This window comes from Pinus tabuliformis, chromosome 3_2 (genome assembly GCF_031772625.1).
Source record: "Pinus tabuliformis cultivar Carrire ecotype Pingquan chromosome 3_2, CPIR1, whole genome shotgun sequence".
Lineage (NCBI taxonomy): Eukaryota > Viridiplantae > Streptophyta > Pinopsida > Pinales > Pinaceae > Pinus > Pinus tabuliformis.
The window spans coordinates 349,459,129-349,531,217 of NC_142302.1; positions in this window are offsets into that span (position 1 = coordinate 349,459,129).

Genomic DNA, 72,089 nt, shown 5'->3' on the forward strand with positions numbered 1-72,089 from the left:
TTTCCACTCTGAAAGGGTCGATATGGATAAAAAATAATATAATAATCTAATTTTGATAAAATGTAATGGTTGATTTGTTGCGAGGTAAGTTTTATTGCTTGTTTAGGCTTCTAATCATCTTATGTGGAACAAGTTGTGTAGATGTGTGTGAAACCACCATAGAATACATATATCTTGTGGCACCTTGAAATAACTTCTATGATTTTAAAATATCCTATCCTCCCTTCTCTCCATGTCTATTTTGTAAATAATTTTCAATAAAATTAGAATCCCCTTAACTATCCCCTATATAAGTAGGATTTCACACTACAAAAGTATAGGCATATTTGAATAAGAAAAGCTCCAAATCACAACTCCCTTTAGACAAGAATGCTATTACAACCTTTAGATGTTAATTTAGGTTCTATAATGTCTACAGTTACCTCCTCCATAATATCAAAATGAGTCAAAGTAGAGTTATAACCAAATTTATTTGGTCATTGTGTTTTCTTCAAAATATTGTGAAAATTTCAAGTCTAAAATCCTATTGCAACTACTGGAATTAATTCTTCTAATTGTTAATTAATTAAAAATTTATTTGCTACAATAAATATCAAATAAATTACACTACAACCTTCACAAATAAAACCACGGAAAATAATAGCGTTGGAAACTAAGAAATATTCTAGCACACACTCATAAAAATTCACACGCTTATTTTTGCACTAAAGTCCCTGGAAAAACCCAACTGGGGAAAATCGGTGCAACAGTTGAGGGTTTTTATTATTATGCAACACTGAAATAATCTGAGTACAATCTGGAAGGTGAAAACTGACAATCATGCAGATAAAATACTGGAAAAAATTATCTGAGGGAAATTACTCTCTATCCAAGCAATACCAACACTTGACTGCCTCTAAAAAACAAGTTGTCCACCTAGCTTTGCACAACCTCCACATCAACTTTACATAGTCCCTCAAACGCTTTAGCTCACAACTTCTACGACTCAAGCTGTCCTGCCTACTACTGACTAGGAAAATCTCTTTGACACTATGGAACTATCTTCCGGCCTTTGGAACTGATAACCAACTTCACCCCAACAAAATCAAATTTCCCTTTGAAGCTTCTGCACTGCCTCTGTGCAACCTCCTGGAGAAATTTCAGCCTCTCTGCAATATACTCACCAAATATGAAAAAATATTCCTCCATCTTCACTGCCCCTAGTCCTCTCTGTCTTTGCCTCCCTTCTGAAGCTCGAACTCTTCTAGCAACAACTGCTCTTTGGAAACATCAAACTCTCTAAGGAAATTGATCTCAAGTGTATGCGTTCTCCATCTACCCATCGACTTATTCTTATAATCTTCTATTGGTACTCCAAAGACCAAGATTAAACCTTAATCGATGGCTAAGATCATATCGGAGTTGATCTGTGTGAGTTTCTAGATGATTCACAACTTATCTCAATTAATTCTGATTAATTAACCCCTTTTCCTAAGTTTAGACTTAGGAAATATTTAAAAATAGGTTAATAATCTAATTGAGACACTTCTAAGTGGAATTTCCAGAAACAATTTCTGGGTTATGGAGAACTCATGTGTTTTAGCCTCTCCAAAAAGTTTCGAGGCTAGAACACCTCCGATGCTACAAAAAATAACACCCCCTCTTAGCAAGGAAGGTGTTCTAGTGCTACTCTACTACTACAATGCCCTATCTCTGCATCACCCTATTTATATGTTGTTGACGTCTGACAACTATGACTAACTATCACTGCCCACCAACCACTATGTAACTCTGCTGCTACATCTGTGCTTCTATTGACACTGCTATACTGCTGCCAACTCTCTATCTGCACAGTGCACTACAACTCCCTCTTATTTGTTGCTACTACAACTACAACTTCTAAAACTAAGAATCATATTTAATACTGAATCAACTGTATCCCATGTTGCATTTGTCTCCTGAGCATCTGACTTCTACTAGTCACTGCATTGTTTACTGAAGAATTTGTGTTGTTGTTGACTCTGCTACTAAGCCACCTACTATGCTTCCAACACTGTACTCTTCTCCTCATCACGTGACTGCCACTAGTCTGCAACTGTCACTCAGGTATCTGAATGCATCACTGACATTGATCTATCTTTCTACTAAATAATATGGGCCCCTGTAGCAACGTAATGATCCATGAGGACACCTCAATGGACCCTGCCCAAACTCTGCGTTGCTCTAGGACTATAGCTCCATATCACCCCATCTCTCTCTTGGAGGTATATATGAAAACATAGCAAAATATTCCTCCAACCTGGAGGACAACTTATCTATCTCTGTGGATGCTTCTGCTTGGTCCTGCTTCTCCTGCTTGTCCTTCTTCTTAATAGGACACTGGAACCTGTAGTTACCGAATTCACCACATCTGAAGCACATGACCTTAGATAAGCCCTTCTTCTTCTTCTTCTCCCCCTGTCCCTGACTGGGACCCTTTGATGCGAGGGCCACATTCTCCTCTTCCTTCTCACCCTTCATGCCCTTGTTGCGTCTTCCATTGATGGTGCTCTTTAATAGAGCTCGCCTCAACTCCTCCTGTTGTAGATCTACCCACATCTTGTCCCATCCAGGAAATGTGTCTCTACCCAAGATACTTTGGAAAAACACTTTCCACTCATCTGAGACATTATTCAGTTCCAACCATACAAGCTCTATGGATTGGGGTGCCTCCCCAACAACTGCTAGTTGATCGCATACCTCCTGAATCCTGGTGAGGAGGGGATCTGTGCCTTCACCCTTCTACATCGTGATACTCCTCTGCTTCTCCTAGAGGAACATCTTCCATTGCTCGGAAGTACCCTGATATTGTTGGATGAGAGCGTGCCACATCTCCTTAACATTACCTTTGCCAGCTATATGTGAAACGATATGGTCTTAGACTCCATCCAAGATCAAGTGTTTCACCTTTGCCATTTCTTTCTTGTACTCCTTCAACTGATCTGCATCCTAGGGAAATGCTACCACATTCTCTGCATAGGTATTCAATCCATATTCATCAAGTAGGAAGGACATCCTATCCTTCCAAATGACAAAGTTGGAGGCTCCCTCCAACCTATCTTGATCTCTAAGGCCAACTGTGGCCATCTCTAAATCTTGTAAAAAATCTCCCTCTTTCCCTATGCTTAGTTGTTGCTTCTTCTATTCGCACTCCCTTATGGAGTGAGGAAATCTACCCACAATTCCTGCCAATCTACAATAGGAAAATCAGACCTCTAAGACCCAAGATCCCCTGAGGAAAATTGCCCCTTTGCGTGTGTTATTTCTCTTCCACCTCATGTTGATTTTGCGACTGCAAACTGTTGCAAAACCCTCTATGCCCAAACCAAGAATCTTCGCAGTGAAAATCTAAGTTGTTGCTTCTCTCTCCACCCACTGGAATCACTCAACGAGAAAGTCAAATTTTTCTTCTAACCTTCACTGAAAAATCAAACTTCCTCAAGCAATTCGATCTGCTTGGCTTAGGCTCTGTGCAACCTCCTGAAATTTATCTTGTTGCTCCCTTTGAACAAATAATTTCTTCTTCGGCTTCTGAGCTTCCCTGTCAGATCAATCATACTTTGATACCATGTGAAAATAAGTTTGAAATCTTATTACAAAAACTGGAATTAACTCTTCTAATTGTTAATTAATTAACAATTTATTTGCTACGACAAATATCAAATAAATCAAACTGAAACCTTTACAAATAAAACCACGGAAAATAATAGCGTTGGAAACTGAGAAATATTCTAACACACACTCATAAAAATTGGCACGCTTATTTTTGGAATAAAGTCCCCGGAAAAACCCAACTTGGGAAAATCGGTGCAACAACTAAGGGTTTTTATTATTATGCAACGGCGAAATAATATGAGTACAATATGGATACCGAAAACTAGCAATCTTGCAGATAAAAATATTGGAAAAAAAATATATGAGGGAAAATACCCTCTCTTCGAGCAATCCTGACATTTGAATGCCTTTGAAAATCAATCCATCCACCTAGCTATGCATAGGCCTTGCATCTCCTCTGTGCAGTCCCTTAAACACTTTAGCTCAAAACTTTTACGAATCAAGCCATCCTTCCTGCTGCTGATTGGGAAACTTTTTCTTCGACACTATGGAAATGTCTTCCGACCTATGGTACCGATAACTAGCTTCACCCCAACAAAATGAAACTGCCCTCTAAAACTTCTATGATGCCTTTGCGCAGCCTCCTGGAGAAATTTCAGCCTCTCTGCAATGTACTCACCAGATCTAGGAAAATATTCCTCTGACTTCACTGCTCTTTCCCCACTTTGTCTCTGCTTCCCTTCTAAACCTTGAATTCTTTCAACAATAACTGCTTTCTGGAAAAATCAAACTCTCCAAGGAAAACATCTCAAGTGTGTGTGTTCTCGATCTACCCATCGACTTCTTCTTATAGTCTTATGTTGGGACTCCAAAGACAAAGATTAAATCTTAATCGATGGCTAATATCGTATCGGAGTCTATCCGCGTGATTTCTAAATGATTCACACCTTATCTCAATTAATTCTGATTAAGTAACCCCTTTTCCTAACTTTAGACTTAGGAAATATTTAAAAATAAGCTAATAATATGATTTAGACACTTCTAGGTGGAATTTCTAGAAACGATTTTGGGCTATGGAGAACTGATGTGTTTTAGTCTCTCCACAAATTTTCGAGACTAAAACACATTCGATGCTACAAAAATTAACAAATACACGATAATAAGTATTAAGATATGTTATGTTTTGCATCTTGGAATATTTTGTACAACTTAAAAATCCTCTTCCACTTCAAAAAAGAGGCATTACTCATATATATACACAAAAGACAATTAGCTAGGTTACAAATATTCTTTCTTGAGGTACTATGCCATTCTCATAAATCTGACTAAGTCAAGGTTATGTTCAAAGCAAGTTTCATGCACTTAATCTAACCAAACCTGTCATAACTCTATTTTTCATAGAGTTCAAGGAGTCTTCACTAAATAGAAGTCTGCTACATAATAAGTCAACTTTCCAATAGATTTAAACTTTGTTGTTTACAATTAACAATGGATTCTACTTGTGAAACAATACACTAGAAATTACTAAATATTAACTCTACTTTGAACACCTACATTAGAATTTATTTAACAACAATTGGTGAAAAGAGAGGAACTTTGCTATGAAAATGGTACAAGAGGTTTCTTCTCTACATTTTTTGAACAAAGCAAACTTTAGATCAGACTTAGGTCAAAATTGTAGAAAAATGTTGAGCTTTACACTTAGAAGATCAATAGATGAGTAGGGGTAGGCGACAAAGCCTGAATTCGCAGAGGTAAGATCACTTTGACTCGCACGATAGTAAGTGCTTATTGGGAGCCCATGAAGAAGCAAAAGACCTTTAAATCTTATTCAAATGAGACAAAGGAAGGTCAATCCTTCGACAATGCTATATTATATATGTAATTGGAACAACCATTGAGACCATTTGTGATCTCACTCTACCTTTTCTTCGTCACCAAATACGTTACTGTATCCATGGGTGTTTATCTCGTACCTATCTTGAGACTCTATGTAAGTTAGGAATCTATTAGGAATATATTTACACTTATTAAATACTTGTAATCTAAACTAAGATTGTTTCTTATTATTTGGTATCAGAGCAGTAATATCTTGGCCTACTCCTTTTAACTCAAACGTTGTGTTCCCTAGAGGTTGACCTCCCATAAAGGAGAATAAGGTGAGGAAGAAACTAGTATCTCTCATGCTTATTCTATAAGAATCCTTCTACTAAATCGGTTATGCAAATGCTCAAAGAATGGATCCATCAACCAATGAAGGGTCATGTACAACCCAATTATATAATGAGATATAACGATAAATCAATTTGAAAAAATACAATGATCTCTCTAACATCAATGCCAAGACAAGATAACAACCTCTAAACTATCAAAATAGATAAGTGAGATATCTAAAATGCTCCAAACTTAGATACACTAAATAGTAAGCTTAGGATGTTGACGTCTCTAGTTTTATGGAGTTATTTTCAATATATAATTTACGTTTTCAATTTTATTTTTGAATTAGAACCCATTATTTTCAGAGTTATAAGAGATAAGTGATGATTGTGGTTTAGAACTAGGGTGTTTTTAACTATACTCACTTACAATATGGCCCTATTAGTGCAAACCAAAAATAAAAAATTACAAGATGTGTGAATGAGCAAAACTATCAACTACTCAATATGAAATCAACATATATTCAAATAGAAAGTTGAAACAAACTTTCAAATAAGCTTCTCTATGAATTGGGTTTTGATGCAAGCAAGAAAGGGTGGATTCAAGTAAAGGAGCCTCCTTTATGAACCTATACATAAATACGACAACCAACACTATGAATCTCTCCTACTATTAGTAGCTTGAATGGTTAGTATTTGATACAAAGGAAAGGCATTCATGTATTTTGACGGGGAAAGAAACCAAATGCTCTGGATTACTAAAAATGGAAAGAAGATTAGAATCATTCACCTTGAGTAAGTTTTGTAGGTGATCTCCAAATTCTCTTGTCAAGAGGCTTTTTTCATCTTTGAGTATATCTCTCTAATCTAATAGTAACTAGAAGAAACTCTCTCCTTCACATGAGGTGTAACATTGTAACACTCTCCTCCCACATCCACCCAAGTAACTATGCCAATCAGGGGTAAACATGAGACGAGAGGCTACTATGATTGTATTCGATCTCCTATGTGACCTTAAGGAAGTGGAATTAATGGAACATCACACACAGTCATCCAAGATCATCAACAGAACCCTCAGGAGACAATGAGCCACTCAAACAACCTGTCCCTAGGTCCCATTGTTGTTTTGGACTTCTGAGGCCATAGTCGCTCTCATGCTATAAGCAAGGGAGCGAACAAAAACCCAAAGTCACTCTCATAGGCTTGTTTGTTAGCGACCAGAAACCCAAATTCGCTCTCAAATTTTATTAAATGCAGGTCACCAATAAGCCTCTATCTTTGACAATACTGTACAGAATTAAAGATCTGATCATAGCCTTTGAATGCATGAAATTCTCAAAAAATTTCAAGATAGCATACAATTTTCAGAGCTGAAATACATCTCTTTTAATCTCCACAAGTTTGTTCCAGACTAGCTAATTCTCTACAAAAAACTTACTCCCTACTGTAGTGCAAACAACCTTCTCTTTGCAGAGAATTTCCTCCCCATGTTTCAGATTTGGAACCCCCCAACAATTCTTACAAAAGCCATATATAATCACAAAAGAAAATCAGAGTGAGAGAGTTGTTGGAGAATAAATTTGCTCCAACAAATTTTAATTGGTCAAAAACCTTCTTTCTCTCTTGTTGTTGCAATTCCATTGTTCCAAGTTTTCTCTTCCTTATCTCCTCAACTGATCTCCTGCCAAAAAACCAATCAAAATTTAGAAATTAAAACAAATTGGTTCCACAAAACATAAATCAAACTACTTCTCAACAAATCCTTAAAATAGAATTAAAATCCAAAGAAATTTTCGTGCTATGATTGCTTCAAATAGATCAGATCAATCTTTGAGTATTGTTGAGAATGAATTATTGACAACAATTTCTCTAGTCCATTGAAATTTGCTCAAATCAAAATTTGGAAAAATTAATTTTTGTTGCAATTTTGTCACTTTCTCTTCTGCTGGATTTATGGGTCATTAAACGATTGAATCTACTAAAATTAGTTTTCCCAGATTATTCTCCTTTGCCTTAGCTTTCCAATGAGCTCTTGCAAACTTCATTTGGTTAAATAAATTTTGAGATACACCTCTCCGAAATTGAAGTGCCGAAAATATCAGAATTTTGTAAAAATATATATTTAAACTAAAATTCAGAAAATTTAATTAAAAATCTAATCTCAATTATCTGTACAATTAAAATTAAATAAATAATAATTAATTACAATTATTAAATCAATTAAATATACTTAAATTATTAATATACAAATTAATTGAATTAAATTAATTAAAAATTCATTTATTTACGAGAATTAAATTATTTATAAAAAAAAATGAATTTAATTAAATTATTAAATAATAATATAAAATACATTGTTTAACATTATAATAATATTATATTTAATACAATAAAACACAATTTCATAACTAATATGAAACAAATGGTCAACATGTTAACAAAACTTTATATGAAACAAATTTAAATATACAAATCTTAATATAAACCATCGTTTTACAAACAAGCCCGTCGGAGTTATGAGGGTATGCCATCGTGGCATCAGAGAAAATTAATATCGGAAGTCAAATTTTAAAGAGGCGAGGCTCTGAAATAAAACTTGAACCGAGTTCCGCTGCAGAGGAAAAGAAATTTATTGAACAACGGAGCATTGGAGTTATAAGAAAACGTATGTTCATTTAAAACAAAAGCCCCGAGTTCATAAAGGTAGGCCGAGGTCCGATAACTTATATGGAGGTGTAGTAAGGCATCGGAATTTTGTTTTTTGTGAGGTGAAATTGAAATGAGTTACAATAACTCAACACTTTGATTCACTCAATTGAATAAAATATTACTCCAATGCTTTACTCGTATTAAAAATGAAGAAGAGAAAGTTTAGAGTTGAAGAATTTTATTAAGTTGTCAAATAGTCCTACAATATATATTGTATGGTTCTCACATTAATAGATAAGTAATATAGGCTCTAAAGGATAAGTACTCAAAGCAAATTGAGTAAAAATCATGAACTGAAATTTTGGGAAAAATGTAATATTTAAGATTACTTCGTATGAGAAAATAGAATAAAGTACAAATAAGAGTGTTTTTTTTAATAAATTATCCATTGATATGAAATGGTCTTTGACATTGCTTTGCTGCGAATGAGCTTAGTCAGTACTCCGACGAAGTTATCTTTTATGCCATACAAGCATGGCCCTACTGCCAGTGAGCGTCCATAGCCCTGACGAGTTTAGTTGTATTTCTCATGCTTCCCCTTTTGATTGCCCTTTTGATAAGTACGTTTGCGATTTAAGTTTATGATATACCTGAGTGAAAGGGGTGGGATGGTAAAAGAAACTTAAGAAAATGGATATAATACTTCCATAATGTTGACTGGATATCTTTCTCTGTGACTATTAATTTAGAGGCTTTTATAAAGTGGAGGGATGGGAAGGATTCACTGAGTTAAACTGAAAGTCAATTCTTTCTTTGAAAAAGGTGAACTATATCACTTAGAAAGGATGTATGTTCTGCCATGAAATATATTTAAAGCAAGAGGGATTAGGATTCCATAAAAATATATCTTCAAGGTAAATGAAACTCATTAAATGGATAGAGTAAAACAAATTTCCCATGTCTACCAATCAATGTTGGGTGATAAGAATTCCTTCTACCTAAATTTTGTCAGAATCACCAAAATCAAACCATAATCAACGACAAAAAAGAAAAATAAATCCAAACTAAAGTGAAAGAAGAAATCAACAAACTCCAAAAATGTCAAATAAGGAAAGGAAAAATGAAAGAGAAACCCCAATTAAAAAGAACCTCAACAAGACTAATTATAAAATGTCTCAACAAAAGAGCAAAATAAGACAAACATGTGTGTGTTCATCTTATGTTGAGATTTTAGTAAATTCTATCTTGTAGAGTTATGAGTAATTAAGCTCTCAAACCGTAAAATGAATGGCAATCATGAGAGATAATAAACTAAATGAGAAGTTTCTCCTTTTGCAAATTTTCTGGTTTCAAATCAAACCCTGCATAAAAGCATCTTAACAATTTTTTTAATAAAAACAATGCTTGAAAAACAGACTAAAAAGTTCAGGGACTCCGCAATGTAGCTAATTTGATGAACATCGTAACTACTCTTCCAAAACTCGAAAACAAATAAAAAGGAGAATGAGTTCTAACTCTGAGCTGGTAGGTATGAAACAATTCTTGAAGTCCTAGAAAACATAGTTATATATCAGCAAAATAAATATAAATAAAAACTGAAACAAAAATGTAAAGAAATAAAAAGGATGAAAATGGGCATATGAAACTTACCATTAGAGAATTTCATTAAAATTTTACCCAAAAGATATGGATTTTATCTAACGAAATATAACATTATCTTTTGATTAGAATTAAAAGCATGAAGAAGTGGCTTTCAATGTAGTTTTCATTGGCTCAAAATCATAACTTATTAAAGCTGAACTAAAGCAAGTAGTATAATAGAAGAAAACAATTATTCATGTTCAAGGAATCTGAAGTAAACCAAATCCATTAGAAATGAGAATCATCATATGCATTTGTGGTGATGATCATTCTCTTCTCGTCACTTCTGATTTTATATCAACCCAAAAATATTGATACAATCCCAAGAAATCGATTCAAAGTCCCAAACAATGTAAAAATCGTGTATATGGAGAGGACTTAAATCTTTGCATGATAAATATGGAGCGACATATCAAAAATAAGAAAAGCAGAAGAGAATACAAACATAGGTTGCTCATGATCTATTAACTTTGCATATTCTGAATTTCATTAGCAATTGTTGCATTACCATAGTGGCTACTCAAGAATGTTATTTCAAAGTAAACAAAGATGCACACTATAAATGATCAAGATGATGAAATGAGCACATGATAGTAAGATAAAGATGAAAATGTAAGCAAGCCAATGGTGACACACTTTTCATTAGCCTGGAAATTGTCGTGAAGAGTAAAGAGTCCCAACTATACATGTGAAAATATATTCCAATAGGGGCACAACAATAAGATCCATGTACACACACCAAGATTAATGGATATCCCAAAAGTCACCGAGTCATTTTGAGGAATAAATTCTTGGAAGTTTGTTGAAATTACAATTATAATTAAAAAACACATCCAAGATCTTGAATACTAGGGTAACATGGAAGTCAACAAGAAAATATAAAGATAACATAAAAAAAGATTTCATGTGAATATAGTGATGGGTCAAACTTTTTAGCAATGAATAAATTGATTAGAGGCCAATAAGATTACATTAGTATGATATCTCACTAATCTAAGAAACTAAGAGGCCCAGTATAAAGGGAAATGGAAATCACGGAAGAGAAATCTCATGTTGTATGTAAAATAAAATTTTGAGAAAAGGAGTCTGAGATCAATAAATATGAGTGAGGGGGATGTATCAAAAATTTCAGAAACCATTTTGTAAATCAAATCATTATATGAGACTCTGAGATCATGAGACCCAAGTGAAGACAATGAAGTGGGGGCCATTTTCCTAATTAAGTGTAATGGGTGTGGCAATCGAGGAAAAGGTTGTGTGGATCTCGAGCTAAAAATCTTGGAATATATTTTTAAATGATTCTCATAAAATAAGTTTATGAGGTTATGAGGTATTCATTTCTCGGATAATAAATTTCAGAGCATAATCTAAAATACTTTTGATATATTATGGACCCGAGTATATGATGAGCCCTAAAATCTGAAGTCTTGAGGGAAATAGTCTCAGAAGAATTATTTTTAAAAATGAGACGAGAAGCACAAGTCTGAGATTTCGAGATTTGTAAATAAGAGGCTCTGAATCATCTCGGAAGAAGGAAATGTCACTGAAGCAGATGTAAGATGAATGAGTGCAATGGAAAAGATTAACTCAATCAAAAACTGTAAGGTTCAGAACATGCAGAGGTAATATCATGGAAAAAAAGTATTAGCTGCAAGATTTTACGATTTTCATTTGCTTGTAGCAAATATGAACAAGAAATAGTCTAACATTCCATTTCAATTGCATTAATGGTTATTGGCTCATCTCGTACATTTGTGATGCAAGGAAATATGAACAGAAGAAACACTATAGAAAACCAAGATTATGATGAAAAAAACAAATACTTCCCTAGACATGTTGTGGATTGGACATGGTTGACTTCTTGCTTTATTCTAAATCCAACTGAAATTTTCTTGTAAAAATCAAGTATCCAAGTCAAGCTAATGAAGGCCTACAAAAAGAAGCAAACAAAAATAATAAGTAAACTATGAAAAAACAAAATTAACAGTAGATGAAGATGAACATGTATCTGCATACCTAGAAGAGTCTGATTGTAAATTTATCTCATAAGTCTCGACATTCTCATGTGTATTATCTTCGATTTTGAATATGTTCAAAATCATCTTCTTATTCAGTCTAAATTAACTACTAAGTAATGAGCTATTGATTTTATTCACTTCATATTGAATAACAAGAGTGACGAATGATATCACTTGGTCATGCTTGAGAAATTAGTATTTAAAAGTGCCTAGTTGTAACGAAGCGAAATAAACAAGTGCACCATAAGCATGAAGATGATCTGCACAATCTAGATGGGAGATATGACATATAGTTTTGAGCCACTCTTTATCTAAACTCAAGTGAATGGTAGAGTAAATGCGTAGTGCTTCGTTATCTGTTTATTAGAAATAAGCAATATTGCAAACATGAAAGAGAAATATAACTAAACTAATTATATTCCTAATCTAACTACATAAGGGAAAAAGATGACTAAGTATAGTCGTACTTCCAATGTAACCAAGCAAACATTTTATTTCCTACACATATGAAATGTCACAGATCAGCAACATGAATAAGAGTGTTCCTAAATTATTAAAAGAAAAATTCAGACTAGTATGTACATCTAACAAGTTTGGCTAAATAAACCTATTTACAAAATTCTTATCTCGAAATTCTTCCAACCATATTCCTACAAAATCATAAAATTTTGCATGTGTTTCAATGAATGATTGAAACAAATTCATAGGAAGAGGAAATAACAGGCCTGAATTGAATGATAAACCTCTAAATGTCGTAGCCTACTGAAAACTGAAAATTTTAGAAATCTTCTTCAGAACTAGAACTTCTAGATGTTTTTCAAATGAATCAACAAGGTTTGGATGGGAATTAAATGGAAAGTTCAGAATATTTCTAGAAAAAATATATCGTTGGTCAAAGTGTATTGATGCTCTCTCAAGTGCCAGAAGTTGTGAAAAACAATGCATGTATTGACTAATCACGGAAAAATAAAATTTCAAAATAAGAATTAGTTGATGTTCATACTTAAAGTTCTGGAATTGATTTTTATATATGCTTATGATTGCACTTGATGCGTGTTGCAAATGAACATGTTCAAAGTGTCAGAGTATTGTTTTCAAAAGTTCAAAAATAAAATTTGAAGGAAACATAAATTCAAACTGGGAAAAATAAAGACGAAGCAGATTGAAATTTACAATAATGTTACAAATAATGATACAACATGATTGAGATTCATTTGTAAAGATTTCCTTGTTGTAAGTGTTAATAGAGATTATGAAGTTAAAATTAATGTCTGCATCTACTTGTGGAGATGAGAAAGTTTCAAGATTATGATTTAAAAAGGATATCTCATTATCGTATGAATCATAAATTGGAATGGAATCATGAGTACTGAAATCACTATGATGATTTTGAGAATGAATCGAAATTATTTCTTGATTAGTATTCTTCTCATCTTAAAAAATAGATTTGCCTAAGGAATGAGAAATATGGGATTCAGTGAAAATTATTTTTGAAGAAAGAGGCAAACGAGGCTTATAATTTTCAGTTTTCAATTCATCATCACAAATAATTTGATTAGTGTTTCGTTCCCTTGAATGAAACAAGTCAAGACCCAACAGAAATCACATGCAAGATAAGGAGAATCTCCAAGATCATTGTAAATATTATTAATTGAATTTTCTCTATCAAAATCAGAATTAGATGATGATTCAACATTAAATGAATTAATAACAACTCCTTTGTTTTCTAAAATTAAATTTTTGTCTAGGGAGGTTGTTAATTTATTAACAATTAAATCATCATTACTAAAAAGATCAGGATAGAGACAAAAATAAGAGGTTGAAAGTACACACCTGAAATTTTATCTCTGTACAAATGATTGCTCATTTTCTAAAATTTCAAATTCAAACTCTTTTGTATTTCAATCATTGCAAACATCAGATCACTGATTAATGTATTTATAAAGATCATATTTTTTGTGTATTTGATTGAGCTCCAAATTGTTGCTAAGTGTCTTCGTAACTTGCAATTTATTATCAACGAAATAGGATTCTAAATTAGTTGCAGCAATAGACTGTGCATTGCTGACACTCTCTGTCTGATTTAATTGTTGTGGATTTATTTGATGTTTATCTAATTGATGTTGATTGTTGCTAGTGTATTCTACATCTTGTTGATTTTCCCTTTCATCAGATATAGCAGCATTATTTAAATTCAGAAAAAATCTAAAATCAACATCATTTAATTGAGTAACAATAACAATTTCTTCTTGAGATTGATGAGTAGTGTTTGCAATTTCAATTTGTGAAGATTCAGAGTCGTCATTTTAAGCAATTGTATCATTATCAACAATGGATATACTTTCTGGTTCTTCATAGTTATCATAGGACAGAGACACTAAATGTCTGATCCATCTGATTAATTGGAATTGAGGAGGCAAATATTTGGACTGGAATCACATTAAAGTTAATTTAAATCTAGTAAAAAAATATTTGAAGTCTCACCTTTCATCCTACGTAATTCTTCTAGTTGATCACACACATTTTCGTAATCATATTCCCAAAATGCGTGAAGGAAAATCTTTGAAAATTCATCTCATCTATGTATGGAGGCAACTGGAAGAGATAAGCACCAGTCTTTAGCTTTACTTATCAAAGTAAGAGTGAAGATCCTACAAATAATATCCTCATCAATACTGAAATTATAGCAACTTCAAATAAATTGAAGGGGATGATTAAAAGCAAATGTCTTACCATTATACTTTACCTTAGATATGGTTTGGACTACCTTTATCAGAGTAGTTGTTGGATGAGGTCCAATAAAGCAACTCCAAGGGGGTCTTTTAAGTGGAGCCATAGTAACAAAATAAAATTTAAAAGCACAAAATCATCAGAGATGCAATTTACTCAAGTCCTCCTTCTAGCGCAAAAAATGTTGATGGTCCAAAATGACCATATCAACATATAAGGGAGACCACCGGAACCTAAATAATCTCCTTTTCCATTTGCAATGGTGGTTTCGACTGGTTCAATTGGGTCCAATTACCCTCTCTCTTTCTATATTGGTTTATAGTATTTCTATTACTTGCCAATAGGAAAGAGATATCGTATCTTCCCTCTTGCAGATCTCTGGCAATAAAGTGATCCTTAAGTTGAATTAATGGCTCATCCAAACCACTCTAAAGTTTTCCCCTTGTAAGAGGACTTATAGAATGCAATAATTAAAACTAAATGCAAATCTACTCTAAGTAATAGAAAATAAATCCTAAATTTATCTCAATTGAAAGAATGATCAGTCCCCAAGGTAAAAGGGGATTTGGACCAGTTTTGAATTTGGAATAAAAATGATGTCAATAAGTCAAGGAAATAGTTCCAAGACTTATTGCTAGTTCAAACAAGTATATGTATTTAACAATCTGATGAATAGTCATCATATCTCTAGTGCACATACATCTAAATTCAAATAAAATGAATTCCAACTAAAACATATATCACTGTATTAAGGAAACAATTCTCATAAAATAATCATTATTAAAACCAAGATAAACTTGACATGAATTTGCTAAATAGTTAACAAGTATGTCTTGTTTATCTATTTGAATTCATAATTTAACTTGATGGCAATTAGATCCATCATTAAAAGATAATTTTCAAATGATTAAAACAAGCATGTATTAAATGAATTTACAATAGTGCAAAACTTCAAAAACACATACTTATTTGGATCAAGAATTGTCTCAAATTTTATTAAATGTAGGCCACCAATCAACCTCTATCTCTGACAATAGTGTACAAGAATTAAAGATTTGATCATAGTCTTTGAGTGCATGAAATTATCAGAAAATTTCATGATAGCATGAATTTTTCAAAGATGAAATACATCTCTTTTAATCTCTACAAGTTTGGTCCAAAATAGCTAATTTTGTACAAAAAATATTGCTCCCTACAATAGTGCAAACAACCCTCTCTTTGCAGAGAATTCCCTCCCAAAGCTTGAAATCTAGAAAACCCCAATAGTTCTTACAAAAGTCATATTTATAATTACAAAAGAAAATCAGAGTGAGAGCGTCGTTGGAGAATAAATGTGCTCCATGCTGGTGCAATTCCATTATTCAAAGCCTTCTCTTCCTCATCTCCCCAACTACTCTCCTGCCAAAAAACCAACCAAAATTCAGAAATTAAAACAAATTGGATGCACAAAACAGAGATCAAGCTACTTCTCAACAAATTGTTAAAATAGAATTAAAATCCAAAGAAATTTTCATGCTATGATTGCTTCAAATAGATCAAATCAACCTTTGAGTATTGTTGGGAATGAAATATTGACAGCAGTTTCTCTAGTCCAATGAAATTTGTCCAAATCAAAATTTGGAAAAACTAATTTATGTTGCAAATTCGTCACTTTGTCTTTTACTGGATTTCTGGGTCATTAAATGATTGAATCTACTAAAATTAGGTTTTCCAGATTATTCTCCTCTATCTTAGCTTTCCAACGAGTTATTGCAAGCTTCATTTGGTTAAGTAAATTTTGAGATATGCATCTCCGAAGTTGAAGTGCCAAAAATATCATAATTCTGTAAAAATATATGCTTAGACTAAAATTCAGAAAATTTAATTAAAAATCTAATCTCGATTAACTGTACAATTAAAATTAAATAAATAATAATTAATTACAATTATTAAATCAATTAAATATACCTAAATTATTAATATACAAATTAATTGAATTAAATTAATTACAAATTCATTTATTTACAAACCAATTAAATTATTTACCATAATTAAATTATTTATAAAAAATTAATTTAATTTAGTTATTAAATAATAATATAAAATGAATTTTTTTTTCTCCCTTTTTTTTTTCTTTTTTTCTTCAGAGGGGAAATCCCCAATGATACAATCTTTACATATGTTGCGTCAACCGCCAGCGACCCAGCAAATCCATACAATCCTTGCGTACAACAACCCGACATGTGTATGCATTATTTAACATTACAATAATATTTTATTCAATATTTCTTAATAAATGGATAATTAGCATTAAAATCCAAAGAAATTCTCATGCTATGATTGCTTTAAATAGATCAAATCCACTGATGGGAATGAATTGTTGACAACAGTTTCTCTAGTTCCAATGAAATTTGCCGAAATCAAAATTTGGAGAAACTAATTTATGTTGCAAATTTATCATTTTATTTTATACTGGATTTCCGGGCCATTAAATTATTGAATCTACTAAAATTAGCCTTTTTGGATTATTCTCCTTTATCTTAGCTTTCCAACGAGCTATTGCAACCTTCATTTGGTTAAGTAAATTTTGAAATATGTCTCTTTGAAATTGAAGTGCCAAAAATATCAGAATTCTGTAAAAAAAAATGTGCGCCTAAACTAAAATTCAGAAAATTTAATTAAAAATCTAATCTCAATTAATTATACAATTAAAATTAAATAAACAACAATTAATTACAATTATTAAATCAACTAAATATATCTAAATTATTAATATACAAATTAATTTAATTTAATTAATTACAAATTCATTTATTTACAAAACAATTAAATTATTTACCATAATTAAATTATTTATCATAATTAAATTATTTATAAAAAAAATCACATATAGAAAGAGCTTTATTATTATTATTAAACAAATTCTCAACTTGTTAACCAAACTCTTTTTTTTTAAATGAAGGGAGGTAAACCCCTCAATTTGTTAACAAAACTTTATACGTAAGGAACTTAAATATACAAATCTTAATATAAACCATCGTTTTACGACCATCGGTGCTGTGAGGGTATGCCAGTGTGGCATTGGGGAAAATTAATACGGGAAGTGAAATTTTAAGAAATAAAATTTGAATCGAGTTCCGATGTCCAGGAAAGAAAAGCATTAGAGGTATAACTCATGGGGCCATCGGAAATATTAAACATCAGAGCATCAGAGTTATAAGAAATCATAAGTTATTTTAAAGCAAAAGCCCTGAGGTCATAAAGGTATGCTGAGGTCCGATAACTTATATGGAGGTGCAGTAAGGCATCAGAATTTTGTTTTATGCTAAGGCGAAATTGAAATGAGTTACAAAAAATTAATTAACACTCTGATTCAGTCAACCGAATAAAATATCACCCCAATCCTTACTCACACTAACAAATCCAATAAATCAAACGTGTTATAACAAACCATTAGATGTATGAAGGTCATGGGCCATCGTAGCAATTTGTAATCGGAGGTATAATTAAAAAGACTATGAGGTCACGAAGGTCCCAAGGTTCTGACAAAACTATACCCATTCGATAATTAAGTGCTTAAATATCTTATAATTTCGTTTAAATTGAGATTTGACGTAAAAGTTTGAGATTCAAAACATATAATTTTAATTATTTTACAATTTGGTTGTGGTGATTTTGTAGAATGGTTAGCAAAAAATAATTAATTAATAAAAATTAACCAAAAATCAATATTTACAATTAATTTACAAAATATTAAAATAATACACATTTTGTACATTTTTGTAAATATTAAATAATATATATTTTGTATATTTTTTAGCCTTGAATGTGAAAATCACTTAACTTTGGATAAGCACCATTTGCAAACCATGCAACCAAATGAGATGAAACAAGAACCAATGAAAAGTTTGCGAAAAGTCAAACGCAATGAAGCAATCAAAAGAAAACTATGAAGAAAATAAAAAATTGGCAAAATTGTTAGATACTTAACCAAAAGAAAAGATTAAAAAGCGATTTAGCCAAAATTTACAGAAAGAGTCTCATTATTTGAAATAAATAAGTTAAAAATAGAGGTGTTGAGTTTTCACCTTAAGAGCGCTCAAAAATTGTATTGAAAGTCCATGACCTAAAAAAATCAAAATCAAGGTCATCTATGAGAAAATGGAAAAACCAATCAACCACATAGACCATTCATTAACCCATCCATATAACCCCTGCTCCTCACCCACACACATAAAATACATAACTAACCCATGATCTTAACCTACATACACAACCCACAAACCCAATTCACACTCCCAACCCATGCACCTAACCTACACAACTAAATCATGCACCCAACCCACATAAAATAACCCACACTACTTACACACTTAAGGAACACACCTAACCATATGCCTAACCCATACACCTAATACGCCTAACCCTCTAGCATAGCACATAACTAATTCATGTAATTAATCCATGAGCCTCTCCCACATATGTAAGTCATACATGTAGCCCATTAAACAAACATCAAAAAATGAACTACCCAAATACATTTACCAAAGTAACAAATCTATTAGTGTGGGAAATACATTATAAACTATGTTTTTCACAAAATTATAATATATTTGAGATCATTCACAACAATGACACCCAAAATGATATTAACAAACATATGAGTTAGGTGCATTTACTAGGTGTGTTTCTTATGTGCACAAGTGGGTGGGTTAAGTGTGTGAGTAGGTGGATAGGTTAGGTGTATCACTTATGTGCATAAGTGTGTCAATTATGTATCTTAGTTAGGTTTATTATTTATGCATATCATTTGTGAAATTTAGTTGTGTTCGTGTTCATGTATGAGAGTTAATTGTTGTTAACAGGGGTGTATACCCCGCTTACGGTATTAAGGGGATTTCTTCAGTATGAGACCCCAATTAGGCTTCATACTACTAATCACAATTCATCGGAGGAAGCCCAAAAATTGATGCTACTGATCACAATTCATCGGAGGAAGCCCCAAAATTGATGCTACTGATCACAGTTCATCGGAGGAAGCCCCAAAATTGATGCTACTGATCACAGGTCATCGGAGGAAACCCCACCATTTGAGGAACCAGAGGAGGAAGATGAGGACAACCAGTTAGACAATGCACTCCTAGGTACACCTGATGAACTAGTTATCTTGCTTCATGCTTTGGCAAGGATTTCTTCTCCCCAAACTCTCAAAATCAGAGGTTTTATTAAGCATCGCCCTGTAGTAGTCTTGATTGATAGTGGCAATACGCATAACTTTATCCATCAAAGAGTCGCTGAAGCAGTGCATTGTTTTGTCAGAGCAATCTCTAATTTCCAGGTCCAAATTGTTGATGGGGGGACAATGAAATGTGAAGGCTGCTGTGAAAATGTCAAACTTCAAATGGGGGATTATCAGCTAAAGACCCACATGTTTTCCATACACATGGGAGGGTGTGACATTGTCTTGGGTGCTGAATGGCTTCGCACACTCGGCCCAATCACAATGGATTTCCAGGAGTTATATACGAGCTTTAAGCAGAATAACTACACACATACCCTCCACGGACTCCAAGCGGGTGCTCCCTCTATCATCAGCTTGCATAGGATGGAAAAATTGTGAAAAAAGGGCCACCATGGAGTTATAGCCCAATTTAATGCCATCCAGGCCTTTGAACCCACTTCTCTTCATATTCATCTTGAGATTCAACAGATCTTAAACAACCATCTGCCGATCTTTGACAAGCCTCATGAGCTTCCACCCTCGAGAGGGGAACATGATCATAGCATTACTTTGGTCCCAGGGGTCCAACCACCAAATGTGCGCCCATATAGATACTTGTTCGCCCAAAATAATGAAATTGAAAAAATCATCAAGGAAATCCTGGAAGCAGGTGTCATTTGTCCTCGCATTAGTCCTTATTCATTGCATGTGGTCATGGTGCTCAAGAAAGATGGGGAATGGCATATGTGTCCAGACTTCAGGGCCCTCAACAAGCTGACAGTCAAAGATAAATTTCCCATCCCGGTTGTCGATGATTTGCTGGATGAACTAAATGGGGCTCAATTCTTTACTAAGCTCGACCTTCGCTCGGGCTATCACCAAATTCGCATGAAAGAAGTAGACATTCCAAAGACTGCTTTCCGAACTCATGAAGGCCATTATGAATTCCTGGTCATGCCATTTGGTCTTTGTAATGCCCCATCCACTTTTCAGAGCCTCATGAACCACCTGCTCAAACCATATCTCAGAAAATTTGTCCTTGTTTTCTTTGATGACATCCTCATCTACAGCCACACCTGGGCCACACATCTTCAGCATGTAGATTTGCTCTTGCAACTGCTCCGGAAGCATAAATTATTTGTCAAGATGTCCAAGTGCTCTTTTGGCATGGAATAAGTTGAGTATTTGGGCCACATTGTGGGGCGTGAAGGTGTCAGGGTGGACCCCAAAAATATCTAGGAAATGCAGGATTGGCCTCAACCAAAGACCTTGAAGAGCTTGAGAGGATTTTTGGGTCTCACGGGCTACTATCGCAAATTTGTCCGCAATTATGGTCGCATTGCTAGACCCCTCACTCACCTTCTCAAGAAAAATTCATTTCTCTAGAATGATGAAGTGCAACAAACATTTATAGCTCTCAAACATGCCATGTGTTCCACTCCCATATTAGCACTACCCAACTTCACCAAATCTTTTGTGATTGAATGTGATGCTTCAGGTACGAGTATTGGGGTGGTCTTAATCCAGGAAGGTTGACCCTTGGCCTTCACTAGCCAACAACTAAGTGGGACAAATCTGGGACAATATACCTATGAGAAGGAGATGATGGCCATCTTACATGCAATAGATACCTGATGACCATACTTATTGGGGCGGCGTTTCCAAATCCGCACAGACCATCAAAGCCTGAAATATTTTTTGGAGCAACGCCTATCCTCGCCACAACAAAATAAATGGCTCACCAAAATGTTGGGATATGATTATGAGATAATTTACAAGAAAGGGCGTGAAAATGTTGTAGTAGATGCTTTATCACGCCAATTTGAGGAGGAAAGCACTCTGCTCGCAATCTCCCTTCAAATTCTAGAATAGATTGAAGAGGCTTGCAAGGAATGGTTTTCACATCCTTTGCTCTCCCAACTCATTAATAAATTGCAGGCGGATCCAAATTCTACATCGGGCTACTCTTAGCAAGATGAGACTCTTCACTACAAGGAAAGAGTTGTGATATCACCAACATCCACCCTCAAAAGTCGCATTTTGGCGAACCTGCACTCATCTCCCACTGTAGGCCATTCATGCTTTCAGAAGACTTAAGCTTGCACTCGACGTTCATTCTTTTGGACAGGAATGAAAAAGGACATTCTTACTTTTGTAGTTGAGTGTGACGTATGTCAGTGCCACAAAGGTGAAACAGTCAAATCCCCAAGCACATTACAGCCATTGCCCATCCCGGCCTCAATCTGGACGGAGGTTTCTATGGACTTCATTACGGGTCTTCCGAAGTCAGGCAACAAGTCAGTCATCATGGTGGTTATGGACAGAATTTCTAAGTATGATCATTTTTGCGCCCTACCCCACCCTTTTACACAGGCTTTGGTGGCTTAATATTTCATGGACCGGATCTTCAAATTGCATGGCATGCCCACTTCCATTGTGTCTGATCGTGACCCGATCTTCACCAGTAACTTTTGCCAGGAACTCTTCAGGCTACAAGGTACCCAACTACAACTCAGTACTTCCTATCATCCCCAAACTGATGGTCAAACTGAAGCAGTCAACAAATGTTTAGAGACCTACCTTAGGTGTTTCACTTCAGAAAAGAAACATCTATGGGTACAGTTGTTACCTCTAGCCAAATGGTGGTATAACACTAACAATCATGCCACCACCAAAATGACTCCATATGAAGCAGTTTATGGTCAACTCCCTCCTTCACCTACTTCTTATATCCAGGGATGCTCGAAGGTACAAGCAGTGGATCAACTCCTACAGAACCACACAACCATGCTGGCCCACCTCAGAGAGAATCTTCATCAACCTCAAAACCATATGAAGCAACAAGCAGATCAACATCGTTCAAAATGCAAATTTCAAGAAGGGGATCAGGTATTTTTAAGGCTGCAACCATATGAGAAAACATCACTCAAATACAAGGGTTGTCAGAAATTATCTCCAAAATTCTACGGACCATATCAAGTACTTCAGCACATCGAAGAAGTAGCCTACAGGCTAGCTTTTCCACCCACAACAGAAATATATCTAGTCTTCCATGTCTCATGCCTCAAGAAAGTGATTGGGAACCATTGCTGAATTCAAACCAGTCTACCGGAATTGGATAAAGAAGGTTCAATCTGGATCCAACCTGAACAGGGTCTTGACACACGAGAATAGCACCTACACGGTCGCACGATCAAGGAAGTCCTCGTCAAGTGGAAAGACACCTCTCCAGAAGATGTGACCTGGGAACCAGCCACTGTCCTTCAGCAGTTTTGTAGCTTCAGCCTTGAGGAAATGGCTAATTTTATGGGGGAGGGCATGTTAGGGTCCAACCCTAACCCCCTTATTTATGTAATAGGGTCGAGTCATAGTTATGGTTAAGTAAAGAGTCAATAAAGCCCATATTAATAATTGTAAGTGGTTGACCCGCATTTAAAGAAGGGGCCACAGTTAGTTGCAAATGGGCCACGGTATTAGATAGATGGTATTAATAAGAACCATGGTATTGACCCATGGTATTGCATGTATGAATCCTATATAAAGGATAGAGACTCCCCTTGAGGATCATTGTGTCTTATTTTGTAATTGAGCCGAGCTCTATTGGAGGTTTCCCCCTCGAAGAGGCAAGTGAACATTGCTTTCCTTTATAAATAATAAAATACATGCTGTTATTTCTTATTGTTCTGTGTTCTGGGTATATTTCTTCGCATATTTGGTATTCTGGTATCTTCTCACAAGTCAAGAGAATAATACCATGACTTTTCACCTATTCATGTCTAATTTCTAATTCACTTTATTTTCTAATTTTTTTTATTTTACATAACTATATTAAAATTCCAAAATAATATTTTGAATGAAATAAACTCCTAACATGAATCCATCCCGAAAATTGATAAGGCTTGCCCTTAGATTTGTAGCTCTTGGGTCATATGAGTGTGCCAAGCCTTATAATTTGTTGCATTAAATAACAATTCATATTCACCCTTATTAAGCACCATTGTCTTCAAGTCAGCTTCGATTTAGTGAAATAATGAAGCGAGCATGGTATGCAACTTAGTGGGCTCCACCAAATGTTGTGCCAATGCCTCTTTGGTCATGTTTGTATATTTTTTTGTGAATGCTAGTTGTAGTGCATGAATCAATTCTTGTACTTCATGTTCAATATCTTACTCAATCGTAACCTCTCCTTGGGCTCCAATGGAAACTAACTTTTGATATTTTGTTAGTCTCTCCATGATGACGTGATGTTGCTGATAAGTATTCAGAGTTTTCATCACATCATTTCAAGATTTTCCTACGCTCAGATGATCAGTCTAATTTCAACGTTATCTCTTTCCTAATTGAGTTCACATTTTCTTGGCAATGCCTCTAGTAAACTAAGGTGCTTTGTACTCCGTGCATGCATCATATCAATGGTTGACAAGGTGTCCTTGAGTTGCACACCTTTCCCTTAACCACATTTTGAATCGAGATGAGTATGGTAGCCATCTTTGGAGTTTCCTTGGTATAATTTTTTCACAATATCCTCCAATGATTTATTCACCTCCAAAGTTGCACTTTGATAATATTTATCATAAGAGCTTGAAGCCAACAAGGCCTAATTTTCCTTCCACAACCTCTCAATTTCTTGATGTACTTTCTTTAAGATCTTATCTTGTTCTTTTACCTTCTCCATTAAATGTTCAACATTATTTTATGTTGCAGAGGAAAAGGTTGTCTTGACTAAGGCTATGGCCAATGGATTATCTTAAGTGTTAGATACTATATTTCTCTTAGTGGTCACTAAGATGGGTTTTGTCAGCTCTCAAGCTAAATACTTCCTCCTCTCTTGGACAATCTAATTAGTATCCCTGTCAAAGTGAAAAATAGCAAAGCTAATCACCACATTATCGTCACTTACAGTGATTCCATCTCCCCAATCAACAAATGGCCTCTTGTTAATGGTGTGGGATTTGAGGTTGTTGGATCAATGTCCATGCTAGGAAAACCATCATTGCCTACATTTTGGACTTCTTGTTCTTGTTGTTATGTTAATCTGTGATCTAGGAGGATGTTGGTGGCCACCCACCTATCCCACTTGGACCCCCACAATTGTCTCTTTCAGTTTTTTAGTTTCTGTAATTGTAGCACAATTTACTATTTTTAGTAGTTTTTTGGGTCCTGAACTTCCGGAGCCGTTTTGAGGCCCTAAACGACGGTTTTTGGAAATCTAGGAGAAACATGGGTCCATGGACCCATGTTGCTCTTCCCAAAGTTGTAGTGCTCAAATAGATCTTTCTAACGAGCTATTGTATGCGTTAAACGAGGATCGGGTGCCAGAGTTACGACCCTGGGAAGTTGATGTACCAACTTACCCAAAACGAGGCCCACAATTTGGCGTTTCATCTTCTAGGGTTAGGTTTTTGGATGTTAAGGGTTTTACATTGTTTCTCAACAATAAATAGGCCTTCGAGCCTCATTGTAACACAGTTTAGAGCATGTAGCCGCCACATCTCTTCTCAGAGATAAGCTACCATCACCCTAGCTGGTTTATTTCCATTTATGATTGTAAGCATATTTCAGTATTTTACATTAATGAAATGAAGTATTATTTCCACTGCATCTCTGTGTTTATGGTTATCTCTGTAATTTTTGCGTTCCTGTTTAAATCCGAATCAGTGGTATTAGAGCGGTCTGCTTTTTCTCTGTTTTTCTTTGCATGTCCCCAACGAGGTTGGGATATAAGGATTTAGGGCTTGAATTGGTTGAACCTTTACAAGACCAGCCTCGAAAATCCCGACAGCCTCCCATGGCGAATGAAAAGAAAGATGAGGGGGCAAGACATCCTATCAAAATATTGCTTGAAGAATCTCTCGAGCGGTAAAGGGACGTGATGATGGACAACTTTGCCCAGATCCTTCAGCGGCTACCTAGAAGCGACACATCGGCTTCCAGCAGCTACTTTGGAAATGCCACGCCCTTTAAGGTACAATTAAATATTGAAATCCCCATATTTGAGAGCTAGATAGATGAAAATGCCGTAGATAAATGGTTAAATATACTAGAGGGTTATTTATCTGTTCATGAATTTTCGAGTCGGGAGAAGATTGTTTTCACTCTTCTTAAAGCAGCCCCCCATGTCAAGGACTGGTGGGAAACCTACTGCGAGCAGAAGGATGAAAGTATGGGCTCACTATTTTCAGCCGCACCCACTTGGAATTCATTCCGGGATGCCATTAAGGAGCAGTATTACCCTGTCAAAAGCTATGAGGACAAATACATAAAGTGGACCATGCTGCGGCAGGGATGGGACCAAGATGTGTCGGAGTTCACAAACATTTTTCATACCCTTCGCACATAGTTGGGTATCAAAGATTCTGATCTGCATCTGGTGCTCAAATACTGTGGTTGCCTACACAGATACATCCAGGAAGAGATGGAGTTCTTGAACATCTCCTCGCTCGGCACAGCGTACCGATACGCTGTCAAAATCGAGCAAAAGTTCAAACAAAAGAAGAGAGACTTCGGATCTGAGAATCCGAAGACCAAAGGACAAAGCCAAGGTAGGGTGACCCAAGACAACCTGTTGAAGCCGCAAGAAAAGAACAACACCACGAAATCGAAGAAGGACACAGGAAAGTGATGTGAGTTCCACAAGAGTCCCACTCATAACACAAGTGAGTGTCAGACCAAGCAGTTGCTGGTGGCTGAGTTGAAGGCTTCCAAATCAAATGCATGTTCTAACCTTGAGTCAGAACTCAACAAGGGGAATGGCAAAGGGAAGCAGATCATTGATGCGGAGCCCAGCATCACTGTTGTCACCGCCAAGATCCAGAAGAATGAGCCCAAAGATCTAGAGGAGGGGGAGCGTCTTTTCCACTCACAAATGTGGGTGAAGGGTTCACCACTATAATTCATTGTTGACAGTGGGAGCCATAAGAACCTCATTTTAGTAGAGGTCGTGAAGCAGTTGGGCCTACCAACTACACCACACCCGCAACCATACATTATCGGGTGGCTTCACGAAGGACGAGATCTTCGAGTCTACCACCAATGCCCCCTTCCCTACATCATCAAGCCCTTCACAGATGAGGTATTGTGTGATGTTACACCTCTAGATGTTTGTGATGTATTATTAGGCCAACCATACTTGTGGAGGCGACATGCTGTGTATGAGTCAAGGCCTCGCACTGTGATTATTTCTTTGGGTAATTCATAATACAGGATACCGGAGGTAGCCCCACCTACCGCCACCTCTTTCATCACTGCTAAGAAATGTAGCAAGCTCATCTCCAAGACTAGGAAATTCGTTTTCTATCTGGTTCACTCCCAAAGTAAGGGGAAGATCGTAGCCACATCCATGACCCTCGCGAAGGGTTCCTCCACGCAGCAGCAACAACAAAGGGATACGGTCATGACAGAACACAAGAACAACTTCTCCTCACCCACAGGGGTACCACACAAGCTTCAGGTGGGAAACAAAGTCTGTTTGCATCTGCAGAAAGAACACCTCACAAGAGCCCAGTAGAAGCTCTGACCACGCCGACATGGTACTTACACCATTACCAAGGTTGTGGGAAATAATGCTTTGAAGTACAACATTCCCCCATTCCTTCACTTGCACTGAGTGTTCAATGTGGATCATCATCGACCATGTTTCCCACCATTACTGGACACATCAGAGATTGCAGAATAGCTCACCAGGGACCAAGTTCAGCAGATGGAGGAGCTTAACGCAATGGGGAACATTGCTTCCTAAGGAGGGAGGAATGGTCCAGGTGGATGTTGGTGGCCACCCACCTATTCCACTTGGACCCCCACGACTGTCTCTTTCATTTTTTCAATTTCCGTAATTGTAGCGCAATTTACTATTTTTAGCAGTTTTTCAGGTCCTAAACTTCCGGAGCCCTTTTGAGGCCCTAAATGACGTTTTTTGGGAAATCTGGGACCAACATGGGTCCATGGACTGATGTTACTCTTCCTAAAGTTGTAGTTCTCAGATATATCTTTCTAACAAGCTATTGTACGAGTCAAACGAAGATCAGGTGCCAAAGTTACGACCTCGAGAAGTTGATGTACCAACTTACCCAAAACGGGGCCCACAATTTGGAGTTTCATCTTCTAGGGTTAGGTTTTGGGATGTTAAGGGTTTTCCATTGTTTCTAAAAAATAAATAGGCCTTCAAGCCTCATTGTAACATAGTTCAGAGGCATGTAGCTGCCACATCTCTTCTTAGAGATAAGCTACCATCGCCCTAGCTGGTTTATTTCCATTTCTGTTTGTAAGCATATTTCAGTATTTTACATTAGTGAAATGAAGTATTATTTCCACTGCATCTCTATGTTTATGGTTATCTCTGTAATTTGTTGCGTTCCTATTTAAATCTGGATCAACCTGCCTCATCCTGGGCTTGTTTTCCCAACCTTTCTCTTTTATTTTCTTCTTCCTCCTTTGGCAATATTTCTCTTTCATCCTTTTCTGTTTCTGCAAAACTCCTTCTCTCTTTTCTCTCTCTTTCTTTAACCTTAGATCTTTTTTACCATGGAAAAATTCATAATTTCATTAATGGAAGAAATTACATTTTGTAGATGCATATGCATATTCCAATATTTCCATCGACCTAAAGCAGAAAATGATGAAATATAAAAAACTACTACCAAAAAAACATCTAGGTAGTAGCCCCAACATAGTCAGGGAGGAGTCCAAAAGAAAAAAATTACCATAAACAGTCATATAAGTATTATCTAGGTCCATGCAGGGAGATAATACCAAAAAAAAGGACAGAGCCAATCATAATGGCCGCAAAACAGTTCATAAACAGCAGAATAAATATGTACAATATCTGATGAAAAACTGTCCAAAAATTAGACCATTATGTCCATAAATGGTCTATGATAGTACTGGTAGCTAGCTCCATCAATCTGCTCAATGATCAGCCAAATGCCCTGCTCCCGGTTCGCGCCTTCTTTGTAAAGTCGGTCAGCCTCTGAGTTCCGCTCCCTGTAGATGTGATTACATGAAAAGGAATCAAAATTGGAGATCAATCTTAATGCTTCGTCAAGTATGTGTCTTAATGATAAACACCAGCAATAGGAACGTTTATTTAACCAGTCGCAGATAATCTTAGAGTCACCAAACAGTGGTAGAGCATGGCAGTTTGTCTCTGTTGCAAATCGGATGATGAAATATGCTGCTGAAAGTTCAGCAAAATTATTTGTGCCCCCTCTCAATCCCATGGATAACCTGTAGGTGTGCTGCGCGGATAGGTGACGGATAGCCCCCCCCCCACAACCATCCACTTGTGCGGCCCCATAAAAAAATGCCTAGGGACGAATGGGATCAATCAGTTCAAGAGTGATGATGCGGGTTCGAGTTATGGGTAGGTCATCAAGGATGAGGTCAAAGTCTACTTTGATCAAGGCTGCAATGATAGTCCACCTGGGAGGGGAGTTATGAAAAATGAGCTGATTATGGGCAATCCAGACAGCCCAACAGAACAATAAGGGGAGATTTCTCAATTTGGGGGGAGTAACAGAGGAGTACCACTCATTCCAAGTCTCGACGAGGGTGCCCGGATGCCAGGTATAAGAGGATGGTATGGCAGATGATACAAGGTTCCATAAGTGGCGTATGATCGGGCAGTTCAGGAAAATGTTGGAAGCAGATTCACCCTCCTTGTTGCAGAAATGACACCAGTGTGGGCCAAATAAGGATTACTTCATCAAGTTGTCCCCCGTTGGAATTCTATATCGAAGGATGCACCACATTAAAAGTCTGGATCTAGGAGGCACCTTGAGTTTCCAGAGGTGTTTCCACCACTTGTGTAGAATGGGGGGCTTTTGAGATTCTGCCAGCACAATGTATCCCTCCTTTGGAGTGTATCTCCCTGATTTCACCAGCGCCTAGATGATCTCGTCATCACCCCAAGTCAATCTGATATGAGCCTCTAGGAGAGCTTGTATGTAGTTCCTCCAGTGCTGCTGCCAAGGTGGAGGAATGTTGAGTTGTATGTCGAATTTCCAAGCCTGATGAAGAAAAGTGGCATTGAACTCATTAGCAATGTGTTCAAGGTGTGTGATATGATGCTCCCTTAGGTACAATAAGAGATCAACCGGTAATCTGTGCATATTGCCGCAGCCAATCCACGGGTCAATACCAATGCGAACCTTGTTCCTAGATTTAATTCTCTAGGTGATGCCCGCGCGAATGGGATCCAAAGCTTTTAAGACAGCCTTCCAGATAATCGAAATGCCTGAGTATAGCCTAGCCGGTCTTCTAATCCATTCCAGAACATGAGCAGGGGTGATATATTTCGAGTAGGTTACTCTTGTCCATAGGTTGTCTAAAGCAACCAATTGCCAACCAAGTTTAGCAGCCAGTGTTGAGGAAAAATCATCAAGATTTTTGAGTCCCCAGCCGCCCCATTTTTTTGGAAGTGTGAGGGAATCCCATTTAGCCCAAGCAAAAATTCTTCCCGGTTGATTACCCCTCCATAAGAATCTGTAGCAAAGATTTTGAATTCTCGCCAGAATACCCCTGGGAATCTAGGTAAGTGACATCCAATAGACCGGGGTCGCTTCCAGAACACTCTTGATAAGAGTTGAACGGCCTGCATGGGATAAAAATCTTAAGTACCAAGTACTTAGCGGCTTTTCCAACTTAGCTATGAGCCAAGTCCAGTCTGCAATCTTATATCCAATCGGATTTAACTTATATCCCAAATATTTCAGCCCCTCCTCCAGAGAAATCAATGTAAAGTTAAATCTGTGGAGCGCGTAATGAATTTCGTGCTGAGTGCAGGTCGCAACCATCAAAGTAGATTTTCCTTCATTGATGATCATACCAGTGGTCTTTTGAAATAAAGAAAAAATATCTCCAATCGAAGTTATATCCCCCACACTTCCATTGAGAAAAATCAGCACGTCATCCATGAAAAGTAGGTGAGTGAGCGTGCATTCATCTGTAATCTTAATGCCAGAAAGTCTGCCTCTCCAACGCTCTTCCGTAATTAACCGTCCGAGGCCTTCCATGATCAAGAGGAAAAGCATAGGGGAGAGAGGACACCCCTGTCGAAGGCCACGAATTGACGAGAAGAAAGGGGATGCACTCCCGTTGACCAAAACACTGAAAGGTATGCTAGTAATACAACCCATGATCCATTTCATGAAAATGAAAGGGAAGCCAAGGTGGGTAAGAAGAATTTTCAGATATAACCAGTTCACCCGGTCGAATGCTTTAGATAAATCCACCTTCATTATCATACCTTTGCCCTTCCTGCTGTGTGGAGAGTGTAAAACCTCCTGTGCCATTCCAATCGCTTCATGAATTTGTCTATCCTTTAGGAACGCAAATTGTTCAGGAAAGATGTGCTTAGATAATATGGGCTTCAATCTGTTTGCAATAATTTTGGCAATAATCTTATACAAATAGTTACATAGTGATATAGGGCGAAAATCTGCAAAGGTGGACGGATTGTCAACCTTCGGGATCAGAGCAATGAATGTGGATGAGATGGCAGCTTCCATCCAACCCGAAACCCTTGACTCCTCCACCACTCTGAGCAGATCTGGTCCTATCAACTCAAAAAATGCCAAGTAAAATTCGATGGACCATCCATCAGGTCCAGGGATTTTGTCCTTGCTGAAACACTTTAATGTATCCTCCAGCTCCCCCAAAGTGACCTCCTGAATCAATTCCTCCTCCTCGTCTTGATCCACATATCTAGGGAAGAGCTGTGCAACCCTGATAATTTTTGCTAAGTTAATCTCCCCTGGGTCACTGTAGGCCTGTTTAAAATGTGAGTTTGCTAGAGAGGCGAGCTGGGGGAAAGTATGTGTTGTCCTTCCCTGTTCATCTTGCATTTGCCAAATAGTGTTGACTGCTTTCCGCCCATTTGAAAATTTATGAAAGAATTTAGTATTTGCATCGCCTTCCTGAATCCAGATGGCCCTGCTCCTCAATCTCCATTTGTCTTCTTTTTCTTTTAGGAACTTACCTCGGGCTGAGAAGAGGGATGTGATGTGATTCTTGTGCTCCTCAGATCTGTATAGTCCTCCCTGCTCTTTTTCAAATACCTCCAGTTCATTCTCAATCTGTTTCAACGAATGATCATCCTGCAGTCTTTTATGATGGGCCCAATTTTTAGACAACTTCTTCAGTTCCGTTAAGTTACTAATAAAACCAGTCGAAGCTGTGCCTCCAACCCCTGGTGGGTTTGTTTTCCAAAATTCAGTGACCATGCTGATATAAGAAGCATCCTTAAGCCAGATAGAACTGAACTTAAAAGGACCCTTCGGCCTGTCTCTTCCTCGTCCTATTTCCATGTAAATTGGCAAGTGATCCGATAACCTACTAGTACCTACCATTGTCTAATATTGTGGCCCATATCCATGATCTGTTCCTTGACCAGAAATCGATCCAACCTCCTAGCAAGGCCACTTTCACCCACCCTATTATTCCTCCAAGTGGCCTGTAATTTTGCAACAGGGATGTCTATCAGGTGGTGAAGTTCCAAGATAGACGAGAAGTAGTCTGAGAGAGAGTCCGATTGAGCACGTTGACCCCAAGATTTGGTGAAGCCTATTGAAAAATTTAGGTCCCCACCAACAATCAGGTTTCCAGCCAAGAATTGTTCCGAATTAAGAATGTGGTTCCAGAAAGCAGGGAAATTCAAGTAGGGACCATAAATATTGACAATTCTGAAAGGGGTCCCCAACTCAGCAGAGTGTACATCAACCCTAATAAAACCCCTCCCACCTCAACAACTGATCTCTTTAATAGATCGAGTATTTATGCCCAAAGCAAGTCCTCTAGAACGGCTGTGTGCATCCAATCCTGTAAATCTCCAACCCGACAGAAAAAGTTCCAAGGTTCTTGCAATATCACAGGATTGTCCCAAGGTCTCCTGAAGGAAAATGATATCCAAAGAGTCAGCAGAGAGTAGCCGACGGAGTGCTAGTTTTTTGTCGGGCCTAGCAAGCCCTCTGCAATTGTAGGATAGGATCTTCATGGAGGGGGTTCGGGTAGGGTTGTTCTTGCTCTAAGAACCCCAGTGATAGTAGATTGCTTTCCCAAAGCAATGTCAACATCCGCTTGTGCTTGTGCAATTTTTAGATCAGAAGGATGGCCTCGGGAGGATTTGGTAGCCAGGGGGGTGGGGGGGGGGGGGTGGAGAATGTCCAGTCCAACCTGGTCCATAGTCAAAAGCCTCAAACGAGACCAGGTATTGTATCGAGGGGCCGAGGTCTCCAACAATGTGGTCGAGGTCTGCGGAGGGGGGGTACAAAGCAGAACGGGGGGGTGGGGGCAAAGGCGGTGAGGGGAGGGGTGATGGCACAAATGCTAGTAACAGGGGACTCCAGAGGGACATTAGTACCCAGACTCAATAACTGTTCAGATATTGTATTATGAATATCAGAAAAGCATTGTGAGGAGGGTAAGTGAAAGGAAAGCATACCCGAAGAATAGGAATCTCCCGAGGTTGTCGCTGCCGAGCCAAGAACATGTGGAGGGGGGCGGAGTGGCGGTCGACCACGCTTCCTCAGAGTGTTCTTGGCCTGCTCCACTAAACACTGACCAAGGCTCGATAAAGTGCTTGTTCCCCCAGAGTGAGGAGTAGAAATGCGATGAAATTCCTCGGTGGCTCGAGGCAATTCATCTCTAGCAGGGTCTCCGTGTGACAGAGCATCCTGTACCGGTGAAACCTGGGGAAAATTCCTCACTGATTGCCTGCTATTCCATTTGTTCAGTGGGTAATCTTTGAATATGTGCCCCACCTTGTGACAACTCCTACATCTGAAGGGAACCCCTTCATAGTCCAGCATTTATCTCCGAGTTGAATCCCTCCATTGAATATTGATGTATTCCAGGAGTCCTCCCGAGAGGTCCAAATGGACTAAGATTCTGGCATAAGCCATTCTTCCTGTGGTGAGATATGATTCATCATGTGTAATGAACGTTCCCATGGCATCCCCAACCTATCTGAATATTTGCTCCGTCCAGAAATGTATAGGAAGACCCGGGAGACGAACCCATACCGGACCAGTCCCCGCCTTTTCAGTCTCTGGGTCGAACATTGGAGTCCATCTTCGAAGGAGGACTGGTGCATGGTCAATGTGCCAAATAGTAGTGAGGACCCAATTAGTTTGGGCAATGCTCTTGAAGCGGAGAGCAAACCAACCCCTCACAAAGGTTTGAACACGAGGGGGTTCCGACAGGTGATGTCCCTAGACCTCCATCGTCCACTTCTGTAACCGCTCAACACTATAGTGTCTGCCCCTAACCCTTCCAACCAGAACCTTTTCAGCCGAGTCCATTGCCTCACTGAAAGGTGTGTCTTCAGCAAGTTTCAAGAAGAGCTCGTTGCTGCTCAAGGGGAGGCGCTTCTTCCTTTTAGATGGCCCTGTATGTTTCTTGTTCAGTGCTGCCGCCGACCTATCCTCCGGGTCGTCCACAAGTGCAGCCTTATCTTTCTCTGTCAAAGGTCCTTTATCCTTTAAATTGTCGAAGTACCCTGAGATGATGCCAATGTCCGTGAAATTGCCCTGTGGGGGGTTTCCCGGGTCTTGTGGCGCTGAAAGAACCGGTGCTCTACTGTTTGATGCAAGTAGGGACCCAACTGAGGGTTTATTCGACGCATTCCCCACAGGAAGTAGACCAAAGCCCGACCCAAGAATATGTGTGTCTGTCACAATACCGCTCCAAGCCTAAGAAAAGGGTTCCCTAAGTGGTTGAGGACCCGCGAATTCTCGAATCGCTGTAGCTTCAGGAGCTACCAAAATAGAGGGTATGTGCTGTTGAGAGAGTGGGGGTAGGGCTTCTACTTCTGTAGCCAGATCTTGCTCAAAAGTAAGAAAATCATCCACTGTGGTTCGGTTTGAGGCCATATCGGCAGCTGTTCCGAAGAAACTGCAGAGAAAACATTTGCCTCCATAAATGTCAAGTAACCAAGCTGACAGCTGCTAGAGGGAAAGTCGGTGGGGGTCCAAAAACCATCTAGGGGAAGCAAAGATTAATTAAACCGGCTCATAAACCACCTGCGGATAAGGAGTAACCTGAAATAGACGCGAAGGGGCCGGAAACCACGATGGTGTGTTGAATAAAAACTCCGCGGTGAGTAAAAACCTGTAAGCCAATTCCCAAAACCCTGTCTGCTAAAAGCAACCGGAACAAACGACTAAAAAACCATAGGTTACGGAGTTGGGTGAAGACCAACCCCTGTGCACCCATGAAAAGTAACGAAGGGATGGAAGAAACCCTGTCCCACCATGACTGTCAACAGAAAAAAACTTATCCTACGCTAAACCCTAAGTATGCCATTATCGTCTTCTGGGAGCTCGTCCCAACCTTAGATCTTATTTGAACTTCTTCTCCTTTTCTTTCTTAGTAGATTCCTTTTCTCTTTTCCTTTTCTATGCAACGTTCTTATCTTTTGCATCATTTCCTTTGGAAGATTCTCTTGATGCAAAATCAGAGTTATTATTTATGTCCAATATTTCTATAGCATTGTAGCATTTTTTGTTCTTTCTTCTTATTTTTTGGTTTGCGACGAGTCATACCATATACACTTACATTTGAAGTAATGTTTTGTGACCACACCCCTTGGGTCATACTTGTGGAATTCTAGCTCTACAAATCTGAAACAGTCCAAGTCAACAACTTTTGGTTGTGCCTCTTTGTAATTCTTTATACTATACATACCTACATAAAATGGGTATGTCGACCATGGTGCCTTCTTTAACCATCCTAGCATGCCACCAACACTTGTGTTTACTTGATATGAAATTTCTTGTATAATTATCTTATGTCATGAATAATGGGAGTTGGTGTGGTGGTTTCCATGAGCCAAATACTTTGATATATGTTGATTTTGGTGGATTAAATCAATCGGATACTTCCTGCACTTCTTCCTTGGCATGATTAGACATGCTTAGTGAACCATGATTAAATAGAATATGGAAGAGTGGTGCGATGAAGCCTCCAACTATATTTGTGTATGGTGTTGTATGTTGGCTATCCCACAACTCCTTGCAGTAAATATGCATTGGTTGAATATCTAGAGTTAGATTCCACCTCCACCCCATCATCTCAAATTCACATTTAGAACATATATAGTCAAGCAAGTAGGAAGTCATGTAAAATTCAAGTTGCTTCCCTTCTTCTGGATTCTGAGCAACTGCCACATTGTCCCGTATATATGCAACTATGATTACAACCCAATTGAATATGACCCCATCAAGAGTGCATGTTTATATGAATGAGACCCAACTTTCTTTGAAGAATTAAGTTGTCGCTCTACCATACAACTTGTAACACATAGTTATGACCAACTGATATAATTTTTTGAGTGACTTTGTTATATATCTTTTTTATGGATTTATTTTGAACCTGTTGGGGTCTAGACACCAACTCCTTAATATGTCTTTCTTGTTTAGATTAAACCTGTTGTACAATTCCATTGAGAATGCAATTTGAAGTTTAGGCAACTTGTAGTATTTAGCTACACAAGGATATGTAAGTGAAGCAATTTCATTGCAATGATTATCTCTAATAGTCATATCTCTGGTATCAATGCATTGACAGCCCATTCTATGGCCTCACCGCATGGAAACACTACGGGGTGAGAAGTTTCTTTATGCAACCATGTCTTCTTCCCCATCCATCTATTCGTTTCTTGCGAATAGATGGTAGATTTATGACCATTCGAGAGAAATTGAATTATTGATATATCACTTTGTGTTAACATAGGTGGGAAATGATGCGATGGGGTTTTCTTTGGATTCATTCTCCATCGGGTATTTCGCAGATCTTCCCTTGGGAGGATACATATCTTTGGATGACGATATGCTGAAATACTACAAATCAATTGAACTTGTTAGGGTCCTATAATTTTTATAGGATTTCTTGATTATAGCTTATCATTATTATGTTTGAGATGTTGTAAATAATATTTCATCCTGCAAATTATTTCCAAAGAAACACCATGTATCAATACATAAGGATATTTTTGCATAACAATGTTTGGATCAGATCAGAATGTAGGTGTTTTCATCAAAAAGTGCTCAGAAGCATCTTTCCAACGTTACGTCCTACACTCAAATCTGATTCCTGGATTGAAAGATAGGCCAGAACGAAGTTTTGACTTCAAAAGCATCCGCTACAGTTTAAATCATGTTTGCATATATCCTTTGTAAAAAATCCATCTTCCCCATTATGAATATGCAATATGGTTTTAGTTCTAGCTGGGACCCACATAACCTTTCCCTCATAGTTTTATTTCATTATCCATTCATTTGTTCTAAAACCCAACTCTAGCCATTTTTCCATGTTTTATCCTAACTCTAGTTAAAATCCATTAACTCTAGCCGCATTTCGATTTTATATGATACATAAACTCTAGCCGTTTCCCATATCTTAAAATATGTCGCATACTTTAATGTATTACAATGTAACACATTATATATAGGATGGGCTCGCGCTATCCCGCTATCAAATTTCGCAAAAGTGTCTATTTTCTATATAAGTCCTCTACCTATCCGCCGATTACGATAATAGTCCTGCAGCCCGCAATCAACGTGTATCACATGAGCTATACCCAATGCCCTATACCCTTTCCCCATTGTGATTGTGATAGCTCCCACACTAATAAGTTTCACATTCCTTACCCCACATCACTCCTAGCGCTAATATGACTCTCGTGCCAATACCACTCCCTGCTCTAATATCGCATCCCTCCCGGTCCTGATTGCGATATCCTCCTGACCCCCGATTGTAATATCACAATCGGAGATCTCGCAAAGTCCCACTCCCATATACCCCTTCTCGATCCAATTGCGATTAGGTCCCGTGGATGAGATAATCCTATGCATTGCAATGTTTAAAGTTTCAAGTCTGCCTTTTGTAAAAAACAAGGAAAATTAGTGTTTACAACATTTTCTCTGTATTGCGATTGCAACATGACAAAGGCCCAATCTGGATGCGATTGCGATAAAACCCTGTCCAGATGCGATATTTCATTTAATTAATTGGAAAGGTTTGTTTCTTGGAAAACTTGCGATTATAATAAGGAAAGGGCCGCTTGTTAAAAGTAAAATCCTTATCTCTTAATGGCCCAAATCAAACCTACCTAGATAAATGACTAAAGAATATTTCGGACCCCCCTGAGCTCCATTTCAAATTATTCAAGGTTATTCAAGGGGGGGGGGTGAGTGGGGTCCGAACTCAAAGCTACGTGTCATCCTTTCCATATTTTGGACCCCCCCTTCTCATACATCACTGTAGCACCCCCCCGAAAAGTAGATTCCTTTGACTTTCAAACCCTACTCCACCTCCACTTTATCTCCCAACCTCCAGTCCTCAGCTGCCACGTGGCCCCTCCTCGCATCCATTCATAGTCTGAAAGAATGAGTCCCCCTGTTGCTTTTAATAGAAAAAATAGCAGTAAAGGAAAAGAAGACAGTGAGACACACATGTCAGCAACTCAAACAACATTTCTCAATTAAAGGCCCAGTCACTACCAAAATGTCCAAAAACAACACCAGAACACAGGCGACTGATATTTTTTAGACAGTTTAATCTATTTTCATATCTTTTTGTAATAAAATCTTGAATTCCATTTCAAGATATTTCTTTTAGATATTCGTATTAAATCTTGATATTTTAAATCAAGATATTTTGTAAACAAATTATAAATACTTCATCATTTGAAGTAATACAGGTTGGTTTTTTTACAAAAAACACTATTGTATATTGCTGAAGCATCAGCGGATTTTCCGAGTAATGCAAAAAGCTCTTTCATAGGATTCTTGTGTCAAGTTGTTGGTGAAGTGCATCTATCGTCTTTTGTGTTTATATTTCTCTGTTTGTAACACATATTTGTTTTCAAATATGAATTATTCAATAGATGAGTAAAGGGAAGAATTTGTTTAAATCTACAGTCTGCACCCAACGACGAATAATTTCAATGTTTTATTCTAATATTTAAATATATAATTCAGGTAACAATTCTCTATATTTAAAGTGAACCTTTAATATGTTCTTCTTCTCCATTTCACAGACCTTAAAGAATCCATTCTGTTTGGCTACCTTGCCCTGTGAGATCTATCTATAGACATTGCAGTCAATTTGTATTTTATGTAACAAACTCCATAGCCCAATGGTAATCTAGTTATCAACCAACCATTCAAATACAAATCAAAGCTTAAAATTCATAACTAGCCTAATATTCAATCCAACAAAGTTAAATCTTACAGAGAGTGCCCTCTCTAAAGCTGGCAAGCCTAGATCCCAGCTTCCAAAGTTGGTTTGTGGTTACCTTTATGGTTTTCTTCTGCAACCTCATAAAATTACAGAGTGCTAACAAAACCTAGAAGATCAAATTATCATTAGAATAGATGAATTAGAAAACTAAGGGTGACTTGGGGTACGGTGTAAAATAACAATGTAGTCTAAGGCTGGGAAATGTGTTGAGATTTGCAACAAGAAATGCTAAAAATAGAAAATGCTAAAAATAGCACTGCTATAAATAGCTAGGCAATAAATAGCAGTTCAATCATTGTGGATCTTAGCAACAATGGGTGAAAAGTGAAAGTGCTAAAAATAGCTTTTCTAAAAATAGCATTTCGGGATCCCTTCTTATTTTAGTCAGTCCCTAGAATAAACATAGGAAGTAAAATTCGAATTTGATGTTAACAACAGTTTGTAAATTGATTAATTAATTCATCTTGAGTTAATTAGTTAAGGAATTATGAACTTGAAGTCTATGTGAGGACATGCAACAGTTTCTCCTTTGATTGAGGGATTTATCCATCAGTTAAAGAGATAAGAGTGAGTTGTAATTAGTTGGCTCAGTTAACTGAGTCAAGTCCAGTTAGATTAATTTAATAGTTTGTTAAATTAATGAGAGTTCAGTTAGTTAATGCTTGCATGCATGTAACTACTGTATTTCAGATAACTGAAGATTCACTCATGGATAACTCATGCATGTCAGTTCAGTCAGAGACCTAGTTGAGATCAGATGGAGGGACAATGTACTATCAGTTGCTAGGATATTCCTTGGTGAATATTCCTTGCATGCAGAAGGAATATTATTCCTTAAGGATTGCGCAGTTGGACTTGAGGTTAAAGTGAGTGTGATGAGGCCAATTCACACATGTGATATCATTGGACCCTAATCAATATTGTGCAAGGAAATAAGAGGCTTGGAGGGATTGAGGAAGATATATTCTATCTCTATTGAGTCTGTGAGCAGTATTGTTTGATTGCAGAGAGAGCAGGATAGCTTGAGAGCTGATTCTTTTTGTAACTTGAACAAGATTTCCACTTATATGATAATAAAGAGTTGGGGTTTTAGGCTGGTGCTTTCCCCAATGATATATCTTCTGTGTTATAGTTGATGACTTCTCATTCTCAGTTATATCTGTTCATGCTTGATTTTGCTCCTGTTCGATTAAGCTTCCGCTCAATTGTTTGTAGAAGTAGATCAAGTGTTTTGCTTTAGTACATTGCATTACTAGGTGATCTACAGTGGGAATTTCTACATAGTATCAAAGCAAAGGTGATCAAGGAAGAACAGTATACAAGCAGGAGAAGTTCAAAGTTTGGTTTCTGAATATTGAATTGAGTTCTTATCACATCTATTTCACCGATGGTGCTCAGTGGTTTGAGACTCGAATATGCCCTTGATGGCAGTTCGAATTATATAGCCTGGAAGGATCACATGGACACAATATTAGAAGATAACGGCCTAAAGGACTTCATTGATCAAGAAGTCCAGAAGCCGACTGATGCTACTCAACTGGCGGAATGGAAAAAGTGTGTGGCTAAAGCAAGGAGAATCATCCTAGAGGGAGTTAGAGATCACATTGTCTCGAGCCTACATGGGAAGGAGACTCCATTTTCGATGTGGAAAACATTGAAAGATATTTATCAGAATAGCAGCGATCAGAGGAAGCTGGCGTTGAAAGATAAACTTCGAAAGATTAAGTGCGAAAATGGCGACATAATCTCTACGTTCCCGAACAAGCTCACCACCTGTAGGGATGAGCTTGGAAGTGTAGGGATCATGACTGTTGATGATGACATGGTGAGTCTTTCACTTCTCGGTCTTCCTAAGAGCTAATATAGCTACTAGGACTCGGTTAATGGAAGAGAGAAACTGCCAGATTGGGAACGAATTTGGTCAAATCTAATGCAGGAGGAGATAAGACGAAGCACCAGGGATGGATCTTCATCAAAACAAGATGATGAAGAAAATATAGCTTTAGTGAGTAAAGCTAAGAAAGGGAAAGGGATGGCATCCCAATCCAAATTTTCTCATGGTGGGAAGAAGGTTGACAAGTCGAAAGTGCGATGCTTTCACTATCATGAAGTGGGCCATTATGCAATGAATTGCCCACAAAATAAATCCAAGAAGGGTTCCTCCAAGGGATTTGATGGTGATGCATTAGCCTCACAGTTTGAGTTGGATTTATCGCTTATCACATGCATGGTTTCATCCATTGTGGGATGTGTTTGGTACCTGGACAGTGGAGCTTCTTTCCACATGTCGGGTGACAAGAATCTTTTTAGTACATTGGAGGAGAAGGATCTCCATATGCGGATCGAGATGGGCGATGATGGAAAGTACTGTGTCTCAGGTGAAGGTACATTTGTGTTTCAGAGGGAGCGTGGTTCTCCTCTCACCCTATCTGCTGTTAAGTATGTACCATGTTTGAAAAAGAATCTTGTGTCTGTTGCTATGCTAGAAGATAAAGGCTATGATGTAGTCTTTAGTAAAGGAAAAGTTTTCCTGAAGGCATATCGGCACTAGACAGACCAAGAGAATTGGGATTCGAGTAAAAAATCTCTACAAGATGGAGGTAGATGACTTTGCTGCACTGAGTTCCAAAGTAGAGATGGTGCAAGGCCAAGATGTTGGCAAGTTGTGGCATAGGAGACTAGGCCACTTGCATCACGGGGCCTTGAAGATCATGCAGCAAATTTCTACCGGCTTACCCAAGGGAAAACTAGAGCAAACAGACACATGTAAAGGATGCACCTGGGTAAGTATGCAAAATGTTCCTTTTAGGATCAGGATAGTAGAGCTGGAGCAATCCTGGAGCGAGTTCACTCAGATGTATGTGGACCATTCTCTATAGCCTCCACCGCTAAGCAAAGGTACTATGTTATTTTTATTGATGATTTTTCTCGTAGATGTTGGATCTACTTTATGCAAAAGAAGGATCAAACCTTCTTGAGGTTTTGTGAGTTTAAATCCTTGGCAGAGAAAGAATCTGGAAAGAAAGTAAAAGCCTTGCATAGCGACAATGGTGGAGAGTATGTTTCCCAACAGTTTAAAGACTTCTGTGCTGCAAAGGGAATTAAACGGGAAGTGATGGCACCTCATAACCCACAACAAAATGGGGTGGCCGAAAGGAGGAACAGATCTATTTTGGGAGTAGCTCGAGCGATGTTGCATGACCAAAGCCTACCACTTCATCTGTGGGCTGAGGCATGCAATACAGAAGTGTACCTTCAGAATAGAAGTCCTCATCGTATTTTGCGGATGAAGACACCTATGGAGGCTTTTTCGTGGAAGCGACCAGATGTGAGTCACTTCTACATCTTTGGATCACCAGTTTTCTGTCATGTGACCAAAGATGCTCGGAAGAAGCTAGACCCAACAACTAAGTTGGGGATACTTGTGGGGTACACAGATACACCCCACAACTATTGTGTTTTTCTACCTACCAGTCAGAGGACCATAGTGCGCAGGGATCTGAAGTTCGATGAGCAGAGAGCCATGCGAGTGTCACTTGAGAGGGGGCTCAAGTTGCATGGTGATGAGGGACTTTTAGTTCCAAAGGAGGAGGAGCCTCCTGTTGATGTGGATCATCCACATGTTGAGCATCCAGTAGTGGAGACCACCACTCTTGGAGAGTCTTGCAGAGATGGGCATAAATGCTCGTGGGAAGCTGAAAGATTGATGCTAGATGCGAGAGAGAATGTGGGGCAGTCATCCTCTCAGCGCAGACAGAGGAGATCTCCCAAGAGATACACTGGCTACATGGCCCTGGTTGGGGAGTGTGTAGCAACCGAACCTTCTTCTTTTCAGGAGGCAGTGTAGCAACCAGTCTGGGTTGATGCAATGGTAGAAGAGTACGATTCTATCATACGAAACAGTGTGTGGGATGTTGTCCCTAGACTTGGGGACAAGTCAGTGGTTAGTTCCCGATGGCTTTACAAGGTAAAGCAGGCCGCTGATGGCAGTGTTGAGAAACACAAGGCAAGGTTTGTTTCCTGAGGTTTCTCACAGGTTGAGGGGATTGACTACAATGAGACCTTTGCTCCCATAGCAAGGTACTCATCTATCAGATCGATGCTAGCTCTATCAGCTCAAATGGGTTGGAAGATCCATCAGATGGATGTGAAGATGGCGTTCCTCAATGGGAAGATTGAGGAAGAGGTATACATTAAGTAACCCGAAGGATTTGAGACCTTCAATCGTGAGTCACATGTTTGCCGACTCAATCGAGCACTGTATGGGCTGAAGCAAGCACCCCGTGCTTGGTATACCAGGATTGACAGCTATTTCACCGGGTTGGGCTTCACCAAGAGTGAATTAGATGCAAACCTTTACCACATCATGGTAGAAGGTAAGCCATTGATTATTGTACTTTATGTCGATGATATGATTTTGATAGGAGATGATCAACTGATCAAATCTTGCAAGGAGGACCTTGCAATAGAGTTTGAGATGAAGGACATGGGCCTCATGCACTATTTTCTAGGCATGGAAGTGTGGCAGAAAGATGGGGAAGTATTTATGTCTCAAGGCAAGTATGCCAATGAGATACTTAGGCACTTTCACATGAAGAAGTGCAAACCCAAGCAGACTCCTCTAGCTGGGAACTGGAGGAAGGAGGATGCTACTTTAGGTGAGGTAGTAGTTGCTACTATTTATCGACAGCTGGTGGGTTCACTTATGTATTTGGTGAACACATGACCTGATTTATGCTTTGCAGTGAACCAACTGAGTCAAGCTATGGTTCAACCTACCAAGTTGTTTTGGAAGGAAACGAAGCATGTGCTGAGATATCTCAGAGGCAATACATAGTACGGATTATGGTACAGACGGACAGAGGGAGTGAAGCTGCAAGGCTTCACGGATGCGGATTGGGCTGGTAGTCCATTAGACGGGAAGAGCCCTTATAGAGGAATCTTCAACCTTGGTTCAACTGCAGTTTCTTGGTATAGCAAGAAACAAAGATCATTTGCACTTAGCTCAGCAGAGGATGAATACATGGTTACCAGTCAGGTAGCATGCGAGGCCATTTGGATGTGGAAGATTCTAGTGGGATTGTTTGGTCAGATGATGGATCCTACAATGATATACTATGATAATCAAAGTTGCATAAAACTCTCTGAGAATCCAGTGTTTCATGATAGGTCCAAGCATATATATATTCGTTACCATCATCTATGAGACTGTGTGGTCAAGAGGATCATGATGTTGCAGTATGTTTCGACCGAGGAGCAGGATGCAGATATTTTGACTAAGGCATTGTCAAAATGAAAGTTCGAGTTCCATAGAGACAGGATTAGGGTTACTGATAATCCCTTTCTTATTGAGAGGGGGTGTTGAGATTTGCAACAAGAAATGCTAAAAATAGCACTACTATAAATAGCAGTTTATCCATTGTGGATCTTAGCAACAATGGGTGAAAAGTGAAAGTGCTAAAAATAGATTTTCTAAAAATAGCATTTCGGTATCCCTTCTTATTTCAGTCAGTCCCTGGACTAAACATAGGAAGTAAATTTCGAATTTGATGTTAACAACAATTTGTAAATTGATTAATTAATTCATCTTGAGTTAATTAGTTAAGGAATTATGAACTTGAAGTCTATGTGAGGACATGCAACAATTTCTCCTTTGATTGAGGGACTTATCCATCAGTTAAAGAGATAAGAGTGAGTTGTAATTTGTTGGCTTAGTTAACTAAGTCAAGTCCAGTTAGATTAATTTAACAGTTTGTTAAATTAATGAGAGTTCAGTTAGTTAATGCTTGCATGCATGTAACTACCGTATTTCAAATAACTAAAAATTCACTCATGGATAACTCATGCATGGAAGTTTAGTTAGGGACCCAGTTGAGATTAGATGGAGGGACAATGTACTATCAATTGCTAGGATATTCCTTGCATGCAGAAGGAATATTATTCCTTAAGGATTGTGCAATTGGACCTGAGGTTACAGTGAGTGTGATGAGGCCAATTCACACATGTGATATCATTGGACCCCAATCAAAACTACGCAAGGAAATAGGAAGCTTGGAGGGCTTGAGGAGGATATATTCTATGTCTATTGAGTCTGTGAGCAGTATTGTTTGATTGCAGTGGGAGCAGGATAGCTTGAGAGCTGATTCTTCTTGTAACTTGAACAAGATTTCCACTTATATGATAATACAGAGTTGGGGTTTTAGATTGGTGCTTTCCCTAGTGATATATCTTCTGTGTTATGGTTGATTACTTCTCATTCTCAGTTATATCTGTTCATTCTTGATGTTGCTCATGTTCGATTAAGCTTCGGCTCGATTTTTTATAGAAGTAGATCAAGTGTTTTGCTTTAGTACATTGCATTACCAGGTGATCTATAGTGGGAATTTCTACAAAATGCATTGTGGCACAGGGTAAAAACTCATAATAGAAAGCAAGATTGTGATGTGACACAGGGATGGATCACAATACAACTATGAATTACATTGAAAAAATTTATTACATGATGTGCAAATGGTTTGTATCATAGTGCAACACTAATACTTAGACTGATCAATAGGTATGTGATGTGATAGATTTTGAAGGCATGACATGCGTTGTGTACAAGGTTGTAATGTAGCAATGTGATGGAGTATCAATGCACATTGTGTGACTCACAAGGTTGTGACATAATCGATGTGATGTGTCAAGTTGTAACATAGTCAATGCAATGTGAAGACACAATGCGATGGCAATGAGAAGTGATAAAAAATAGCTAAGTGTTGGACAAGTATGGGCTTTGCCATGTATGTGTATATATGTGTAGAAGGTAGAATGTGAGGATTTGGGTGAATGAACGGTCATGCTAAAGTAGGGTAATTCCTACAACCTACTAAAAAAATAAATAAGATAACGGAATGTGCAATCCTAACCTTAAACATGGTGCAAACATTACAACTCTAGGTAGTGTGGCGTAAATGCCAATGACAATGACATGTTATAAAATGGTGCAACGCGAGGAAGAAATAGAGGCTTGCAATAATATAACATGTGAATATGAAATAAAAGGGGGGGTTATATAGTAATTTCATTGTGGATTTGCATTAAATGTGCATTATTTGTGATATCGCAAGGATATTTGTGATGGAAGATTATGATGCAAAGTCACAACTCGTTGAAAAGTTGCAATGCACTGAGGAGTTGTGATGCGCTCTTCAAATTTCATGAATCTTCTAAGTTATAACCTCTTCATCTATTGCATTTCAAGGGTATACATAATGATCTTAGGGTCTAGGTTACATATATGTTTTGTATTTTTGAATAAGGGGACCCCAAATTTACTTCTTGTTAGAAAAAATATAGGATTATTGTAGCTGCTAGAATTGGTGAATCATTGGTAGAACCTTAGCATCTCTGGTTTAGCCTTTAGTTATGATAAAGCTTAACATGTTTTGGGAAGTATTGATTTGACTTTGTGGTTTCCACTTGTGCAGTTGTATGATTCTGAAAAGAGATATTTTATTTCTCTATTATTTAACTTTGTCTTGGGGCATAACACATCGATTTTAACAAAGGTCATACACCAAAAGTTTTGATGAGAAATGGAGATATTATGCACGTGATTTTAAAATTATCAGAATTAATATGAGTCTATAGTGTTGCTCCATTGTCAGTGAGTATCCATAATCCCTATGGAGTCAATCAAGGAACACAAGCATTTCTTTGTTGCCAACGAGCATCCATAGCCTTGACAAATTTCCTTGCATCACCCTTTTGTGAGAAGAATTTCTCACGCCTTTACCCTTTTATTATTTTTCTTTGCTATGTGATTTTACATTATTATTTTAGGGAAATTGATGCCAAGGTGGATGAGGATCTTGACTTAGCTTTATAAATAAGATGAGTAGTTCCTTATTGGACAAAGACGTAAATATTTAAAAATAGGTTTTCTCACAATTACAATTTCATCCCCATCTCCTCTTCAACCAATGGGTTGATGTATTTGCACACATAATCCATTTATTCAAGACCAAAGTAGTTTCAAAGACTCTATTAAACTTTCAGGGTTTACAAACTTAATAGAGTTCCCCACAAGACTTAATTCTTATTTTCCATATGAACAATGCAAGCTTATGCCGATGTTTAAGACTCACTCAATTGATGGAGATCCAATGTTAGCCAATTGATGGACAATTATTATGGGCCCATTTATAGATAAAATATAAAATTGTTTATTTATTTACATATATGAGTTATTTATGAGCAAAAACCCTAATTATTTATGCACTAGGGTTTTACATTTGAATGTAAAACAAAGGAACAATCGAGCAAGAAAAAAGGAAACACGTGAATTGAAATATGTAAAAGTTAGAACAACTGCAAGAGCTATCATCTAAATTAGGTTTCCAAATCTTGGCCATTCATAGGGAGGGACTCTATCTCCTTGGTAAGGTTTGCAATCAATAAGTATTAAGGCCAAGTTTCTCTTGGATAGAAAATGGTATGAGTTACAGGGATTGGAACTTGGAATGCTTACCTTTGTCTTCATAGGGCTTATCCCACTTCAATACAAAGTCACCAACTTGGAACTCTTTTTCACTAGATAATTTCTGATCAAACCAAATCTTAATTCTTTGTTGGTGGGTAGTGAATTTAGAGAAAGCCTTTTGTCTTTCTTCTTCAAGATTAAGTAGAGTATTGGTTCAACTTTGAATGATGGGACAAGATCGACCATGAGAATATTATGAGAGTTGAAATGCAAGTATATATAGGTTTTGAGGGAGGATAACTTCTTTGCCATATACTAGGAAGTATGGTGACGCTCTAAGCATGGACTTGGGGGTCACCAAGTTAGCCCACAAAGCATTGGATAAAGTGTTATGCTAGTTGCATTGTTTGTTGACTATGGTTTTTTTGATAATTTGGGTCAATTTATTATTACTTGACTCAACTAAGAATTTTTCTTATGCATAACAATTGGAGGAGTGTCTCAAAATAATACCTTGATCCAAAAAAGAAATCAGATAATTTTTAATGATGAAAAATTGGAAGCATTATAAAAAACAAAAGACATTGGAACTACAAACCTAACAATAATATGCTATTCAATAAATTGTATTACCACCTTATCGTTGATTTGATTGAGAGATATAGATTTCACCCAACATGTGAATTAATCCATGGTGGTGAGAATATATCGATGCGTTTGGAAGAGTGGGAAAAAATATCACCAATAACATCCAAGCCTCTTTGTTGAAAGGGTCCATCAACTTTGACTAGTTGTAAGGGAGTGACTACTCTTCTCCCTCTCCTGGCACACTTTTAACATACATGACATTGTCTAGCATAAGAATGTGTATCTCTGAAAAAATTAGGCCAATAATATCTAGCTCGAATAATTTTATGCGTTATGGTATCACTAGAAAAATGAATTCCAACCAGTCCATCATGGAGTTCAAACAAAACTTTGTCTGCCTCAAGAGGTTCCAGACATTGCAATAAGACTCCATTATGATATTTTATGAAAATGACACCATTTATGAATTGTTATTGAGTTGATTTGAGCCTAATTGTGTGTCTCTACTTAGTTGATAAATTAGAGGATAATGTGCCTTGTTCCAAATATTACCTTACTTATTTATACCAAAAGGAGTCAACATCAAACCCATACAAAGTATCTGAATTATACATTTCATTTTCATTGTCCCAATCTCCACCTTCTTCCACTTTGGGATTTAGGGATTATGCAGTCATTTTACACAAACCATGACTCTTGATGATATGTACATGTTTGAATTCTAGGTCATACTCTTGTAGTGAAGTCACTCAATTTCCTCTTCTCTCTCAAGCTCTTTTTGTACAAATAACATTCTAATCGTAGGACAGGGAACAATTACTTTAACAAGGATTTTTAGAATATAAGGTATGAACTTATTTACTTCTTTGAAAAAAATGTAAGCCTGTTTTTCAATATCCAGATATTTTAATTCATATCCTTGCATTCATGTGCTCATAAAAGGTATGAGTCATTCATTCCCTTTCTCATCTTTCTACATTAGAACAGCTACAAGAGAGAAATCCAAGGCAAATTTATATATCATGAAGTCTTTATTAAAATATTGGTTGTATAAAATGGGAGTCACAACAACAACTTCCTTAATCTTGGTGAAGTCTTCCTTTTCTTCCCGATTCCATTTAAATACATCCTTCTTGATCATATCTTGTAGAGGTTTTACAATTTGCACAAAATATGATTTAATTTTTTTGATGAAGTTGATCTTTTCTAAGAAGGATTGCATAGTTTCTTGTTGTTTGGATATTGAATACATGTATTAGATTTCACTCTATTAGGGTTCACAATGATTCCATTTTTGGTAATAATATCTCCCAAAAGATGTCCTTCAAATACTGTGAAGATACTCTTCTTGGATTTTTGCGATATTCCATATTTGCGACAACGTTCATAAAATTGCATGAGATGACATAAACAATTTGAACATTTCTTGGAGAACAATGTGACATGATCTAGATACACAACTACACTTTGCCTTATCAACCTCTACAAGTTATGTCCATAGCACACTCAAAAGTGGATCCAACATTTACCAAATCAAAAGGCATGTGCCTGTAAGAGAAAGTGCCCCATTTTGTTTTGTAAGTTGCCTTTAAGAAATATAATTGAGAAAATAAGACTTGACTATATCCTAAGAAACAATCTAATAGGGAAAACATCTCAAAACCTAATACTATTTGAAGAATTTGCTCCATATATGGGACAGGATAATTATCTTGAATGGAGGCTTGATTTAGATTACAAAAATCCACACATAGATGAATTTCTCCTAATTTATTCCTCATAGGCACCATATGGGAGACCCGGGTAGAGTGTCTTACTTTAAAGATGATCCATACATCCAACAATTTCTTTAATTGTTTCTCGTTAAGAGGTTCTAAAGTTGGATGCACATGACACGAATTTTGTTGGAAAGGCTTAACACCGTCTTTGATGGGAATTACATGTTGAATAATATTGGTATCATATGTCTTCATATCATAATAGGTCCAAGTAAACACATATAGGTAACTCTTGAATAATTGGATGAAATCTTGTTGTTCTGCTTCGATGCAATATGTACCAATATTGACATACTTGGGGTCCTATCCAATACCAAGAATTACTTATTCATGCCTCAGTGTGGAATTTTGATTTTTGGTATTTTTGGGCCCTTTAAAGCAATTTTGTGGGTCATATAGCTTCTCTAAAGTGACTACTCCCTTGGGAATAGGGTTTCCATTTTGTATATTCATCTCATCTTCCAAGGATTATTTGTGTTCTTCTTCATCAATACTTCCATCTTTGAACACGTCTGAATTTGTAATAAACACCAAAATATGTTCATTATTATTGAACACTCTAAAATTAGTTACATTATCAGGTACAATATGTTTATAAACTAATTCACTGGAAAAAACATCTCCTAAAGGAGTGAAACAAGTTATTGCATTAGTTAGGGTATCAACCGTAGTGTTTCTATATCTAAGAACTGAAGAAATATTAAAAAATTTAAAAGATGATATGAGACACCATATTTATTGATGATAATTCTTTAGATGCAGAGTGTAGAAAATCTATGATAGGTTAACCCAATAATGCAATATAAATCAAAGCAGAATATGATAACCTACTTCTACTATCAATTTGCAGAAGCTTAAAGATCGAGCTGAACAATATAACCAGAAGAAGAAGAATCAATGACACAATACACATGAAAATACTTTGGGGAAAGCCTCAACTAAAATCCGCACACTATTGTATTATCATACATGGTGGAAATACATAGGAATTATACAAAGCCTTAGCTCTCACAGCTAGTCAACTCTCAGTACAATCCTCACAGATGCTCATAGGCAACCTTGGCTTCTCTCCAACCTTCCTCTCTGCCCTCCAAGCTCCTATTTCCTTGTGTTGTTCCTTGTGGATGATTAGCCTACTACCAAGTGGAAAACCAAGCCTTCAAAACTGCGCAATCCTCAAGGATGAATCCTTAACTGCATGAATGAGTTTTCTCCATGAGAAAAAACATGCAACTGATAGTACACTATCCTTGAACATTAATCTCAATTGGGTCTTTCTCAGAATAGACATGCATGAGTTTTTGATGAGGGAATCATCAGTTAACTGGAGTAGCACTAGTTTAGTGCATTAATGCATCACTAACTATTAACTCACTATTAGTTCCTCAAATAGTTTGGAACTAATTTAACTAGACTTAACTCAGTAAAATGAGTTAACTAATTACAACTCAAATATAACTCAATCTTATCTCCTTCATTTAAGGGATAACTCTTGCATGGCTTCAGAATGACTTCTAACTTGAATTTCTCCAACTAATTAATTTCAAATAAATTAATTAAGTATTTCCAAGTAGCTATTAAGACTGAATTCGATTTTAATTCACAATTTAATTCAAGGACAAATTAAATTGGAATATTCTCGTTGCCATATTTCAACACAGAGATAAACAATGGATAGTATTTCATACCTCTCTAGTGATGATCTCAGAATCACGAATGACTTTAATACATTATACCTTCAATTCTATGGCCTTTTCAGTCCAAAGATTACAACTTCATATTCTGTTGTATTATTGGTGCAATCGAATTCCAAGCAACATGAGATAAGTGTTTTGTTTTCTTGCTAGATCTAAAAAAATACAACCTAAAAAAAATTCATCTTGTATTTTAGAACCATTATAATCAAGATTCCAAATATTATTATTTACTAAGGCATTACTATTTACACTAAGGTTATTTCATCTATTATACATTATTTATTAGCACCAGTCCAGGTACAAGGAAGGAGATCCAATTTTTTATTATAGGGTATTGGTGATGGTTGTGCCAATAATAACCAAGATCTATCTCCAAAAAAAATCTTCCACAATTTCCTGAGCAAAACTTATAGGTTCATTGTGTCCTTCCAACTTTGTGACGGTATACTTCATGTGAGGTTCATTGTCTGCTCTTATTTCATTTTCTTACCTTTGAAAGGGAGCCATAAATGAGACCAATTAGTTGCAAAATAACCTTGTAGCTTCTTAGACCAATGTCTACTTAATAGAAGACCATGAGCCTTAGGTATGTCCACCACAATGATGTCGATAACTTAGTGAACTCTTGGGCCAGATCAAAATATAATAATAACATCATTAAGTTCACCAAAAACCTACACCTTGGTTTTATCTAATTGTATAGTCTTAATGTTGGTTTTCTCTGGGATAGCATTTATTTTCTTACAAACTAATAAATTCATAACATTTTTCAAGGAACTGAAGTCCAATAAACATTTTTTTACATTATGATCAAAAATATCAAACATAGGCAAGAAGGGTGGTGTTTGAGATCTTGAGTGTGATCTAATACTTGCAACATTAATTATGGCCTTATCACAATTTGTAGAATTTTCTTGGGAAACTAATATTGAATTAATAGAATTAGCCAACATGGAAGTAGAATTACTTTGTATAACAGGTTATTTGAATGCCTTAAGCAACAACTCTCTCTGTTGTAGAAGATTACATAAATCGTAGAGAGTGACATTGGCTCTCTTTTTTTTTCATATCATTAATCACATTATACTCCATTACATTTCCTTTGGTTTTATCCTTAGTTGTGTTAGTTAAAGGTGGAGTTGGGGTAGACTTCATAGTTGAATCAAGTGCTTATGCATTTTCTTTAGTATTCCCCACTATATTCTTGGTTGGTTGAGAATTCTTTATTTGAGGGGTTGATTTTTTATTACTATTCTAAGGATGAAGTATTTTCCTGAGCAAGGATTTTCCATTCTCCTAAGGACTAGAGTTGGCCATCGGTCCTTCACTACGCAAGTTATAAGACTTAGCAGCTTTAGCAAGTTGAGTTTCTCCAAGTGAAACTTCTACAACTATTTGTATTTTGTGATCAACCACCGAATCCCATAACAACATGATTTACCCCATATTGGATTCAGTATATGTCGGAGGGGAATCCTCTTCTAATGCTTTCTCTATTTTATCTTCAACAGAATATTTCTCTAGCAATGAACTGATTAAAAGCGTCATAGAATTAATCCACTGGGGACACCTCTTCTCTGGATGACCAATTTGGTGATATGAGAAGAATTTATCCATTATGAATTCCTTGACATTTAAACTCAGAAGATTTGGCTGGAGGGCTGTTGTTATGCTTGTGAAAAGGTCTAAAAGTTGAATACTAGAAGAAATTTCTTAATCGCTTTTCTTCAAAGCTACCACCTTTTTGGATATCTTCTTGACCATTTTTACAACACTTTCTAAATCATAGGTTCCTTCTCAGAAGGTTTACTTATGGCAAGTTGAGGTTACTTCCCACTAATTTTTTATTCTTCTTGTGAGTGGTTAACACTAATAAAGATCAATTTTTGTTCCACTTCCAATGCCCGAGTAAAATTCTTAGCCAACGTGGCCTTATTTTCCCTTTTAACAAACATTGCGATGGAAGAAAGAAGGGTTAAGGTATAATATTTAAAGGTCATTTCATCCTCAAGAGTGGGATTGGCAGGAAACCTATTTAATATTATAGTGAATAATTTATTGAAACCCTTGAATTTTTCTTTCTTATCCATATTCAAGGAGACAAACTCTCTCAACAATATAGCATGGGTTTACTCATCCTGAAACTTGCTCATAAACACCTTCAAAAATTGATCCCAATTAGCACTAGAGCTTGCAGGAAGATTGTAATACCAAGTGGTAGTCTTATTCTCCTAAAAGGAAAAAATCGACATGCCACATCTTCATGTTGAACATTCATTAAACACAAGGCCAAATAAAAACTTTGAATATAATCTGTCGGAGTGATAGATTTATCCAAGTCAAAATTCGAAGGAAAATTTTCAAGATATTAGGGAAGGTCATGTAGAATTCCTGCAAGGTTTAAGGCTCCTTGATCCATCCATGTGGATTATTGATTATCGACCACCATGTTATCTAGATTATCTTCACCGTCTGAGATGTTATGCTCTCCTCCACTTTCAAAGTTTTCACCGCCTTATGACTCTTCATCTTCTTCGTTAGGGGGGTAAATTGAATAAGTTGTTCAATATATTCCACCAGATCTACTAGAGACAAATCGAACAAATATTCAGTAGGGTCTACCAATACACCTTCCAAAGTCATTGGTCTTCTCACAACACTTCTATTAGGTAATATAACAACAATAGGAAGTTTCCTAATTGGATTTGTGTAAGAACAAGTAAAAGGTCTAAGAGATATCAAATATTCTTCTGAGACCACGTATAAATATTCAAAGTTCTTCAGGCGAGGAAACTATTCGGGGTTGTAACTTTCAATAGGACTAGGGTTAAGTTGAGAGATAATGGCTTGATTACTATCTTTATTGGAAACATGAGATTGATAAGAATGGGGAAATCTACCAGCCATACAATGGACCTCCTTATGTTTTTATGAATGTTATAATTTGGATGAATCAAGTATGAAAGGGAAACACAAATTAAGCCCTTGATGGAATGTATGTAAAATAAACTTCAAGGAAAATACTTTAAATGAATTTCTATAAGAAACACTAGAACATATTTATAATAGGCATGAATCTTAAAAAAAGAGTGATAGAAATCTCTAATTAAGATATTCACGATGGCTAAAGTATACTAGCTATTAATTGTGAAACATTTTGCAATCAAGAACCAATATAAGTATATGTAAAAATCAACAAGAAATCTTAGATTGATAAGAGTTTACAACTAACGAAATAGTTCATCAACCTGCCATAAATATACAACATTCATATATTAACAAAAAATAATTAAGAAAATTCTTACAACATTCAATAACACATGATAAGAAAATCTTTGTCGTCGCCCTTTGAGCTTCTCAATATTAGAGTTGAACATTCAATTTTAAATCATAAAGTAAATTCAAGAATCCCAATAGTGGGAGTGCATGAAGCTGAAACTAATCCTCAAGGTGATTACAAAATTTTCCCTTTCAAGAATCCTCCAAGAGTCCAAAACTAAGATCCTCTTCTCCTTACTAGAGGGTTATATTTATACAAAGTGAGTTGACTTTTCACCTTCCATGACTTTTCACATGCCCATATGTCTAATTTCTAATTCAATTTATTTTCTAATTTTGTTTTATTTTACATTATTACATTAAAATTCCAAAATAATATTTTAAATGAAATAAACACCTCACATGGATCAATCCACAAAATTGATAAGGCTTGCACTTAGATTTGTAGCTCTTGGGTCTTATAAGTGTGCCAAGCCTTATAATTTGCTGCAATAGATAATAATTTTCTTTAAATTAAGCCTTCATTGATGACTTTTTATTTACACACATTAGGCACCATTGTCTTCAATTCAACTTAGATTATGTGAAATAATGAAGTGAGCATGGTATGTAGCTTAATGGGATCCACTAGATGTTGTGACAATGCCTCTTTGGTCAACTTTGTATATTTTTTTGTGAATGCTAGTTGTCGTGCAAGAATCATTGCTTGTACTTCATGTTCAATATCTTACTCAGGCCGCACCTCTCGTCAGGCTTTGATGGAGACTAAATTGTGATCTTTTATTAGTATCTCCATCATGATGTTATGTTGATAGGTACTCATAGTTTTCATCACACCCTTTTTGAGTTTTTCCTTTTTCCAAATGGTGAGTCTAATTTAAGTTTTATCTCTTTCCTGACCGAGTTCATAATTTCTTGGAAATGCCTCTAGTGCGTTGGGGTGTTCCATACTCCATGCATGCATTGTATCAATGGATGAAAAGGTTTCCTTGAGTTTCATGCCTATCTATTTAATTGCATTATGAATCGAGATGAGTATGGAAACCATCTCCTGGAGTTTCCTGAGCTCCTAGTATAATTGATTCATAATATCCTCCATTGATTTATTCACCTTCAATGTTGCACTTTGATAATGTTTATCATAAGAGCTTAAATCCAACAAGGCTTGATTTTCCTTTTGTGGCCTTTCAATTTCTGGATGTGATTTATTAAAGCTCTTATCATGTTATTTTACCTTTTCCATTAAATTTTCAATATTTCTTTTTGTTACCGAGGAAATGACTATCCCGATTGAGGTTATCAACAATGGATTATCTAAATTGTTAGATAATATGTTTATCTTTCTGGTCATTGAGATGGATATTGATGACTCTTGGGATAAATACTTCATCTCTCCTAGAAAATTCGATTGGTGTCCATGTTAAAGCGAAAACTAGGCAAGTTCATAACCTGAATATCATCACTTATAGTGATTCCCATCTCCCCAATTGAAAAATGGCCTTCTATTAATGGTGTGGAATCTAAGGTTGTTAGATTAATTTCTATTCTAGGCAAACCATCATTGCTTGCATTTTGGGCCTATTTTTCTTGTTGTTATGTCAACCTTGCGTCATCTTAGGCTTGTTTTTCCAACCTTTCTCTTTCAAGTTGTTCTTCTTCTTGTCTTTTATTTTCTTCTTCCTCCTTTTGCAATCTTTCTCTTTCAACCTTTGTCTTTTCTGCATTCTCCTTCTATCTTTTCTCTCTCTTTCTTTAACCTTAGATATTCTTTTAAATTCTTCTCCTTTCCTTTCATAATAGCTTCCTTTTCTCTTTCCCTTTTCTGTGCATCTTTATTACCTTTTTCGTCCTTTCCTTTGGAATATTCTACTATTGTAGGATCAGAGCCATTCATTATATCCAAGGCTTCTACAACATTGTAGTAGTTCTTATTTATTTCTTCATGATTCTTTTTTGGTTTATATCAATTAAGACCATTTGCACTGATACTTGGAGCAATGTGCCGAGGCCACACCCCTTGGGTCATACCTGTGGAAGTCTATCTCTATAAATTTTAATCACTCCAATTGAAAAAAAAATTTCTTGTGCCTATTTGTAGTCATTTATATTATATACATACATAAAATTGGTTTGTAGACCATGTGGCCTTCTTCAACCAAGCTAGCATTCCACCAACACCATTGGTTACCTGATATGCAATTTATTGTACAATTATTTTATCGGTATGGAAAACGGGAGTTGGTATGGTGGTTTTTTTTGTAGCCATTTTTTTTTATTCTTAAAAATAAATTTACAAAAAAATGCAAATATATATGTGTGTGTGTGTGTGTGTGTTTGAAAAAAAGAGAGAGAATAAGCATGAGTGCGGGACTCTTTAAATTTATGGCTTGTAAATCTTTAATGTATTTTTTGTAAGCCTAATGCTGTAGGCATAAAGTTTTTGGCTTTATTAATACATATTTTGAAAAAAAAGTAGGTCAACCCATGCATACGCCAAGCGGAGAAAGAAGTTATTAAAGAGCATGCAACTTTAAAAGTGCATCATCGTAGCACTGGTTAAATGCATGCGCAATCTGAGTTCGACATCATAAAGTGCACGAGGTTTATGTTGGAGGGTGCCCCTAGTATTGGTTTTGAAAAGTCAACTGTTGAGGTGATTGATGATTGCGATCAACCTTCACATGTAGGCAGACCCATTTACCACCCAAGGTGCCCCCAAAGGTGGTAAACAATTTATGCCAATCTAACTGAACAACTACAGATGAGTGTGAAAAAGAAAGCAGGTATTCAACCACATCACCTTCCTTCATGCCACCTCACCCTCTGTACTTCCACATCATCTGACATGTTTTGTTGCCACATCATCCCTCCGTACTTGTTTATCTGTATTATCATAATTAAAATTTTCCCACTCTCTTGTCTATAAATCTCCAATTTTGATCATTCTTTCTTTCTCATTTTCCATTTTTCACTCCAACCGCTGCTCTCAATAATATTGATTTTTCCACTAAAGACTCCCGAATTTACCAGGTATTTAAAATTCTCAAACCACCTTGTGCATTCAAAACATAAATTTGAAAATGACTAAGAAAGCTTCCTTACCTGGTTCAACAACTCACATACCCTTGATGGACATGGAAAGGGACATTTTTTATCTTGTCTCTCATTTAAATTTAATGGAAATCGTCATAATGTCCTGATCAGTTAGGTCGAGTCATAAATTTTCATGGGGGTGGTAAAGTCTAGTTTGTTTGCTACAATTAGCCCTCAAACCTACTCTTTCCCCGAGTTTATTAGTTGGCTCACCTCGTCCTTGTACTCACATAAGTTTTATGTAGTGAATTCACTTAGTGAGAACATTTTGCAAGTGTCTTCCTTGTTAATTAGGCAGGCCCTAGATTTCCCCCAACTTGATAATTAGACAAGATTCTCTGATGAAACCCTCTTGTATGTGTATCAGATTATCTCAATAGAAGATAAGATTAAATTATTTTGCCTTATTTTGCCTCCAAATGTTGTTCTTTCATCAGAATCTACAGAGTTTCCCATAGCTCAATTTTCTGAAAATGTCCAACCAATTTTGTCTATAATTATGGATGTTTTAGGAAGAGATGATACTTCAGCCATTGATTGTTAATCCTTAGGTAGCCATTGATTGTTAATCCTTAGGTACTTTCCATCTAGTAATGCAGCCTAATGTTGTGTTGGACATTCTCACTTTTTGGGAACATTCCATTAACTTGTAGCGCCTCAATTTTAGCATTTCCGGGTGTTTTATGTTCCCTTCGTTGATGGTTTACCTCTTCCTGTATGCTCATGTTGACTAGTTCATGAATTTGGGTTTAATATTGTTGACACAAAGAAATAGAAACATACAATGATAAATTGGACTGATATAGTCAGGTGTAAGAAAAGCAATCAAGTCTTCTCTTACTACATTGCTACTTTTATGTCAGTAGTATATAGAATAAGCATTAATGTTATTGCTACAAGAATTATACCAGAGGCACAATCCTTGTTATAGTTGAGTAAATATTTGAGAGTTTCAAATTCCTTCTTTTTTAAGAATATATGGAAAAAAGGTTGTGTGGTGCAGAGGTCTCACATTAAAAAATTCCCATCTTTGTGCCTATGAGAATTTTTGCATTAGAATTGACAAGGCGGAGTCTAAATGTGGATCAAGTCCACTTTGTCCCCTCTAGAAAAGGGTTTTTGTTTAAATTTCCAAGAACTGTAGGCCCATTTATTGTAAACAATAGACATGCAACAAAAGAGATTGAGAAAATGCTGCAAGAAACGAATTTTCAGCAAGGGTAGAAGTGGCACTATGTTCCACACAAATTATCTAAAAAAATAGGTTAGAAATATCATGTGCCCCATATGTTCATGAGTCCAAACAAAAAATTGAGAAATTGGAAAATTATGGTATGGTGGAGATACAACAAGGCCTCAATGTGGAAACTCCTTTGCCTTCTGAAAAAGGACTGAAAGTAAGTGTTGCAAACAATATAGATATTGATGGAGATGATTCCCAGAGCAGCAAAATGGAAAAAAATAAACAAGAAGAAATAGAGTTTGCTTAATTTACAGAAAGGATTTCAAGTGAGATTAGTTTTCAGTTGCAGTTGGGAGGGATAAGGTGTGCACCCTCATCTCACATTTCCAATGAGAAAGAAAAATCTTCCTTAAATGCTTTGAAAGAGACTTTTTCAGTAAATGGAGGAAACAAATGTCAAGATGAATACTAATTTCATGACTTGGTTGGAAGCACAGTCCATTTCTAGTTATTAGACCAAGCTTCTCCCAACCATGGATTTGGAGAGGATCCAATTAATTTTTTCTTTCACTCATCCTATATCCCAATCAATTTCCTCTGGTGTAGATTTCAGAACAATTAATCTATCTATTAATACTAAAGACATCCCACTACCAGATAAAATAAACCTGCATACAAAAACACGTGTCCAATATTTTCCAGAGGCTTGACTAAAATATGCTAAGGAAAATTCTATCCCAATCTAATGTAATGGTCTAAAAGATCCCAAAATGTACCCACACTTGTTTCAAGAAGAGTTTGTTAGTGTCCTATGTTGTGATACTCTTCTTGTAGGCCACATATATATATCCATCTTAGAAAATTTTTCCATGACCAGAGGAGTGTATAGGCCTTGCTTCTTGATGGTTGGCTTGGCGATGACACAGGCAGTGCAAGATCTAATATATTTTCCAACATCTTGTCGTAGTTCTGGCCAATAAAAGTACTTAAGTAGTATGGCCAAAATTTTCTCCACACCAAAGTGTCATGTGACCTGAGTGTAGTGCGCCTCCAAAATAAGCTTGGGATGCTCACTTGGAGGAACACAAAGGTAGCCCAAGTAGCATAATAATGCATCCTGAAGGTGGAAATCGGGAACTTTCTTCCCATCTACTAGCATCTGGTATGTGGTGGAAAATTGTTAAATTATGGTATGTTCTATGCTTAGAGCAATTTACTTATTTTTCTTCTTATTAAACATATATTAGCAATCACATATACATTAAGTAAAGTGCAGATAGAACATTAAATGATCAACCGAAAACAAGCCAAGACAAGAGACACAAGATGTGGCGGCTAGCTAGGGACAAACCCCAATTTGGGGAAACCCTTTGATCAAATCTTCTTTTATCTTCAATAGTTCAGCAGAGAGAAATAGTATAAAATCTGAATTCTGTAATTTTATACCAACAACAACAAACCCTAGATCAGCAAAGTCAAACTTGGTAAAACTAGCTGAAATTGACCTCTAAAATACTTGGTCAATTTCTGGTCAACTTGTCCTCGAACAACCTGAAGAAACAACGCTAGAACAGACCCAAAAGTTCAGTCAATGTGCAGATTTCTGAAGTCAACTGCAGCCCTAAACTAGGGTAGTCAATACTGGTCAAACCAGAGGCTAGATCACCTTGATTTTCATGCCAAAAATTGCGGCCAGCCTAGGAGAGGAAACCACACATAATCCGCACTTCTAGAAGGTCAACGCTGGTCAACGCTAGTCAAATATGACTTGTTGTCCTTTTTCTACATCTTCTTTGCCCTAGGACATCGTCCTTTCAGCGACATGTGTGAGAGAGAGAGAGACTCTTTTCTGCACAGGAGAGAGAAAGAGATGTGTGTGAGTGAATTGTCCAAATGAGAAGAATGCTCCTTGTATTTATATGCAAAACGTTGAGGCTGAATAGACATGACTGTTGGGCTTTTGAGCCTACATAAGTTTGCTGGCCGACCTTGACAATTTGTCCATAATCAAAATAAACTCATATCTTCATAAATACTTATTGAAATTGGATGATCTTTAGATCAATCCTACACCTCTCAACGAGAGGAATCTAGAAAAAATATCAATAGCCATAAATAAGGTGACCCACATGGAGTTTAGCCCTAGTTTCCAATTTTAATACTCCCTCTCAACTAGGGAGAACTTCATCTGCAATCTGTCGGACTGTCACTGCTATCCATCCATCAAATGCATTGTCTTGTTCAGCTTGACCCCATTCTGCTCTGCTCTGCTTTGCTTGAACTATGAAGAAGAAGAAATGATTGAGGATGTATCATACCGTCCTTCACTGACCCGAAGTCAGTCTTAGAGTGTGTACCACTCTCACTGATCCCATATCAGTATCATTGATCCCAGATCAATGGAGGTCATCCTAGCATAGGAAGTACAATAGATACAATGATGCATCCATCGATAGAACTACTATGGTACCTATCCTCATTTCCCTTCTCATTGATTAGATGAGAGGTACTTCCCATGAGTCCTAGACTACATGGGTAGGATGCCTCGACAGGAGAACTAATCATCTTGTCCACAGGAGAACGAATCATCCTATCCAGTGGATGCCACAGAGAACTAATCATCCTGACCTACAGGAGAACTAATCATCCTGTTCCATAGTTTCCATAGAGAATGAATCATCCTGGCCCACAGGAGAACTAATCATCTTGTTCCACAATCGCCACGGGGTGTCACAGGGGAAGGTTGAACCTTTTACCCTGTACATAGTGCACCATTAGGGGATGGTGAGTCGCCCTGTGGTCACATGTCGCTCCAAGAAGTACCCAGCATACCTCTGGAGCTCCCAGAGCTCAATACATCATACTTGACCCTCATAAGAGGGTCTCTGAATGACACCAAGTCATTCTCAGAAAGTCAGGAATTTGACCTTTCCTAGGGGCTTTGTCAGAAGGTCGGTGACCTATTCATCTGTACCGATATGTTGGAGCCTTATTGCTCCTTGCTTGACCATATCTCAAATATAGTGGTACCTGATATCAATATGCTTGGAGCGATCATGAAATACAGGATACTCTAATAAACGAATCCTGCTCTGGTTGTCACATAGAATCATGGTGGTATCCAATGTAAATCAAAACAGCTCACTGAAGAGCTTTCGCAACCAAACTACCTCACAGGAGCCATGCTAGCAAAAATGTACTCTGCCTTGGCGATGCTCAAAGCCATCAACTTCTGTTTCCTACTCATCCAGGATATCGAGGCAGATCTTAAAGAGAAACAGCACCCAGAAGTGCTCTTTCAGTCCACCACACTGCCTACGCAATCAGCATCAGTATACCCAAGTAGTCTCACATCTCCGACAGTGTATCTCAACCCATGAGTGATTGTTCCACGAAGATATCTCAACAGATTCTTGGCACCAATCCAATGTGAGTGGTGAGGCTCAACCATATGTTGACTCAAAGTGTTGACTGCAAAGCATATATCCGGACGGGAGTTCACCAAGAACATTAATGCTCCAACGAGTTGACGATACTCAGTAGCATTTTGTAAAATAGGTCTGGCAGCACTACCACTTAACTTCTTGAAGTCAAGCTCCATCAGGGTAGTTACGGGCTTGCAGTTCACCATGCTGAATCTTTCCAATATCTTCACCACATATTTTCCTTGAGATAGAAAAATCTCCCCTGGTTTCTGCCAGACTTCCAGTCCTAGGAAATAGTACATGAGTCCTAGGTCTTTCATCTCGAACTTAGAAGCTAGCTCCCTCTTACATTCGTGAATGAGAGGGTCTGCACCTGTTAGAAAGAAGTCATCAACATAAAGCACCAGTATGAGAGGCTTGTCATCTATAACCTTAAAGTAAAGGTTAGGGTTGGCTTCACTTCTAGTGAATCCCAGCTTCGTCAAGTAGCTATCAATTCTCTCATACCATGCTCAGGTTGCTTCCTTTAGCCCATAGAGGGCCTTCTTCAACCTACACACATGAGATTCTCGATCATAATCTCAAATCCTTCAATTTGCTCCACATAGACCTCCTCTTTAATCGAAAAATGTAAGAACGTAGTCTTGACATCCATCTGATGTAGGTTCCATCCTTGCAAAGCAGTAAGGGCTATGATTGAGCAGATGGTGGTATATCGGGAAACAGGTGCAAATATCTCGTCATAGTCTATACCCTCCTTCTGGGAGAAGCCACGAGCGACAAAACGAGCCTTATATTTTTCCGCACTTCCATCAACTGCATGCTTTATCTTGTAAAGCCATTTTGAAGTGACAACGGCTTTGTCCTGGAGTCTGGGGACCACATCCCAGACATCATTTTTCATAATGGACTCATATTCCTCAGTCATAGCATCCTTCCATACTTGATGCTTGATGGCATCTGTGAATGATGAAGGCTCATTTTGGATGATCGTGCTCATGATGGTCAGGTATCCCTGATACCTGTTTGGCTTCTTACTTTCACAGAAGGTTCCTCGGGGTGCAACGTGTCCTTCAACATCACCAAGTGTCCCCCTAAGCCATGAAGGCCTCTTCCTAGAAGAGGAAGGCTCTTGCGGAGGAGGATCAATAGGATCAATAGGTTCTTCCACATCAGGCATCGTCTCATCTTCCTTTTCCTTCGGTTCCCTAGTGTCGGCTTCTTTAGATCCTCTTAGAGTAGGAAGATTGTCTACTTTGCTAAAAGCCATATCTTCATCAAAAGTGACATCATGGCTAATCTTGACTTCTCTTTAACCAGCCACATAGATTCTATAGCCCTTAGTATTTTCACTATAGCCCACGAAGATTTCTCTCTTTCCAAATGCACCCAATTTATTCCTTTTCTCCTTCGGCACACGAAAATATACAGGGCTTCCAAAAATTCTAAAATGGGATACGTTAGGTTTCTTACCAGTGAACATCTCTTCGGGAGTCTTGGAACGCAATGCTTGATGAGGACATCGATTTTGTACATATACAACGGTGTTTTCAGCTTTGACCCATAAAAAATTCGGAAGTCTTTGATCATGGAGCATAGCACAAACAACGTCCACAATCATACAGTTCTTCCTTTCTGCCACACTATTATGCTCAGGAGTATATGGCGTAGTAGTCTCCCTCTTAATGCCGACCTCATTGCAAAAGTCATGAAACTCATTGGATTCATATTCAGTCCTATTATCAGTCCTTAAGGTCTTTATCTTCTTCTCAGTTTGATTCTCGATCAAGGTTTTGAAGTGTCGAAACCAGGAGAAACTTCATCCTTCTTTTTCAAGAAGTATATCCAAGTCTTGTGAGAATAATCATCTGTAAAAGTGAGGTAATATGAATATCCTCCCAAGGAGTTCACAGGCATCATACCAGATATGTCTGAGTGAACCAACTGCAATATATCAGAGGTCTTGCTTTGGCTTGAGGGGAATGGTCCCCTTTTGAGGGTACATCCTGGACATACACCTTCTTGTTCTACTCGGAATTCAGGCATCCCTGTCACCATTTGTCTCACATCGGGTAGAGCTTTATAATGAAGGTGAGCAAACCTCCGATGCCATAGTTCACAATAAAGAGATGTGTCACAAGACATGACACCTAGCGGACTTCCTCCAACCTGATATAATGAATCAACTCGAAACCCAAGAGTGAAGGCATCTTTAATATTCTTTTTCCATACACATACCTTGCCATCACTGAAGGCCACCTTGTAGCCTTTGTCTTCCATAGCTGAAATGGACACCAGGTTCTTTTTGAGATCAGGTACATATAATACATCTTGTAAGTGGATTGTATTACCCTGATTCAATTGAAGAGTGACATTTCCTACACCTTTCACGGGATATTTTGAATTATCTCCAAGAACAATTTCCAGGTTGGTTTCCTTCTCTATTAGATTATAGAGAGCTTCTTTGTAACCAGTGAAGTGCCTTGAGGCACCACTATCAATAAGCCAATTTCACAGTGAGTCTGGGGGAGCAGAGGTAGATAGAGCTACTGGTGGATAATATTCATCTTGCTTATTGTTAATGGTGTTAGATTCATACCTGGAATTTCTTGCCTTCTTGAGTGGTTGTCCTCTTCCTTGATTTCCGACACTTCTTTTGCCTTTGCCATTTGACCTGCCATTCCTTTGATTGCCTTGAAAGGGATTTTGATCATCGTCCCGGTGTGATTCCCTTTTATTAGGGCACTCCCTTGCATAGTGACCTGTTTTATTGCCATTGTAACATCATCCTTTTCTTCCACCCTTTGGTCCAGCCTTTCCTTTGAATTTAGCCCCGGAATTGTTTATTGTTTTAGCATGAGAAGAAAAGGCAGTGGGATGACCTTTAAGTATGGGAATTTCTTGCTCTTCCATCCTTGTTTCTTCTTGAATGCATTTCACCATTAATTCCTCAAATTCAGGAATTACATTATTGTTGAGAAGAGTAGTCCTAAATATATACCATTCAGATGGTAGTCCTCCAAGAGTTGTGAGTGTCATTTCCCTGTCAGGAATTACTTCCCCAAAAGATAGGAGATCGTTCTTGATCTCAGTGATCCTTAAGAAATATGCTTGCATACTTTCATCTTTGCCAGATTATATCTAAGAAACAAGACTTTATTTGCATCATTAACTTTAAATAAACTCACCAATCTATCATAGATTTCCTTGGAGGTGTTCAACTCGGAAACATAGGCCACCAAGCCTTTGTCAATAGAGTCCCGGATGATCTTCCTTGCTTTGAATTCTCCTTTGGTCCATTTGTTCCTAGCAATAGCAGATGCATTTGATGGAGGCTCAATAATTCCGCCTCTCACATGGTCCAATAATTCCTGCTCTTCTAATGTTAGATCTAGAGACATCTTCCATTCGTGGTAGTCAAAATTCTCACAGAGTTTGTCTTCAGCAAGGAAGTGTGTTGAGGACCCCATGTTTTAAGACTGTCTGCCAATCCTTCTCTTCAGTGATTGCTCTTGCTCTTGCTTGGGCTTTGTCTTCACCTCAGCTCTGATACCATGTTAAATTATGTTATGTTCTATGCTTAGAGCAATTTACTTATTTTTCTTCGTATTAGCCATAGATTAGCAATCACATATACATTAAGTAAAGTGTAGATAGAATATTAAATGGTCAACCGAAAACAAGCCAAGACAAGAGACACAAGATGTGGTGGCTAGCTAGGGGCAAACCCCAATTTGGGGGAACCCTTTGATCAAATCTTCTTTTATCTTCAATAGTTCAGCAGAGAGAAATAGTACAAAATCTAAATTCTGTAATTTTATATCATCAACAACAAACCCTAGATCAGCAAAGTCAAACTTGGTCAAACTAGTTGAAATTGACCTCTAAAACACTTGGTCAATTTCTGGTCAACTTGTCCTCAAACAACCTGAAGAAACAACGCTAGAACAGCCCCAAAAGTTCAGTCAATGTGTAGATTTTTGAAGTCAACTGTAGCCCTAAACTAGGGTAGTCAATACTGGTCAAACCAGAGGTCAGATCACCTTGATTTTCATGCCAAAAATTGTGGCTAGCCTAGGAGAGGCAACCACACCCAATCCGCACTTCTGGAAGGTCAATGCTGGTCAATGCTAGTCAAAGATGACTTGCTGTCCTTTTTCTGCGTCTTCTTTTCCCTAGGACATCTTCCTTTTAGCCACATGTGTGAGAGAGAGAGAGAGAGACTCTTTTCTACATAGGAGAGAGAGAGAGATGTGTGTGAGTGAAGTGTCCAAATGAGGATAATGCTCGTATTTATATGCAAAACGTTGAGGTTGAATAGACATGACTGTTGGGCTTCTGAGCCTACATAATTTTGTTGGCCGACCTTGACAATTTGTCCATAATCAAAATAAATCCATATCTTCATAAATACTTATCGGAATCAGATTATCTTTAGATCAATCCTACACATCTCAATGAGAAGAATCTAGAAAAAATATCAACAACCATAAATAAGGTGACCCACATGGAGTTTGGCCCTAGTTGCTAGTTTTAACAAAAATTATGGATCATTTTTGTAAAATTGTAGCCATTTAGGGGTCTCGTGGCCACAAGTGTTGAGAAAAATAGTCAATGCTGCAACTGGGGGCTGGCTGGGAAAATTTGAAAAATGATCGGTGCTTCCCTTTTTGTATTTAATGTTCAAGTGAAATTTTTGCAGATATGTAGACCACTTCTGATGGCGATTGTTCTGGAACTTCCCCTGTGTCTATAAATTGAAGAGGTCGTTGATTGATGTGAATGACCATCTCCTTCCCCATAATGTAATGTTTCCATTGTCGACAAGCCTGCATGATAGAATACATATCTTTATCATAGGTGGGGTACTTCCGAATTGTATCGGAAAGTGTCTCACTATAATAGGCCACTAGATTCCTGTGTTGGGTGAGGACTACACCAATAGCATTGTTGAAGGCGTCTATCTCAATTTCAAATGGTTGCTATAAGTCTGGAAATGTGAGTAGAAGTGAAGAGTACAAGTGGTGCTTTAGCTCAACGAATGCCTTCTATTTGGTCTCATACCATGAAAACTTTGCTTTCGCTCTGCCCTTGGTAATCTAACTCAAAGGCCAAGTGATATGGGAGAATGCAAACATGAACCTTTGATAAAAATTTGCAAGGCCCAAAAAACTACGAAGCTCTATTAGAGTCTTCAAGGTTGGCCAATCTTGAATGACTTAGATCTTAGTCGCATCCACATGCACACATTGCTCATCTATGACGTAACCTAGGTATTGGACCTAGCTCATGCTAAAGGCGCATTTCTCCAAGTTGGCACACAGTTTGTGTTACCATGGGGTTTGAAGGACATGTTGAATGTGTTGGAAGTTCTCTTCCTAAATCTTGTTGAAGATGAGGGTGTTGTCTAGATAAACAAACATGAACAAGTTGGTGAAGGGCCGCAAGGTGTCATCCATAAGCCTCATAAAAGTCGTAGGAGCATTTTTCAACCTGAAGGGCATGACCAACCACTAAAATCACCCTCATTGGATTTGAATGTGGTATTACATACATTTGTAGACTCTATTGGAACTTGGTGATAGCCAGACTTCAGATTGATTTTGCTGAAATACTTGCCCCCCTTGAGCTGGTCTAGAAGGTCATCAATCCATGGGATTGGATACCTATTCCTGATAGTGATTTTGTTTAGTGCCAAATAATCAATTCATAGCCTTGAGGTCCCATCCTTCTGTACAAGTACAATCGGGCTCCCACTGGGTGAGGAAATTGGTCGGATGTGCCCTTTTGACAATAACATTGGATCTGCCACTTCATCTCTTCATTTTCAATAATGGAGTAGCAATAGATTATCCCGTTAAGTAGTGGTGCTCTGGGAGTCAGATCGATCGAATGCTTGACCTGAAAGTCCAAGGGTACCCCTATTGGTGAGGAGAAGATGTCCCTATATTCTTTCACGACCTTATCCACCTGCTTCTACTACATGTAGGAACCCTTCCCGAGGGCCTTGGATGTGGTAATGATGTTCCCATTACTTTGAGATCGAATCATAAAGAAAAAAAATTCTCATTCTGAGAAATGATCTTACTGCATTTCTTAACAAATATCAAAGAGATTGCGGTAGGGGGGGATACCTTTTTTTATCCTATATAACTTATTTCCCAAAGTAATAATAATAGTGTGAGGCCTAGACTCATACATAGCATAATGCTTCCATAAGTATCATTGGCCAAATAAGATATCACAACCTCAAGAGGAGCAACATCACACGGTACCTCATCCGTAAAGGGATTGATGTTGTAGGGAAGGTGGCACTATTGGCTGACACAAAGATCTCGACCTTGATGAAGCCACCCGATGGTGTATGATTGTGGGTGTGCTATGATTGATAGTCCCAAGCACTTCACAACCTCTTCTTAAATTAGGTTATTTTAGCTCCTAATTTTGACAATGAATTGCATCGGAGAACCCTTCACCCACATCTATGAGTGGAAGAGATGCTCCCCCTCATCTGGATGCTTGGGCTCAATATTTTGTGTCTTGGTTGTGGAAATGGTAGCATTAGGCTCCACACTAATAATTTGCTTCCATGTGTCATTCCCATTGTCAGGTTTTGACTTAGAGTCAGAACATGCATCTGACTCTAAAGCCTTCCATTCAACCACCAGTGATTGCTTGGCTCGACACTCACTTGTGTTGTGAGTGGGGCTCTTATGGATCTCACACCACTTTCTTATGTCCTTATTTGTATTCATGTTGTTTTTCTTTGATTTCAACTTCGGCGGGTTGTCCTGTGTCCCCCTGCCTTGGATTTGTCCTTTGCTTTTTGGTTTGGGGGCACTCTTTCCTTGCTTCTAATTCACAGATCCAAAGTCACACTTCTCTTGTTTAATTTTTTGTTCAATCTTGGTAGTATATTGGTATGTTGCACCAAGTGAGGATATCTCTGAGAACTCCATTTCTTCTTGAACGTATTTGTGTAGGTAGTTGTTGTACTTGAGCACAAGATGTCACTCAATGTATTTGATACCCAACTTTGTGCATAGAGTATGAAAAATATTTGTGAGCTCATGCACATATTGGTCCCTTTGTTATCATAGTGTGGTCCATTATATGTACTTGTCCACATAGCTCCCAATGGGGTGATATTGTTCCTTGACAGTTTCTCGGAAAGAGTTCCAAGAGGGGGTAGTTGTAAATAGACAAGGCTCCTCGATCCTTTTGTCATTGTAAGTTTCCCACTAGTCCTTGACATTAGGAGCAACCTTAAGTAGTGAAAAAGTAATATTCTCCCTATCAGAGAAACTATGGACCGAAAAGTAACCTTTCAACAGATTCAACAATTTATCTACAACATATTCATCTATTTTACCTTCAAATATAGGGATATCGAATTTTAATTTGACCTTAAAGAGGATAGTGCCTCCGAAGTGACTATTTGACGAAGATGCATCATCGGTGGGCATATGTCAAAGGATTGGGGCAAAGTTGTCCATCATTGTGTTCCTTTGTCGCTTGAGGGATTATTCAAGCAACATTTTGTAAAGATCTCCTGCTCCCTTGACTTTATTTTCTTCTGTCATGGGAGGCTGTCAAGGTTGGCGAGGCCAGTCTTGCAAAGGTTCAACCAGTTCGAGCCCTAACTCCTTATACCCTGACCTCTTTGGGGACATGCACCAAAAAATAGAGAAAGAGTAGACCACTTTGATACCACTAATCCATATTTATGAAGGAATAAAATGAAATATAGATATGGATAGAACACAGAGATACAACGAAAACATAACTTCAATTTATTAATAACAAAGTATTGAAAATTGTTTACATGCAGAATGGAAATAAACTAGCTCAAGCGATGGTAGCTTATCTCTGATATGAGATGTGGTGGCTACATTCCTTCTAAACTATGTTATAATGAGTCTCAAAGGCCTATTTACTATTGAGAAATAATGGAAATCCCTAAACATCAAAAAACCTAACCCTTGGAGATGAAGCGCCAAAAGTTTGTGGGCCCCGTTGGGGTAAATTCATACATCAACTTCCCTCGGTTGTAACTTTGGCATATGATCTATGTTTGAAACATATGATACCTCATTAGAAATATCTATTTGAGGACTACAAATTTCGACTACAAACCCATATGAAAATTTTCAAATTTTCCCATTTTCCGATAAAAATGTCATTTAGGGCCTCAAAACAACTCTGGAAGTTCAGGACTAGAAAAACTGGCAAAAATATTAAATTGTGCTACTATTAAGGAAACAAAAAAAAAATGGTGGGGTTCCAAGTGGAATAGGAGGGTGGCCACCAATATCAACCTAGAACAGTCCTCCCCCATTAGGAAGTAATGGTCTCCATTGCATTGAGTGCCTCCATGATATGGGGAAACTTCTATTGAGCTTGGTCCCTAGTGAGCCACTTTCCTTGGTGCATGAGTTGACCAGACTTGACAACCCGATACATTTGGATATTATGCTGGTGACTGCTCTTGATATGCATGTCCATAATCCAATCAGTTGTGTCCTGTTCCATGCAGTCTGGTTTTAGCTCATTGGTTTGAGTTTTTTTGTAATGTCTAATGTGTCCAGTAATGGTGGAAAGTATGGCCGAAGGCAGTCCACATTAAACAATTGGTGCAAGACAAGGAATGGGGGAATGTTTAACTCAAATGCATTGTCTCCCACAGCCTTGGTGATGGTGTAATGTGCATATCAGACTAGTCTAAGCTTCTGTTGGTCTTTGGTAAGGTGTTCTTTTTGCAAATTAAACCAAACTTTTTCGCCCACCTGAAACTTGTATGGCACCCGATGTTGATCATGTTGTTGCTTGTACTTGGCATTAGACTCTCCAAGATGTCGTGAACCTAATTTAATATGTGTTGGATGCAATCAATAAACCTGGTTACTTTATTAGCCTCATACTATACATGTGTGGATTATGTCTATGTAGTCACATGAGGCATGACAATATCAATTAGACACAACGGTTGAAATCCCATACCCACTTGAAAAGGATTGGGATCAGTTGAGCTATGGATAGCTTAATTATAACTATGTTGCACATAGGAAAAGTCTCTCATCCCATGTTCGTGGATGCTTGGATTTGTACATGCATAATATGTGCACTATCATCATGTTGACAACCTTTGTATGACCATAATTCTAGGGATAGAATGCAGTCAACTTGGTGAGCTCGGTGTCCAATAGTGTCCAGAGGCTCGACCAAAATGTTCTCAGGAACTTGTTATCCCGATCTGATATAATCATCTGCAAGATCCCAAAATTTACCCACACTCATTCAAATAAGACTTCATAATTTTCCTCTATTGTGATACTCTTCTTGCGGGCAACTAATACAACCATCTTAGAAAATTTGTCTG